Source organism: Spermophilus citellus (assembly GCF_964194105.1).
Source record: "Spermophilus citellus genome assembly, chromosome: 2".
In the NCBI taxonomy this organism is placed as follows: Eukaryota; Metazoa; Chordata; class Mammalia; order Rodentia; family Sciuridae; genus Spermophilus; species Spermophilus citellus.
The window spans coordinates 156,220,460-156,288,353 of record NC_138183.1 but is presented as its reverse complement, the minus strand read 5'-3'; the positions used below and the strand labels follow the sequence as shown (position 1 = coordinate 156,288,353).

The following is a 67,894-nucleotide window of genomic DNA, read 5'->3' as shown; positions in this document are numbered from 1 at the left end:
CAGTCGCAGGTCTGCCTACCTTGCGGGCTCAGGCGGCAGCTCTGCTCGGCCCCCACTGCAGTTGGGGTGAAGCCGACGGGTCACTAGGCCCACTCCGGGCGTGGGCAGCGGCCCTGCTCTGCCCCTACTCCCATTGGTGTGACGTGTCTACCACGCCAGCAGGCCGCTGGGCCCGTTCCGCCGATCAGCCGGTGGTCTGCCTACCTTGCGGGCTCGGGCGGCAGCTCTGCTCAGCCCCCACTGCAGTTGGGGTGAAGTGATATCACGCTGGCGGGTCGCTGGGGCTGTTCTGGACGTGGGCTGCAGCTCTGCTCTGCCCCTCTGGCCCCCACAGCACTCAGCAGGATCCGGACCGAGAAGCAGTCTCCGCGGGTTCCTCAGCCCTGGGTCAGAGCAGCTCCGGGAGCCAGAACTCAGCCGCTCTGGGCTCCGTGCATGCTCTGATTGGAGCAGGCTCCAAGAAGCAGCCTCCATGGGCTCCTTAGCCCTGGGCCAGAGCAGTTCTGGGAGCCAGAATTTGGCCGCTCCGGGCTCCGTGTATGTTCTGATAGGAGCAGGCCCCAAGAAGCAGTTTCTGCGGGTTCTTTAGCACTGCGCCTGAGTAATTTGTCTGCGAGACGCAGGCGAATGGCAGCCTGAAATTACCTGTTCCATGGTTGAATGAGCTGCGATCAGTCGAAAACAGGGATGATGACGTCAACTCTCCAAGATGGAGGCCGCTGGCTTCCTCTGTGGTCTGACCAATGGAGAACCGAACTGGACCGCTTCCTTCCCCCATCTCAAACCCAGAATTCAGCACTGTGTACCGTGATTGCACAGCTGGCAGGAGCCCACAGAATCCGCAACGCTGTATCTTTGCGTTGTTATCTCTTGCTGCCCAGCGCGTGCCGCAGATTCTAGCCACGAGGCGATTTGCTGAATAAGCGGCGTGACCCTCCGTGGGACAAATCGCTCGCGTTTGAGCCCCTGTAGCTGATCCTCGTGCGATGAAAATCCTTCCACTAGGTTTTGGAGCACCCCAGTTTTACTAGAAATTCCTAACAAGATAGTTTTTAGCTGTTCTAACTCATCATTCTTCCAAACAGTGATGCGGTACACGTGAGTGATGCACTCCCTTTGCCGCCATCTTCCCCCTCCCCTGTTCATGGTTTCTTAACATCTCTCCATGGTTAACTCTATATTCAAGATTATATATTTTGTCTTCATTGCCTAAAACTGTCTTCCAAGTGGCCTAGTCTGTTGGTGATGCTTTCTATTAAAATTTTAATTTGGTTTATTGTTTCCTTCATTTCAAGGATTTCTGGTGTTTTTTTTTTTTTCCAGAATCTCTTATCTCTTTATTGAAGTGAACTTTTGCCACCTGCATTTGCTCTCTTTACATCATCCTTTACTTCACAGATCAGTTTAACTATGTACATTCTAACATTCTAAACTCCTTCTCTGACATTTCTTCCACTGTGGTGTCAATGGATTCTGTTATTAGAGTATCTTGGTTTGCTTGGGCAATTTGTTCCCTTGCTTTTTCATGTTGTTTGTTTGTCTCATCATCTAACAGTATGAATCTGAAGCAGTATAGTTTCTACCCTGTGGACTTATAGTGTCCCTGAAGGTTTCCAGTGCCTAAGCAGAGACAAATAATAACAATGACTAATACAAACAATTTTAGCATTAATCCAAATAGTTCCCACTATGATGTCTACAATGATAACTATCACAATAAACAGAAATGATATGATCAGTTATTTCCTATAAAAAGTAGCAAGTTTGCAAAAGGGTTTGCATTTTCAAATGGAGGACAGGAAGAGAACAGAATTGACATGGGATGTGATGATTATGAGGGAAAAGGAGAAGACAGAACTAAAAGATTAAAGGAAGAGTAAAAGAGAGAACAATATACATTGGCTGTTAGCAGAGAATCAAGGGACAGGTAGGAGAAAAAATAGATAAAGCAAATTTTTTTGAAAAATTAAAGAATACAAAACAAAACTAAAATATACTACTCAAACATCCTAGCTCAGAAAATACTGATCCATGTAAAATAACTGGCTTCAAAAATGCTAGAGATAAGAAGAAAAAAAAAAAGGAAACTGTATAAATGTCCATGTACCATTAACATCACAATTAAGCAGTAAAAAAGAATTAAAAAAGAATAGAAAAGAAAAGAAAAAATCTTGATGAAAAATTAAAGAATTCTTTTCATTGGAGTTCAAAATATTCTTAGTTTCTGTTCTCGGCAGTTTTAGGTGGGGTCTTCTGGAGTGTGGTGCTCCACCCTCTGGATTGCTGGCATGGGAGAAATAATACCACAGTGGAGTTCCTGGAGGCAGGGTTTAGGTTTAGGGGGATCCAGGCTCTTCACTGAATGCTAATTGGTCTGGAGATTTTAAATCAACGCACTTCCAGGGCCCAGTACTTGCTGGTCTAGGCTGGAAGACTTTACTCCAGAAATCTCCCTTGGGTTGCACTTATGTGATGGGGGAGCCAATTCTTTCTCCCCTACATCATGTGAAGACCCTACATTTCCTGGTCTTGGCTTCAGTCTCCAAACAATCCCTCCCACCCCAGACCTTCCCTCATCCAGATGCCTCTCTCCCAGCCAGTCCTGTAAACAGTTGGATTGGAGGGGGAGAGATAGAGCTGGGTAGGTTTCCATGACCAGTTGTCCACAATGTAAATCTCTCTCCATGTTTGATTTTAAGCACACTCTTGGTGCACATTTTCATTCTTTTAATTTCTGCACCAAAGTCCTGGAAAAGGGTGTGTGTCCATTTTTTTTTTTTTACGTTTTGTGAAAAGCTATTTTTTTTTTTTAAAGAGAGAGTGAGAGACGCAGAGAGAGAGTGAGAGAGAATTTTTTTAATATTTATTTTTTAGTTTTTTCAGCGGGCACAACATCTTTGTTTGTATGTGGTGCTGAGGATCGAACCCGGGCCGCACGCATGCCAGGCGAGCGCGCTACCGCTTGAGCCACATCCCCAGCCCAGTGTGTGTCCATTTTTGCAGCTTTATTCAGACAAGAGGCACAGACACAGCATGACACAGAGTGGTTGAAACTCTAACAGAAAACCAATCAGGCTTAGGAAACAATCTAAACCAGAACTTGGGACAGAGACAGACACCAAAAATTGAGGGAGGGAATTGACTTAATAGAAGGCTGCATATTTCTACATAAAGAAATATTTGTTGGTGTACTCCTGTAATCCCAGCAGTTTGGGAGGCTGAGACAGGAGGATCCTGAGTTCAAAACCAGCCTCAGCAAAAGCAAGGCACTCGCTAAACAACTCAGTGAGACCATGTCTCTGAATAAATTACAAAATAGAGCTGGAGATGTGGCTCAGTGGTTGAGTGCCCCTGAGTTCAATCCCTGGTATCCCACTCTCCCCGCCCCCCCCCCCAAAAAAAAAAGAAAAGAAAAAAAATATTTATAACATTGTTTCATGAGGCTGGGGGTATAGCTTAGTGGTAGAGAGCTTGCTCAGTATGTGCCAAACCCAGGGTTCAATCCCCAACACTGGAAAACAAATAAATAGGTGATTTAAAATAGGTTTAATTTTTTTTATTAATCCTTAAAAGGTAGAAAAAAAGGAGCATAAAAACAAAATCAAGCAGGGCTTAGTGGCACCCGCCTGTAATCCCAGCAGCTTCCGAGGCTGAGGCAGGAGGATTGCAAGTTCAAATCCAGCCTCAGCAAAAGCAAGGCGCTAAGCAACTCAGTGAGACCCTGTCTCTAAATAAAATACAAAATAAGGCTGGGGATGTGGCTCAGTGGTTGAGGGCCCCTGAGTTCAATTCCCAGTACCAAAAAAAAAAAAAAAAAGAAAAAGAGAAAAGAAAATCAATAAGAGAACATATAAGGACTGGGGATATACCTCAGTTGGTAGAGTGTTTGCCTCACATGCACAAGTCTCTGGGTTAAATCCCCAGCACCATAGGGAAAAATAAAAAAGAAAGAGAACAAATAAAAGTCAGGTGTAGTGGTGCATGCCTGTAATCTCAGCCACTTAGGAGGCTGAGGCAGGAGGATCGAGTGTTCAAAGCCAGCCTTAGCAAAATTGAGGTGCTTAGCAACTCAGTGAGACCCTGTCTCTAAATAAAATACAAAATAGGGCTGGGAATGTGGTTCAGTGGCTGAGTGCCCCTGAGTTTAATCCCCATATGAAAAAAAAAGAACAAATAATAAAATGGGACAGCTAAATCCAAGTATATCAATAATTACATTAATTTATTTATCTATTTATTTATTGTACTGCCAACATCTTGATTGTGAACTTCCAGCCTCCAGAACTGTTGAGAAAATAGATTTTTGTTGTTCAAGTCCTCCATCAGTGGTATTTTGTTATGGCAACCCTAGCAAATAAATATGTACATATTCAATTCAATAAGCCTAATAGTTGAATTCAACAATACTTTATTGGACAATCTGTATAGCCCTCAACTCCTGATGCTGGCTAACTGATTAAAGCATAACCTATTGTCCTTCAATGGCCTCTACTTTAGTTAGCTACACATGGTGGTAAGGAGTGGTTCTGCAGAAGCTTAGCCAACTGTATGCACCATTGAGATACATTCCTCTCCATACTTTACTCTGCAGAGTCTTGGCAATGTTTATGCACCATTAGGGTATACTTCTTTGCATACGTAACAGGAAAAAAGATTTTGACACAATCTTTGTACCTGACTGAATGACCATTGCTTTAACAAAGACTTTTAAATTTCAAGTAACAGAAACCAGCACAAGTAAAATTTGAAGAAAAGGAAGCTTTTTGTTTGTTTTGTGGAAACCTTATGGGAGTACAGCTTGACCACAGAAACACTGAAACCAGTTCCTGGAGAGTCATCAGGAATCAAAACCACTCCTGTCTTTGACTAGGGCCACCCACCCTTGATCTACCTACAGGTCTGTTTTCTTCTCGTTTTCTGTAGCCCACGTTCTTTGTTTGTCTGTGGAAATTGACATCACCCAGCCCTGGTCTTCAACATTTCTTATTTCTCAGACACAGAAGCACTAGCCAAGTGGCTAGTGACATTGTCCGGGTTCCAGGTTTGAGAGAGAGTCTAGCGGTCCACTTAGACCAGATGTCCACTGCTTATTTTATTGGCTTTGGTTAGAGAGGGTAGGGTTATATTCACACATGACCACTGGAACTGCAAAAAAAGAAGAAGAAAAAAAATCTTCCAGAAAGGTAGTATAGATAGGGCCAATATCCCAAAAAGCTTCCTTTCATAGCATCAAATGGAATTTAATAATAATTGAATAATGAGAAATAATTTGGTTCATCCACAAATGAGCATATTAGTTTTGGTTTAAACTTGTGGTTTTCAGACCTAGCTTCACAGGAAAGTCATCTGTGGAGTTTTAATTAGATGAAAGAACCTTGTTCCCACCTCATACTATAATGCCAAAATCTGTTGAGGGGGCTGTGGCTGTGGCTCAGTGGTAGAGCGCTCGCCTGGCATGCGTGAGGCACGGGGTTCGATCCTTAGCATCACGTAAAATTAAAATAAAGGTCTTTAAAAAAAATCTGTAGAGGTGGGGTGTAGGCATTTTTAAAGTTTTTAAACAGTCATATATCCTAATGTGCTGCCAGGGTTGTGAATTACTTGTCTGGCGGTTTATTTATTTATGTATTTTTCAGTACTAGGGATTGAACCCAAGGGTGCTCTCTCACTGAGCTACATCCTCAACCCTTTTATTCTGTATTTTGAGACAGGGTCTTGTTAAGTTGCAAAGGCTGGCCTTGAACCTGCCGTGCTTCCACCTCAGCCTCTGGAGTCATTGGAATAATAGGTGTGTGCCACTCTGCCTGGCCCAAATTACTTGTCCAGATGTCATAGTAGTATAACTTCAGACTTTATGATTTCATATTTTATTCTTAAAGGATGTGCTTCTGCTAAATTTTATGGCAAAAATCATTATCAAGTATTTTGGGAAGAGAAGAGTTTCCTCCAGGAAGATTGTATTAATTTGAAAATAGCTAATAATATTTCTGTATGGTTGGGCTCTGAACAAGTATATCATCAGGTCGCTTGGAACTTAACTGTTTTCTGGAATAAGAAATGAAGTGCCAAAAAAAAAATAATAAAGAAACTTAGTGCCCTCCATACATCCATGCGGTCTCTGCAGTAGAAACCGTTCATGGTCTCTGCCATCTTTTCAGCTCCTAGTACTATTTCTGTGCTTTCCTCTGGGCTTCTGTGTGCTATTGCTTCCAAAGCCCATAGCTGGGATTTTTGCTGGATACTTCCCTTAAGCCACTAAAACTTTGAACAGGAGAAGAGCCGGAAATATATAGGAGTTCACTCCCTGAGGCCCCACCCCGCTCCACCTTACCCCTTAGACTAGCAGGAGATTATGGGAGCCAGGCTCCCCAAGTGGCTCCCACTGTCAGGTTTCCCTGCAGGTTCAGGCTGAAACCATCCTTTGTCCTTCTGGATTTCTACCCTACTTATAAATTAAATCACTTGTATGCATGTACAAATGTATGACAATGAACCCAAGTATTATGTATAATTAAAATATATCAATAAAAAATCAGAAACAAAGAAAGATAGTTCTATATAAATCCTGATCACAGGTATGCTTCAGGGAGATAGTCATCTTTTTATAATTTTATTCCTTCTGTCTATATTAAAATTCGACATGCACCTGTTATCCCAGCTACTCTGGAGGCTGAGGTAGGAAGATCACAAGTTCAAGGTCAGCTTGGGCTATTAAGCCAGACTCCGTTTCAAAATAAAATAAAACAAAACAAAACAAAACAAAATGCCTGGGGATGTAGCTCAGTAGTAGAGCACTTGCCTAACATGCTCAAGATCCTGGGTTCATAAACAAAATGAAAATAAAACTCAATTTGGGGCTGGGGTTGTAGTTCAGTAGTAGAGTGCTTTCCTCACATGTGTGAGGCACTGGGTTCGATTCTTCGCACCACATATAAATAAATAATAAAAGTCCATTGACAACTGATTAAAAAAATTAAAAAAAAAACCCTCAAAATAGCTTTTTAATAATACTGTTTAATAACTTTTCCGGAGTGGAATGTCACTCTTAGGAGGAGAGCAAAGAAGTCACTCCTTAATAAATCACTGAGTCTGTTTCTCTGGAAACTTGGGAACCCCAAGGGAGCTAGAGTTTGGAGGAGAAAGTGTAAAGTGGTAAGTGGAGTAGGGGTGGAGAGGAGGAGCATTTCGGTGGAAGAGCTCCCTGGTTTCAATTCCCAGTACCACACACATACAAAAGTGCACTATATAATACAATTTGAGACAGGCTGTATGTTACATAGTTTTCTGGCTGCATAGAATTTGTGAAGGCAGGCGTGACTACACCACAAGGTGGCGCTCTAACTGCATTTACAGCCACAAACTGACATTCTGGGAGCTTTGCAGTTCCCCACTCCGGCACTCAGTCTTTAAAGGGCTCTAACTAGAGGTCTGTCACACTCCAGCCATAGTCAGCCAGCCTATCATTAGTGCCAAGCCTTCCTCCTGGAGCAATGATAGTGTAAATTTCAGCAATGGCAGAAAGGGGACAAATACAGCTGTTGTGCATTTTAGAATAATTGCCACAGACCATTTGGAGACAACGTTATAATCACAGCTCTTATACAGACTTATACAATATTTCACTTTCCTATTTTAATCTCCCTCAACACTCTGTATCATGAACTTGTGAATCTATTCAACACACGGGAGTCAGGAATTATCTGCCCACAGTTTTACAAAGTGAGCTTTACTCCCCCAGGAGGCACCGTGCTCTCATCTCACTGTCCTGCCATTCCTTCTTCTGGCAACCCTTCTCACCCCACTGACCGTGCTCTGCACAAATGCCATTCGAGAAAAGGCTCTCCCTACTCCTGCTTCAAGTCTGGGCTTCTTTATTTACCTTCAGCTTCTCCAGTTCATCCATATGTTGGCATTTTTCTCATTACATTCTAAGTTTTTTTTTTTTTTTATCTGTCCCCTCCACTACAAGTCCCTTGAGCTTTCTTATCTGTATATCTCCAGTGTATACCACAATCCCCCCCACAGAGTGAGTGGGTGGATGAATGAATAAATAAAACAAATTCTGAGGGGCTGGGGATGTGGCTCAAGCGGTAGCGCACTCGCCTGGCATGCGTGCGGCCCGGGTTCGATCCTCAGCACCACGTACCAACAAAGATGTTGTGTCCGCCGAGAACTAAAAATAAATATTAAAAATTCTCTCTCTCTCTCTCTCTCTCTCTCTCTCTCTCTCTCTCTCTCCTCTCTCACTCTCTCTTTAAAAAAAAAAAATTCTGAAAGATCAAAGACCTTGTCCCATCTTGAATCCACGGCAGAGATGGAAACATTCAGACATTGAGACTCGAAAACCAAAATGTCTTACTAGCTGTTGTGATTGACTGTATCTAGATCTCACCTTAGAAAACTCCTAAATGGGCCTAAATGGAAAAGTCCAGGCCTTACAGTGAGCCACAGATCAGGAGAGATTCCCCAGTGCTGGTACATCAAGACTCCATAGCCCCCAATCTGAATGGAAGGTCTGAACAACATGGCTTAATAAGTGAGATTATCTTCCATACACTGTAGTCAAACAGTTTCTTAGAATGGAAATAATTGGGAATACAAACAGAAACAACAAACTTCGGAGTTCCTCCTAATTTCTTCTATGTTCTGTCTTCCTCTGGCTTTGTGGGGGACATCTGACATCTCTCCTCCTCCTCCTCCTCCTCCTCCTCCTCCTCCTCCTCCTCCTCCTCCTTTTCATGTAATAATGTGGTTTTTGTTTCTTTGTTTTTGTAATACTGGGAATTGAACCTAGGGGCACACTATCACTGAGCTATATCCTCAGCCCTTCTGAATTTTATTTTGAGACAGGATCTCACTAAATTGCCAAGGCTGGCCTTGAACTTGCAATCTTCCTGCCTCACCCTCCCAAGTAGCTGGGGTTTCAGGTATGCACCACTGTTCCTGGCGGCGATGTGTTTATTTTAAATTTACTTTAATTGAAAAAATAAAATTGTATATTTTTGGTGCACAACATAATGTTTGAAGTATGTAACATTGTGGAATGGCTAAATCAAGCTAATTAACATGTGCATTACTTCATGTAATTTTTTTTGTGTGTAGTAAAAACAATTAAAATCTACTCTCTTGGCAATTTGCAAGAATATAATACACTGTTATTAACTATATTTATATAATAGATCTCTTGAATTTATTCCTGCTAAGTAAAATATATACCCTTTGACCAACATCTCCCCAACTTCCCCTGCAGCCGCTTAGTCCCTGGTAATCACAATTCCACTCTTCAGCTTCTGTGAGTTTACCTTTTCAAAATTTCCCATATGAGGGAGTTCATACTGTATTTGTCTGTCTGTGCCTGCTTTATTTCACTTAACATAATGGGAGACATCTTACTTCCAGGGACTTCAAGACCCCTAAACTTAGGGCAGCCTCTGAGAAAATCAGTGGGAAGCAGGATCCACCTGCGTGTGTCTTGGGCTTGTCCTTTGCCATGCTTTCTCAGTGGTCCTGGGGTCAACCAAGCAGAAGCCATCCTACTCTGAGGCCAGGATGTCATTCTCGCCCATCTTTGGTGAGGTAGGTGGTGAAAGGATGGTACCTGAGATGTGGTTGTAAGAAAGTTGGGCCCCCTTTGGTGTCCTCTTTCTTGCATAAGCCAAAATTATTTTGTTTGTTAACTGTTCCTTCTCTCTCTTCCTTCCATTTATTTGATTTTCCTCTAGATCAGAATTTCATAAATGTTTCCTTCTGAAACATTTACTAACATTCAATGGGTGCCAAGCTCTGTGCCAGAAATATAAAGATGAACACAACAACAGTGTTTTATTCATGGTATTCACAGAATTCTAGAGGAGACAGAAAAGTGAAAAAATGTCCACAATACCATTGAGTAAATGAGATAATGGAGGCATAGATCAGCCTTGTAAGATCAAGGGAGTGGCTGTGGTATGTTATTTGATGTTTAGTAACCACCTAGTGGGAATCACCCTGATTTACAGTGTTTGATGATTCCCATGTAGCAAATTCTCCCATCATGGCCACTTTTAACCCATTGAGTTGAGAAGGAATGTACATGGCTGGCTCTTTTGTTGCCATAACAGCACATCATGATATTGGCCTTCTGCATCCCTGAGCAGAGAATCCACCCACGTTGTGCCTGGACTTCTCACCTACACAGCTCTGAGCCAAGAATTAGGTTCTGTTTTAAGCCACTTAAGTTTGTTGTAGTTTGCCCTCCACTAATAGAAAATGAACCCAGTGCTGATTAAACTCCTTTTACAGATGTGAAAACTAAGGGTTAGAGGAAGTAAGGAATTTGGTCAAGGCCATGAACATCTGGCAAGTGGTGGAGCTGAGAAACAAAATGAGGTGTGTCTGATTTCAAGGCTTGGGACTGAGCTCCATTGGCCCATGACTCCCCATAGAAAGCCACGAAGAGTCAGAACCATGGGAGACTCTTCATTCATGCATGCATTTATTTATTATTTATTTGGGACCAGAAAATAATGAGCATTATTATTAAACATGAAATTCTGATCTAGAGGAAAATCAAATGTTGAGTGTGGATTTGAACTTTGAAGTGCCACTTCAGTGTTTAGCTTGATATTTATTTCAGAGGACAATGCTATAGAGTAACAGAAATTACATATGGGACTCTACTCATTAAATGTTTGAGTTTGGCTAGAGTGTCCATTTCTGCTTTTCTCCTCCAGCCTGACCAGATGTGCTTAGAAAATTCAGTTCTCCCTGAATATGTACATCTGTCAAAACTCCTGTCAATTTCAGCACGAGTGCCAAGGGAGTGAACAAAGAGAGTTAGCGATTAACTTCAAAGAACTTTGTTGGAGAGGAATAAAGATATTTAAGGCCTATTTTGTGAACTAATTGCATTTGCATATTTATGGGATTTACTGATATAGCAGTAATTAAAAACTATTTAGTAGTCTTAAAGGACACATAACTCAGTTGCTGTTTGCATAATAAACACTTCCTTATTATGTTTGCATAATAAACCCTCTCCCCCTGCTTCTTCCAAAAGACATTGGTGCATCTAAGTGATGCCATATCTTACTTGAAAATAATGAAGAAACATAGTACACAAGCTCACAGAACTGTGGAAAGAAGCTTCTGAGAGAACTACACTTCTAGGTACTCTTAGCTATAGGCTTGGCTTGGGCTGCTGTTAGAGAATGCAGATTCAACCCTCAGATGAAGTCTCTGTTTATTTCGCCCAAGTGATAATCCTTAAAGGGCCTGAAAGCATAGTCCCTCATGACTCCAAGTTTTTGTCTAAATATACTCATCTGCTTGTAAGGCCTGAATGAGATTCACCCCAATATTCATCCTTCCTAAAAAGATGTGCAAGGGAATGATCAGACACAATGTGAATAAAAAACTTTCTCTGGATGAGAAGTGCTGCATTTAAGGAGAGGGAGAAGAGACAGCTTTCATGAAAAATTAAAGGTTGTGATGAGGGACAATACCAAATCAAAACGTGTTGAATAAACAAACTATATCCAGACAGGACAATAAGGTTAGGAAAAGAGAGCTGAGCCAGGAGATGGTACAGAGCAGGGCCATTAAGAGAAGACCAGGAAGCATCTGAAGACAAGTCACACAAAACCTTTTCCATCCAGGCAGGATTAATCATCCATGAGGTGTAATGGGCAGGATCACCAGACTGTTGTTAAATTAGCTAATGAAGGTTGTAATGTACCTATATTACACATCATTAGCAATGGCCTTCCGGTAGCAGATGGGCATATGAGAAAGTTGTGAAGAAAAGGGAGGGAAGCATGTCCCGGAAGGTTTGACTTAGAGTCATAGCTTACAGTAATTCATGGCAAGAATACGATGTTGATCATCGTTTCAATTAAACTTTTGTATAAAGAGAAGCTTCTGCATTCCTCTTCCATAAAAGCACTGCCTACATGGCTATGATGTCTGGCTTTTCCTTTCTCTTGTCTTGATTCATCTCATAGATAGATGCTGACAATTTGGAGAACTGATACCAGTGCTGGGACATTGGGGACCAGATCAATCCTTTGTGAGCTTATCTCTTGATGAAGCCCCATTTATCTGCCCACTATCTCTAAAGGAAATTTCTCAAATAAATTTCTCATAACTTTGTGTTGAAGTTCCTCTCCCAGGTTACATTTAAATTTCTTTTTTTTTTTCATCTGAAATATTTTCAAATGTACAGCAAAATGGAAAGGACAGTAGAAAGAACTCCCCCCTCCTGTTCTTCCTCATACAACCATTTGAGAGTATGGCCCACGTGACTACATCATCACACTTGAATACATAGAGTATTGTTCTTCCAAAGAAGGACATTCTTTCACATAATCTCAACACAATCAAAATCAGGAAGTCAACACTGCCACATTATACTATCTAATTCATACGCCCTATTCAGGCTTCATCAATTCCTCCCATAGTGTTCCTTGTAACAACAAGATCCAATCCAGAATCACATGTTGCCCATAGTTGTTTTTTAGTCAGATTCTTCATTGCTGAGACTAAAGGACCCAACCAGCACAACTGTAGAGGAGGGAAATTTATCTGGGGGCTAATGGTTTCAGAGGTCTCAATCCACAGACAGCAGGCTCCATTCCTCAGGGCTCAAGGTGAGGATGAACATCATGGTGGAAGAGTGGCAGAGGGAAGCAGCTCCCATCATGGTGATTAGGAAACAGAAAAGACACACTCTCCAGATATGAAATTTGTATGCCCCCATTGTACCACTTCTTCCAGCCACATGCCACCTGCCTCCAGTTACCACTCAGTTCATTCCATCAGGGATCAATGAACAGATTAGGTTAAAGCTATAACCCAATCATTTCCCCTCCAAACCTTCTTGTGTTGTCTCACATGTGAGCTTTTGGGGGACATCTCACATCCAAACCATAATAATTGTCATGACTCTTTGGTCTCCCTTTGTTTGATATAATTCTTCGGTCTTTTCTTAAATTTCATAACCTTAATTTTTTGAATATTTCATGCCTGATTTTTTTTTTTTTAGAATGCCCCATAGTATGGGGTTGACTCATGTTTTCTCCTGAGTAGATTCAAGTTAAGAATTTTGGGCACGATTGCAACAGAAGAGCTCCTGAGTCGACTCAATTCATTCTGTCTCATGCCACACATGATCAACTGTTAATTTTCATCATTTGATTAAGGTGTTGTCTGCTAGCTTTCTCCACTGAAGGGTGTTGTTTTTTAATCTTTGTAATTAATAAGTGTACAAATGTGCCATTCCTCATCAAACTTTCCACCAACTAGTTTTAGCATCCATGGAAGTTTGTTGGGTGAACTAATTGTTATTATGAGGATTCCATTATGCCTTCTACATTTATTGGTCGGCATTTTCATCTAATGGAGTTCTTTCTCTTCTTCCTATTCACTTGCTTATTTAAATCAGTATGGATTTGTGGATTTAGTTTTATCTAGTGGGTTACAATTTGTTATTATCATTATTAATTTTTATGCTCAGATTGTACCAGATTTGGCCACTGGGAGTCCCTGTCATTTTATTATGTCCCCATCATTATTATTATTATTTTTTTTTTGCCCTGTCATTCTTTTAGTACCTTTTTGCTTTCTAGTACATAAGATGTTCTGGGTTCCCTTATACTCTCCCTGCATCAGTTTGGACAGCCGTAATTTCTCCATTTTTTTCCCTGTGAGTATGGTATTTAGAAACTAAGATCTGGGTACCAAGTGTGCTCATTACTCTTGGGGTCTCACTGCTCCCAGGGCCTCTAGTGTACAGAGCTAGGGAATATATATGTATGTATGAAATGTGTACACATACGTTTATATTTGTATTTATTTCTGTGTTTAGCTAAATATAATACACTGAAAATCATCAGTTCACACTGACACTTCCAAAACCAACTCAACCCCATAATCCTCTCCTTTATTCCCTTTCATATTTGTAACTTCCTCTATCAACAATAGGAAGCCAATCAGGCTATATTTTATTGGTAGATAAAATTAGGAGGAGAACTTCATGGATTCTAAACAAAGGGACTGAGTAATTAGGAGAACAGGAGCCCAATATATTCTGCCTCACCCCTCACTTTGCTCTATAATAATTTAACTCAAATCTGTGCTTCTCTAATGCCACTTAAAATAAAAAACTGGCAGATGTTGGAAATGGTATGAAATTTGTTTTTTTTTTGTTTCTATAGCATTAAGTAAGTCTAATGGAAGACAGAGCTATTATATAGAATTATGCATTCTTTTCCTTAAAATGAAGAGTCAATGAGTATTCTATTAAAAAAAACCTTTTTATTGAATGATGCTAAATCTTAATAGTTCTCATTTTCAATAGGCCTAGAAGCATTCTCTTCTAGGTTGTTTCTCTCTGAATTGTGGTCAGTGAAAATATAAAAAGCACTCCTATTTATCAAAAATCAATGTTTCTTTTAATTAAAGGGGCTTGGGAAAACAAAAAGCACTTTTACCATTGTATTGTTTGCAGTTGTTCTTCATTAGACAATACCAGGTTTCCATTAGCTTTGTGTAATTCAGGAGTCTAATAACCACTGTCAAATGCTGAAGATGTTACTGCATAAGTCTGATTTAGGACAGCTATTTGGATCTCAATTATTAATGAAATCAGTGTCCTGAATGTCAGCAAGAGCATAGTCTTAGGTTGAGGCTGCAAAGGAAATCATATTAGTGTGGAATTTCCTCTCCTTAGGGGCTCCTCCTATATTACATTATTCACTTAGCTATCTCTTGTCAGGGAGATGGAATTGTTGGCCATCATTTGATCTTGGGGCAGAACCAAATGGAGAAGTTGCAAGATTTCTGGTGTCATCAATTCCAAAATCTTAGCGTGGTGCTGATATCGCCTTCGTCCAATTGAATGTTTATAAAATAGCATCAGGAAGGATAGTACACACTGGCAAACAGAGAAGAACAGAGACCTCTGTCACGAAAAATCGAGGAGTATTTTATCCAGTAGTCAAGTTTCTTTAACCTTTTGGGGACTTGCCCAAGAACATTGGCAAGTGTGATGGCTCTTCTGTGGCCCTGCATCCTGGTGGCTGCCACAGGTGAGTCCTATTAATGATTTTACTGGGCAATGAGTATTAATGATTAGAAGCTAAAGATAAGGGATACAGTGTGCTGTAAACGTCTTACAATTTTTTGTTTTAATTCATTCACCGTAAAATGTCAGTCCTGTGAAGCTACAGGGAGACCAGTGATTTGTTTCTAACTTTGTTCCTACAATCATACACATGTGTATAATGTCACATGATAGGACTTTTTACACAGAGATGAAAGTATGCTCCAAAATGTTATGAGTGTTTGAAAAATCTCTCCTTTTCTAGAAATCAAGCTCTCTGCAGCAATTTATACTGAGTTTGTGGCATTCTTTTTCAGCTTTATGTATAATAATATATTTTTATTATCCAAAATGTTCTTGTGTTCATTATAAGCTTTTAGCTCCACGGATTTGTCATGGCTACAGATGCTTGTGTATCATGTCAGTATTGTAGTATGTATGTAAACATCTGGTCTTATAAAATGTACACAGAGATGAGTTTATCTCTAAAGATTGTACTAAAACTTGCAAGTTCTGAGTATACAATTCCTTTGAAAAAGCACTTTACAAACTAATATATCTTTTCTAAATTTCTCAAATTATACTTCCCTGGTGACATTAACTCTACTGTATTGAACTATTTAAGTTATAATACAATAGAGTCTTTGTATATGCACACAAACCTAAGAATTTATGTTTATGCTGGTGTTTCCCAGCATCCCACTTTCTTGAGGGTTTTTCTAGCGCCTGTATCCAAATTTTCAAGTTTTAACACATAACTGAAAGTGAAATGAGTCAATTACAGAGGTGAGTAAGGAATTTGGTAGTCATGAAGCTGGAAATTAAAAAAAAAAAGCTGGAAATAAGTTTTCTGTTAGATAGAGAAGAAAAATAATCTCTCATGAAAGTATGAAAAGCCTGGATGTTTAACTTAAAGGATAAAAGCATATCTTAATTAAAAAATTTTTACTGGATGCCAAATGGGTTTCTTAGCAAAAATAACTGTCACAATTAAGAAAGAAAAAATAGAAAATAAAGAAAACAGAAGAAATTCTTCTTGATACCTCTTTCTAATCTATCTCTTTGTTTTTATGCTTAATTTTTGTTCTAAATATAGCAGAAAGGTGTTTTAACAATGTCTAAAAACCAGTGTTTTACCATAAATTACATTGAAGATATTTGTGGCAAAGGGATCTGCATTTGGGATTTTAACTGTTAATTATCAAGACAGTGAATATCAGAATGCTGACCTGATCGCCACTGCCTGGCTGCTCTGCATGCTGAGGGTGTGCAGGGCAGGAGGAGGACTGGATGAGGAGAGGGATTTAGCTCCAACTTTCCTACTCACTCACCATATAATCTGGGCACATCTCTTACACATTCTGTTTCCATGATTAACTTTAATTTTGGATATTCATGAAGATAAATAAGAAGTGAAATTGTAAAGTGCCAAAAAAATATAAGATATTATTTACCTGAAAATACTATGCAGAAAATAATACTGGCTGTATACTGTCATGCTGAGAGAGTTTGGGCTTTGGATCCAGACCAGCCGTGTTTAAATTCCAGCCCCCTCGTTTGTGAGCTATCTGACCTTGGGCAGTACGAACCTCAAGCCTGTAGTCTCTCACTTAGAGTAATTGTGCACTCCTACAGACTGTGGAATTCCTAGGTCAAGATTATTGGGGATGTTAGACTTTTTAAATTTATTTTTGTAGATGGGAGGGAAAGGGAGAGAAAAGGGAGATTGCATGGAAATGGAGGGAGACCCTCATTGCTATACAAAATTACATATAAGAGGTTGTGAGGGGAATGGGAAAATAAACAAGGAGAGAAATGAACTACAGTAGATGGGGTAGAGAGAGAAGTTGGGAGGGGAGGGGAGGGGGGATAGTAGGGGATAGGAAAGGTAGCAGAATACAACAATTACTAATAGGGCATTATGTAAAATTGTGGATGTGTAACCGATGTGATTCTGCAATCTGCATTTGGGGTAAAATTGGGGGTTCATAACCCACTTCAATCTAATGTATGAAATATGATATGTCAAGAGCTTTGTAATGTTGTGAACAACCAATAAAAAATTAAAAAAAAAAAAGATTATTGGGGATGTTAAATGAGAACATTCATGAGATTTAGCCCACTTCGTAGCATACAGTAAGTATTCAGTGAGTACTTGGAAGATGCTGGAACCATACATCTGAAACTCTATTTCCTTGTAAACTTTCAGTTGTGTGTATTACTCTCAGTATTCTAAAGAATATACTAAGTCAAGAATAGCTCTTTCCCTTAAAGTACCCCAGACATTTTAACATGAGTGTATGTGAGGGAGTAACTCATTAAAACAAAGAAAACAAAGGAATAATTCTATTGTATTCTTATCTTCTTTTTAAATCTCTACTACAAGTGCTTCACAGCTCAATCCCCAACACATTCTACTTTCTAGAAATCATACAAATGAAATATTTGAAGTGATTATTAGCATTCAGTGTTAGCGAGGAATCTTTCCTGGGTCTGTTGATAGCTTCCATCAGTGTCTGTTGAAACATCACTGAACTGTGAGTCATTTAGTGCTTGTGTGAATGTCACATTAGCTTTCAAGGGGCATCATTTACTGTTAATTAATGGTCACTTAAATCCTTAATCTTTCTCCTGTAATTGATCTTTCTCCTCAGGCACATTTGCATTCATAGTAGAAATGTAATTTATTATTTCTTCCCATCTTAAACAAAGAACTCTTTCCCTTTTGGTTTACTTAAGCACACTTCCATGCTTATTATTTTTCTCGTTTCATTACTTGTTTCTCTTTTGTTCTGAGTCCTAGCTTCCAGAACTTTCTCTTTTTACCCAAAGATTTTGATACATTTTTGAAAATATGTTTATCCACAGGGGACCCATGGATTATTTCCCAGAAAAGACAGCAGAAGGAAATTTTGAGTCTTTATGAGCAGAGAGTAGAGGGAACACATACACATTCATTTCTCAGAATTATGTTTTAACTCTGTTTCTGATAGTTTTCTGTATTGAATCATGAACATTTCAGCATTTCCCCAACTGAGACTTGAATTGGGAGCTTCCAAGCGAGGTAAAAATGAAGCTGCCCAAAGCAAAGTTTGTAGGAAGAGCATTGGGCCAGCTTTGCTTTATGTTCCTGACTTCCCTCCCCTGGGGTATGCCAGTGAGAAATGTTCTCAGGTAGAGAGATTCACAGCACACTTTTTGACAATAACCATTCACAAAAACCCTAAAACTGAGGCCCGATGCAAGCCACCCACCTTAGTCCTGCATGCCTCAATGGCTGATGCCATTTTAGGCATCTTCTTGGGTGGATAGTTAAGAAGTTAAAATGCTCATTAGATTCTCAGTTCTGATGGTAATGAAAGTGAATAAATATTCCACTGCCCACAGTGAGTCTGGGATTGTACCTCCAGCATTGTTGTTAGCATTTTGGTCACATTGACACTGATAAATCATAGAAATTGCTGCCTGTGGCGGCAAGTGACACGACATCATTCATAAAGAAATGGGCATAAACAGGATTGTCGCACAGGGAGAAGCGATCTCATTTACAGTTTCCTGCTGGATCCCTTATACTTTCAGCAGCTCATCAAAATAACCATCAAAACCACTGAGAGCCCAGGCAAATTCACACGCAGGACACTGCAGATAGATTTCATCACGCACTGTGTCAGGAGGTGTGCAATTTGCTTCAGTCCAATGACTTAGCGAAGGTTTGAATTCCCTAAGGGCTGGTGAAGCTTGTGAACAAAATATCTTTTTGCAATTCAGAGAGAGCCCTCACAAATTTGTCACTTCCAATTGTTGGTGTTCATTTCTCTTGCTTTCTGTCCCCTGGCCTCTCTTGCCTCACCACCAATCACTGCTCCTCTACAAATCAAGATTCCTGGGCCAGAGGAAATGGTTGTTTCCTGAAACCAGAAAGAATTTTCCCAAAACAAAGATCTCATTTTCTGACAAGTGCATTTTATTTAAAGACAGATAGTGTGAGGAGAAGAGATTTTTTTGAGGATAAAAGTATGAATTGAAATCTCACTCATTCCGTTATCTAAAAACTCATACAGATTTTTTAGGGCTCAGTGGTTTGTCTATTATAAATGGAAAATCAAAAGAAAGAAACCAAGGTGGTAGTTAAATTTTGGCTATATATATAGGTGGGTGTCTGCTATGATAGGACCAGTGATACAGGAATAAAGAAAGAATTCTGTCTCCAAGATGCATGATTGCTGTAAAATGGAATTGTGGCTAAAGTTTGCATTCTTGGAGATGGGTTTGATTTATTTATCTTTATTCTATTTCTCTATTGGGCACTTAGGCAATCCACTTACTTATTAAATAAGTTTCTGCCAAAGAGCTCACCAGCTAGCTGTGGGCTATTCCACTAATAGCCAAGTTTGGAACAATCTGAAATCTCCTAAAGATGCTTCTTAATTTCATTTTCATGGTGATTGTTTTTTTTTTTTTTACCCCCCCAGGAATTCTAGCTACAGATACAACTCATCCCAGGAATTCTACTCTGCATCATCTCACCCAATACCTACTAGAGCCATATCACAAGGAAGTGAGACCTGTTTACAACTGGCATGATGCCACCACCGTCTACCTGGACCTATTTGTCCAAGCTGTATTGGATGTGGTAAGGACCATCTTGCCATTTCTAATTTTTGTTTCCCTCTTGGAAAACTATCTGTGATTCATGCAGGAGCTTAGATGAGGCCCTATTCTTGAGAGTATGACTCAACTGTTAGGGAAATTTGCTAGATTCATATTAGGTGTTAGCATGAGGTAAAATATTTATTTGGTTAATCGTGCTTTCTAGACCCCTATTTAGGCAAAAAGGCTAGAAATAAAAGTTTCATAGAATTAAGATAATTTACGAATTGTGGTCATAGGTCACAGTACAGATTTATTGCTGACACTAAAAATGGTGACAGGTATCTTCCTGCAGTTCACAACTGTACTTTTTTTTTTTTTTTGGTGGTATTGGGGATCGAACTCAGGGACTTATACATGAGAGGCTAGCACTCTACCAACTGACCTATATCCCCAGCCCTGTAGTTCATGTTTGTTAGTGTTAATAGTAGATTTAAGAAAAGATCAAGGGCTGGGGATGTGGCTCAAGCGGTAGCACGCTCGCCTGGCATGCGTGCGGCCCGGGTTCGATCCTCAGCACCACATACCAACAAAGATGTTGTGTCTGCCGAGAACTAAAAAATAAATATTAAAAACTCTCTCTCTCTCTCTCTCTCTCTCTCTCTCTCTCTCTCTCTCCTCTCTCACTCTCTCTTAAAAAAAGGATCAAAAAAAAAAGAGAAAGAAAGAAAAGAAAAAGAAAAGATTCACTACTTATTACCTAAAATTTGAAGGTGGATGGGGGGAATGCCTTGGTATCATGAGTTTATAAGAGGGCTTTTATATGTAAAGCCTTTGCTAAGGATGGTAGGGAAGACTTGCTTATTAATGCATTCTTTTCTTCTTGTTTCTGAGAGATGGGTCATGGGAGTGAAATGAGAACATGCATGTAGAGCAGTTAGCAGAGTTCTCAGTAAGAACTGGCCCTGACGATCCTCTCATTTCCTTTGTCTTCCCTAATTACAAAGTTTTCAATACTAAGAGAGCCCAGGTTTATTCACATTTCTGTATTTTATTTATTTATTTAGGTCCTGGGGATAGAACCTAGGAGTGGTAGAGCACCACTCAGCTAAATCCCAGTCCTTTTCAGTTTTTATTATGGTAAAGGGTCTCATTAAGTTGCTGAAACTGTCCTTGAACTTTCAATCCTTCTGCTTCAGCCTCCTAAGTGGTTGGGATCACAGGCATGCGCTATTGCACCTGGCTAGATTTCCTCTTAAAAAATAGACTTTACAAGCCTGCTGCCTTGGTGCAAGCCTGTAATCCTAGCAGCTCCAGAGGCTGAGGCAGGAGGATTGCGAGTTCAAAGCTAGCCTCAGCAAAAGTGAGGTGCTAGGCAACTCAGTGAGACTCTTTCTCTAAATAAAAAATACATACAAAACAGGACTGGAGATGTGGCTCAGAAGCTGTACCCCTGAGTTTAACCCCTGGTATGCATACCCCCCACACCCTGCCCCATCTCCCTGCAAAAAACCCCAGACATTACAAAGCTTGGTTAAAGTGGTTTAATGTTGTTTTTCAATTTACTTCAAAAACTGTATTTGTCCTTTCTTCCTTCATTTGTGTGGTGCTGGGAATCAAACCAAGGGCCTTGTGCATGCTCAGTAGGCACTGTGCCACTGAGTACATCTCTAATCCACTTTTTAAAAGTTGAGAGGTATAACATGCTTGTATTGAAATGTACAGATCTTAGGTATAGAGTCTGATTGATCATTTTGATAATTACATACTCATATAATCCATACTTCCATTAAGATAGCAAAGATTCCTATTATCTCAGAAAGACCTCTCATTCCTTTCCTAATCCATCCCACACAAATATTGTTCTAATTCCTTTCATCGGTGATTAACTTTGTCAGTTCTAGAACGTCCGTTATAGGACCCATGGTCAGTTTTAAATCTTTTTCTTGGTAGCCTCTTATTTAGGAGAAGGGAGGCTGAGGATTGAACCCAGAGCTCCCCTCATGCCAGGCAAACACTACCTGGTGACATATGTTTCCAGTCCAGCAATTTGTGTTTTTGTTGTTGTTAAAGGAATTAAATTGTCTCATTCAGTTCGTCATATTTATTGACTTAAAGTTACTCATATTTTTCTCTTTTCATTACTTTAATGTCCATAGGATTTCTGGTGATATGGCTTTTCATGCTTCATATTAGTAACTTGTGTTTTCTCTTATTTTCCCTTGACCAATCTTGCCTAAAGTTTATCAGGTTAAAAAAAAATTTTTTTTAAATAAACAATTTGGGCTTTGCAATTCTCTCATTATTTGTTTTCCAATTCACTGATATCTGCTTATTTATTTATTTATGGTGCTGGGGATTAGAACCCAGGGCCTTGTGCATGGGAGGCAAACCCTTTACCAACTGAGCTATATCCCTAGCTATCTTTATTTATTTTCTTCTACTCACTTTGGGTTTAATCAGTCCCTCTTTACGTAGTTTCTTAAAGTGAAATCTTGAATAAATAATTTTAGACTTTTAAATTTTCTAATGTAAGCATTTAAAGTTATAAATTTCCCTCTAAACATTATTTTAGTTGCACCCTATAAACTTTGATGCATTTTAAAAGTTAAGTATAAATCATATAGGATGAAATTCATCTTTCTAAAGCTGATTCCTTTTCTCTAATCCCTGTCCCTGGCAACCACTGGTCTTATTTTTTTCCCCTATAGTTTTGAGTTCCCAGAATGTCATACAAATTGAATCATATAGTATTTTATGTTTTGAATGTGGTTCTTTTCACTTAGCATAATGCCTTTGAGTTTCAAACACATTTTTTCATATTTCAGTAGTAGTTTTTTTTTTACTAGTTCAGGACTAAGTTTATTAAGGTTTTGGCATGACTCAATATTAACTTTTTTTTTTTTTATTGGTTGTTCACAACATTACAAAGCTCTTGACATATCATATTTCATACATTAGATTGAAGTGGGTTATGAACTCCCAATTTTACCCCCAAATGCAGATTGCAGAATCACGTCGGTTACATATTCACATTTTTACATAATGCCCTATTAGTAACTGTTGTATTCTGCTACATTTCCTATCCCCTACTATCCCCCCTCCCTTTCCCTCACATCTTCTCTCTCTACCCCATCTACTGTAATTAATTTCTCTCCTTGTTTATTTTCCCATTCCCCTCACAACCTCTTATATGTAATTTTGTATAGCAATGAGGGTCTCCCTTCATTTCCATGCAATTTCCCTTTTCTCTCTCTTTTGCTCCCATCTCATGTCTATTTAATGTTAATCTTTTCTTCCTGCTCTTCCTCCCTACTCTGTTCATAGTTGCTCTCATTATATCAAAGAAGACATTTGGTATTTGTTTTTTAGGGATTGGCTAGCTTCTCTAAGCATAATCTGCTCTAGTGCCATCCATTTCTCTGCAAATTCCATGATTTTGTCATTTTTTAGTGCTGTGTAATATTCCATGATGTATAAATGCCACATTTTTTTTTATCCATTCATCTATTGAAGGGCATCTGGGTTGGTTCCACAGTCTAGCTATTGTGAATTGTGCTGCTATGAACATCGATGTGGCAGTATCCCTGTAGCATGCTCTTTTAAGGTCTTCAGGGAATAGTCCGAGAAGGGCAATAGCAGGGTCAAATGGTGGTTCCATTCCCAGCTTTCCCAGGAATCTCCAAACTGCTTTCCAAATTGGCCGCACCAATTTGCAGTCCCACCAGCAATGTATAAGTGTATCCTTCTCTCCACATCCTCGCCAGCACTTGTTGTTTGACTTCATAGTGGCTGCCAATCTTACTGGAGTGAGATGGTATCTTAGGGTGGTTTTGATTTGCATTTCTCTGACTGCTAGAGATGATGAGCATTTTTTCATGTACTTGTTGATTGATTGTATATCCTCCTCTGAGAAGTGTCTGTTCAGGTCCTTGGCCCATTTGTTGATTGGGTTATTTGTTATCTTATTGTCTAATTTTTTGAGTTCTTTGTATACTCTGGATATTAGGGCTCTATCTGAAGTGTGAGGAGTAAAAATTTGTTCCCAGGATGTAGGCTCCCTATTTACCTCTCTTATTATTGTATAGTTGTGCTATAATTGTTTATATATTTCCCAATTTCTGGACATGTAAGATATTTCCATTTGGGGGCAATTAATTAATAATTTCTTAATTTTATAAGAAATTGTCAAACCAGAGATGGTGTTGCATGATGGTAATCCTAGTACTCAGGAGGCTGAGGCAGGAGGATGGCAAATTCAAGGCTAGCCTCAGCAACACAGTGAGACCCTATATCAAAACAAAAAGGGCTGGGGATGTAGCTCAGTAGTAGAGTACCTCTTGGTTCAATGTCTAGTAACCTGCACTCCCCTGAAACCAAAGAAAAGAAAAAGAAATTATCAAATTGTTTTCCAAAGTGGCTGTATAATTTGGCCTTTGGATTATAACATATTAGAGTTCCAATTTCTCCACATCATAACCCGTGCTTAATATTGTCAATCTTTTTTATTTTAAACCATTCTGGTAGGCTTGTAATATCTTCATTTTTTCTTTCTAACTTCCTACCTTCCTTTTTTTTTTTTTTTTTTTTTTTCTGTTCTGGAGATTGAACCCAGGGCCTTGTGCATGCTGAGCAAGTGCTCTACCACTCAGCTACACTCCCAGACCTTTCTATTTTTTGAGAGAAGGTCTTGCTGAGTTGCCCAGGATGGCCTCGAACTTGTAATCCTCCTGCCTCAGCTTCCTCAGTAGCTGGGATTATAAGTGGGCACCACTGTGCTCAGCTGAAATAGTTTCCTATAAACAGATATAGTTGAAGTTTTTCTTTCAGTTTTTATTTTGAAATAATAAAATGTAAATGTACCAAATATAAATGTACCAAATGTAAAATATAAATGTACCAAAGGTTGCAAAGAAATCTATAGGGGGCTGGGGATATAGCTCAGTTGGTAGAGTACTTGCCTCGCATGCACAAGGCCCTGGGTTCAATCCCCAGCACCACAGAAAAGAAAAAAGAAAAAAAAGAAAGAAAGAAAGAAAGAAAGAAAGAAAGAAAGAAAGAAAGAAAGAAAGAAAGGAAGGAAGGAAGGAAGGAAGGAAGGAAGGAAGGAAGGAAGAAAGAAAGAAATCTACAGGAAGGTCCTATGCACCTTTTACCTAAGCTCTCCCAATGTTAATATCTTCCATAAACATAATACAGTGTCAATACTAGAAAACGGACATTGGTACAATTCACAAGGATTGTTCAGATTTCTCCAGTTGATGTATACCTATGTACATTTCTATATTTAGTTCTAGGTACATTTATTACATGAGTATATGTGTTGAACATCTTTCTAGTACTATTCACAATACCTGAGATAATTAACTTATAAAGAGAAAAGATTTATTTTGGCTTACAGACCATGATTGTTTGGCCCCATTTCTTTGGACCTGTGGCAAGGCAGCACATCATGCAGGAGTATACAATGGAGCAAAACCACTTGCTTCATGAATGGGAAGCAGAGACTGAGGGGGGGGGGCATAATCCCCCTTAAGGGCATGCTTCCAGAGACCTAAGGACCTTCCATTAGGCCCCACCTTTTAAAGGTTCCATCATTTCCCAATAGGGCTGCCCTGGGGACCCAGCCTTTAACACATGTACCTGTGAGGGCTCTTCAACCTCAAAGTACAGCAGTCTAACGTGTAACCACCACCATAATCAAGTTATACAACTCTACTCTTCGGTAGCTAGCTACATCACCTTCTCCCCACTAATCTCTAACCTATAGCAACAATTCATCTCAATCTTTTTGCTTTTTCAAGAATGTTGTGTAAATAGAAGCATATAATATATTACCTTTGAGACTGACATCTTTCATTTAGCCTAGTTTCTTTAGTTCTTTCATGTTGGTGTGCATAGCAGTAGTTCATTCCCTTTTATTGCTGAGTAGGATTCCTGGTTTTTGCTTCATTTAACTGGTCTGAAAAATCTATGCATTTTAATTGAAGTGTTTAGTCCATTTGCCAACACCATCTTGTTGTTTGTTTTGTAATTATTCTATGTGTTTTTTGTTCTTCTGTTCCTTATATCCCACCTTATTTTGGGTAGATTTAAAATTATTAACAAATATTAAAAATAACAAAATATTTAAAAAATGTTTTTAACATTTTATTTTAGTTTACCTATTGGCTTTTTAAGCTTTCCTTTTCATATTATTATTTTTTCCATCTTTGTTGTTTTAAGAGTTTGCCTTTGGGAGTTTCATATTTATCATTATTTTATTCCAGTGTACTTAGATTTAACATTATGATACTTTTCATAAAATATATGAAACTTATAATAATAATCTATCAACCTGTTGCATTCTCATTGCTACTTTTATCTTCAATTTTATATTCACATGCATAATATACCTCACAATATCATGTTAGTATTTTAATGTACTTTGTTAAAATAATTTAATGATTCCTCTTTATTTTAATGGTTTTTTTTTGTGTTAATATTGTAGTGCTATATGGTGAGTAATAGCATCTGGATTCTTCAGCTGACAATTAGGCATTGCAATTGATGAAAAATAAATTTGAAACAGAGTATAGGGTTTACATTTTCTTTTAACTGATGCAGATTGCTTTAGTATAATTTTCCTCCAGCTTAGATAAATACCTAATCAATTGTTTCTTAGTAAACCGAAATATTTAAGAGATACACACCAAATTCTTCCTTTTAACAACAAATTGTGTCTTTCTTATTTATATTTTGCCACCCTTGCTAGTAAAAGCCAAAAGACCTTAGAAAATATTATTTAATTTAATGCCAGGAAATACCACCACACTAAAAGGCCTAGTCTCACAAATTTTAATAGAAAATTCCTTTATTCTCTTTTTAATTGAATACTGAACTAGAATTTTGGAGATTCAGTTTCCTGGGGCTGATTCTTCACCTGGCTAAAAGAGATATTATTCCTTGTCATCTAGTTGCCAGTGGGTTATCATGACTGTTCTGCTCACCAGAGGTTGTCCAGTGGTGAAGACATTTTGAGTAGATACACAATATGAAGTGTGTCACATGAAACCCCAGGGCAGAGGGGCAGTCAGCCTTGAGCTAGTGATGCAGATAACCTAAAGGGCTCTCCTTATCCTTCTACTTTCTGCTTCATGTAGATTAAGATAAAATAGAATTGCTTAGGCTTTCCTTTAGAGCTTATTTGGAGATAAATATAGGAAAGAAGTAGAGTCTTTATATTAATATTTTTCCTTGGAAGAAGTGTATCAAATTGAAAAATTGTTATCTCTTTCTTCCTATCTTGATAAAAGAAAGCAAAATCCGATTCTGTATGGTAGGTAAGGAGAACACTATTATTTTTTTCAAGAATGAGATTTTTATTCCATTATAGAATATGCTTGTTACTATAATATGTTAGATATTATTGTAGTATATTTTTACATATTTCTTCCCTTTTTTTGTGCAGTGCTGGGGACTGGGGATTGAATTCAGGGTACACACTAGGCAAGTGCTCTACCACTGAGCTACATCCCCAGCCCCTGGAATATTCTTTTTTTTTTTTTTTTTTTTTTTTTTTTTAACAGAGGGCTTTTTTTTTCCCCCTTAAATATTGTATTTTTTTTGCCTTTATTTTATTTTATGTGGTGCTGGGGATTGAACCCAGTGCCTCACGCATGCCAGGAAAGCGTACTATCACTTGAGCCACATCCCCAGCACCCCCTGGAATATTCATGTGTCCTATCCCTCTAGTTTTATTCCTCTCTATTGTCTTATCTACATATACTTAATATTACAAGGAACCTGGACCCCTTGTTGTGTCTTGCCTGTATGCTTTCATTCCATTTCCTCCACTGAACATTCTCCTCTTCATTCTTCATCTGTGCAATGTCATATTCCTCCAAATCTCAGCTCCTAAAAGAAATTTCTCCAAGATAGTTGGCTGAAATCTTTTTGTTGTTGTTGGTTTGTTGTACTAGGAATTGAACTCAGGCGTACTGTACCACTGAACTACATCCCCAGCCCTTTTATTTATTATTATTATTATTATTTTTTTTTTTTGAGAGAGAGAGAGAGAGAGAGAGAGAGAGAGAGAGAGAGAGAGAGAGAGAATTTTTTTAATATTTATTTTTTAGTTCTTGGCGGACACAAGATCTTTGTTGGTATGTGGTGCTGAGGATCGAACCCGGGCCGCACACCTGCCAGGCAAGCGCGCTACTGCTTGAGCCACATCCCCAGGCCCCTTTTTATTTTTTTGAGACAGAATCTCATTAAGTTCCTGAGGCTGGCCTTGAACTTGAAAATTCAAATTTATGATCCTCCTGCCTCAGCCTCCTGAGTCACTGGGATTATGGACATGTATTACAGTGCTCAGCTTTTAAAATATGTTTTTTTCTTTCTTTATTTTTGATGCTGAGTATTGAATGCACATAGTTATTGTTAAAAATGTCATATTTCCTAATTTATTATAAACTACTTGAAGACTTTTTTTTGGGGGGGGTTACTGGGGCTTGAACCTAGGGGTGCTTAACCACTGAGACACATCTTCAGCCTTTTTTATTTTTTATTTTGAGACAGAGTCTCACTAATTTGCTGAGGATGGCCTCAAACTTGCAATCCTCCTGCCTCACTCTCCTAGATTGCTGGGATTTCAGGCATGTTCCACCATCCTGGCTACTGATATTCATATTTCCCAAACCATGCAGTCCAGTATATTTTACTCCCAAGACACTGGATCAATACTGGTTACATGAACAAATGAATTTAAAAATAAAATATCAATCCTAGTATTATTTTTTGTCACAGGCTAGTTTACTTTGAATCCCAGTATTATTTTTGTCACAGGCATTGCCGAATTCTCAATTTCATTTAGGTGAGCTAAGCCTAAAGTGAACTCCAGAGGCAGGGACAGTTTTGAAGGACTTGATAAAATCGCTCACAGATTCTGCAGAAGACAAGGACACTCCCGACGTAAATACAGAACTTGTTGGATGCATCTGCCAACCGCTGAGCTACTGGCAACTCGTATTTGGAATGAAGAGCTTCCAGGCCTGCTCTCATCTCTGCACCTCTCTTCCATTATAATCTTTTGCCTCCTGTTTTGTTTATATAAAAGACTACAGTCTAGTCTTAGAATTTCTGGGTATTATGAGTACCTTAGGGAAATCTGATTATAGAGATAATCTACTCAACAGTGAAGAGTTTCAATTTGTTTCTATTGAGTTTTGTCAATTCCGAATCCCAGATACCTTTGTATTCCAGTCCATTGACTAGAGCCTCCCAGCCAGACGTTGAGGCATCTGTTTCTATAGTCTCCCGAACTGGGAGAGATAAATAAGAATGTGGGGGAATTATCTGTATATTTGCTAACCACCAATTTAGATCTAAATAGACTCCCTCTGTTAGGAAGACTAATGAATTCCAATTCTCTGAAATATCCTTTGCTTTTAACAAGCAAGATGGAAGGTATCTAAAGAAAAAGAGAGAGAGAGAGAGAGAGAGAGACACACAGAGGGAAAAGCTGTGAATAATACCACCAGAGAACCAATTATGCTCACCAGCTGGCATTGAGAAACTTGTTTCCTTTGACAAAAAAAGATTTTAGTTTTTGCCTCAAACTACTTTTTGACACTGTGTTCTTTAGGGCTGAATGACGAATCCCCTCAGCCGCCCCTATAAGATTTTAGGGGAAAAAATTTTTTTTAATGTTATTGTTATATATGATATGACAAAGAAATGGTGAGCAGAGAAAGGCATCAATACGGCAGTTTATAAGAACTAACTGGATAAAATGGTAAGTGAAAATGAATCATTAAAACCCAGAGACCCTACCCTCTTCCTAACCATCTGACGGAATCAATGAGAGACAGGCACAGCTTGGTATGCCAGTGATAATAGAACTGGTAAGGACAATTAATAGAGGTAAAGGTATATTTCTTTCTTTGTTTCTTTTTTTTCCTTTTTGGTGCTAGGGATTGAACCCAGGAGCACTTTACCCCTGAACTATATCCCCAGCCCTTTTTGTAATTTTGAGGCAGGGTCTCACTAAATTGCTCAGGCTGTTCTAGAATTTGAGATCCTCCTGTCTCAGCCTCCTGAGTTACTGGGATTACAGGCACATACCACCATGCCCAGGTTAAAGGTTAATTCTTAAGCATAGATAACTGCTAGATTTCCAAGTAACATAAACTCCATTTTGGACCCTTTTTCCCCCTATTTGCAGGGAATTCTCACAGATGATAACTAAGCCGAAAATGAGCCTTTGTGCTTGAGTAACATGTTATATTTCATGACCTGTTGGCTAGTAAAATTTGCAAAGAAAATTAGGGTGTTCCCTAATCTTAAACTTCCAATAGAGAACTTTTTTTTTCCACCACCAGGACCCCTGCTGAGCCACTCTTGGCTGGGAGTCTCTTCTAGTCCCCCACCAAGCTGTTCCTTAGGGAAATACTTGTGAACTCAATCTTTTCACTTTGCATATCACTTTAAAACCTGCCTTTCCCAACTATCTGCTAAATGTCCATAAAAATCTGTTGAACAAGTTCATTGGAACCTCCTTTTGCTGAGGCGCCAAAGCAGGGTCACTTCATATCTGCTCACCATTTCTTTTTCTTTCTCAAGGAACCTAGAAATGCCATATACAGTAGCGGGCAGCAATTTGCTTCTTTTTTATTTTTATTTTTGTTGTGCTGGGGGTGAAATACTGGATGCTTTCCTGCTGAGATACATCTCCAATCCTTTATATTTTTTGTTTTGAGGTACGTTTTCACTTAGTTGCCCAGGCTGGCCTCAATCTTGTGATCCTCCTGCCTCAGCCTCTGAGTAGCTGGGATTATAGGTGCATGCTACTACACTTGGCTGCAATTTTCTTTCTAGATTGTAAAACAGGGAAATTTTAATCTGAAAAGTTTATGGATTTTCTTCCAAATGCTGCCACCCTGTGAAGAGCCCCTAAACATGTCCATCTAGTTCATGAACTGTACAATTTCAGATACACCATTGTCATGGACTAAAATCTTCTATATCCCATACCCAATCTGAATTCTTCAGAGTGTCAATTTTGACCCTGTGCACAAAGACTATATATTTTAAATATTGGTGGGGAACTGATAATCAATTAATTTAGTAAACCTAGTTCCAGGAAAGGAAACAAGAGTTGTTATTTGCTTTCATATACATAACTGTTCACTTATCATAATGTCTTCAGGCTCATACATGTTATATCAATATTTCATTACTTTTTCTTATTTGGCGTGCAGGCAGTGAGCTACATTCCCAGTCATTTTTATTTTTTATTTTAAGACACAGTTTCTCTAAGTTGCTGAGGCTGGCCTCAAACTTGTGAACCTCCTATCTCAGCCTCCCCAGTTATTGGGATTACAGGCTTGTGCCACCATGCCCAGCTTGGAATTTTCTTCCTAGGGTTGAATGATATCCCAATTTATGTATATAAATCGTGTTTATTTATTCATTGATGGACACTCTAGCTTTTTCCGCTCCTTGGCTATTGTGATTAATGCTGCAGTGAACAGGAATTGTTGTCAGCCTTTTCGCTGCTGCGACTGAAAGTCCTGACCAGAACAATTGTAGAGGAGGAAAGTTTACTTAAAGGATCACAGTTTTAGAGGTCTCAGTCCATAGGCAACCGGCTCCATTCCTCCGGGCTCCAGGTGAGGCTGAACATCATGGTGGAAGAGTGTGGCAGAGGGAAGCAGCTCATGTGATGATCAGGAAGCAGAGAGAGAGACTTTACTTACCAGGTACAAATATATACCCAAAAGCTGCATGGCCATTACCCCACCTCCTCCAGCCACACCCCACCTGCCTTCAGTTACCACTCAGTCCTGTCAGGTGATTACTTCACCAATTGGGTTAAGGCTCTCAAAGCCCAATCATTTCTTCTCTGAACCTTCTTGTGTTGTCTTGCACATGAGCTTTTGGGGGACACCACACATCCAAAGTATAACAGGAGTATGCAAACACATTTGTCTGAATTTGCTTTATTTCTGTGGGTATATGATCAGAAGTGGAATTGCTGGGTCATATAGTAGTTCTATTCTAATTTTTTAAAAGAATACCATACTGTTTTCCACAGCAGATGTACCATTTTATATTTCCATCAATAATGTACAGGGGTTCAAATTTTTCCACATTCTTGCCAACACTTGTTATTTTATGTCTTTTTAAAATAGTAGTCATCCTGATGATTGTTAGGTGGTATCTCATTGTGGTTTTGACTTGCATTTCCTTACTAGGGGTTATTTTAGTCGATCCAGGCTTCCATAATAAATGCTACAGGCTGAATGACTTAAACAGCAGAAATTTATTTGTCACAGTTCTGGAGGCTGGAAGTCCAAGATCAGGGTACTGACTGATTTGGTCCTGGTGAGGGCCCTCTTCCTGGCTTATAGATGGGCACTTTTTCACTGTATTCTCATATGGCCAAGAGATATCTTTCTCTATTCTTCTTCTTTAAAACATATATTTTTGAGTCAGAGTAATTGCATGTATTTATGGGATGTAGTGTGATATTTCAATACGTGTATGTCAGGTGTAATGATCAGATCAGGGTAATTGGTATTTCTTTACCTCAGACATTTATTTTGTGTGTGCATGTGGAGAGGGGAATATTCAGATCCTCTTTGCTAGCTATTTTGAAATATTCAATTAATTGTTGTCAACCATAGACCTTCTACTATGCTATAGAACATTAGATGATTCTTCCTATCCAGATGTTCCTCAGTACACACTAACCACCCTCGTCACCCTTTAACCATCCTCTCCATCTCTCCGTCCCCCACACCCTTCCCAGTTCTAACCTCTACTTCAATATCAATTTTTTTTTAGCTTCCACATATAAATGAGAACAAATAGCACTTCTGTTTCTTTTCTTTGGCTGATTTATTTAATTTACCTTTTTTTTATTGGTTGTTCACAACATTACAAAGCTCTTGACATATCATATTTCATACATTAGATTGAAGTGGGTTATGAACCCCCAATTTTACCCCAAATGCAGATTGCAGAATCACGTCGGCTACACATCCACAATTTTACATAATGCCCTATTAGTAATTGTTGTATTCTGCTACCTTTCCTATCCCCTACTTTCCCCCCTCCCCTCCCCTCCAATCTTCTCTCTCTACCCCATCTACTGTAATTCATTTCTCTCCTTGTTTATTTTCCCATTCCCCTCACAACCTCTTATATGTAATTTTGTATAGCAATGAGGGTCTCCCTTCATTTCCATGCAATTTCCCTTTTGTCTCCCTTTCCCTCCCATCTCATGTCTCTGTTTAATGTTACTCTTTTCTTCCTACTCTTCCTCCCTGCTCTGTTCATAGTTGCTCTCATTATATCAAAGAAGACATTTGGTATTTGTTTTTTAGGGATTGGCTAGCTTCACTAAGCATAATCTGCTCTAGTGCCATCCATTTCCCTGCAAATTCTATGATTTTGTCATTTTTTATTGCTGCATAGTACTCCATTGTGTATAGATGGCACATTTTTTTTATCCATTCATCTATTGAAGGGCATCTGGGTTGGTTCCACAGTCTAGCTATTGTGAATTGTGCTGCTATGAACATCGATGTGGCAGTATCCCTGTAGCATGCTCTTTTAAGGTCTTCAGGGAATAGTCCGAGAAGGGCAATAGCAGGGTCAAATGGTGGTTCCATTCCCAGCTTACCCAGGAATCTCCAAACTGCTTTCCAAATTGGCCGCACCAATTTGCAGTCCCACCAGCAATGTACAAGTGTACCCTTCTCTCCACATCCTCGCCAGCACTTGTTGTTGTTTGACTTCATAGTGGCTGCCAATCTTACTGGAGTGAGATTTACTAACATACGGGATGAAAAAGGCAATATCACAACAGATGCTACAGAAATACAGAAGACAATTAGAAATTATTTTGAAAACCTATATTCCAATAAAATAGAAGATAGTGAAGACATCGATAAATTTCTTAAGTCATATGATTTGCCCAGACTGAGTCAGGAGGATACACACAATTTGAACAGACCAATATCAATGGATGAAATTGAAGAAGCCATCAAAAGACTACCAACCAAGAAAAGCCCAGGACCGGATGGGTATACAGCAGAGTTTTACAAAACCTTTAAAGAAGAATTAATACCAATACTTTTCAAGTTATTTCAGGAAATAGAAAAAGAGGGAGCTCTTCCAAATTCATTCTATGAGGCCAACATCACCCTGATTCCGAAACCAGACAAAGACACCTCAAAGAAAGAAAACTACAGACCAATATCTCTAATGAACCTAGATGCAAAAATCCTCAATAAAATTCTGGCGAATCGAATACAAAAACACATCAAAAAAATTGTGCACCATGATCAAGTAGGATTCATCCCTGGGATGCAAGGATGGTTCAACATACGGAAATCAATAAATGTTTTCACCACATCAATAGACTTAATTTACCTTAATGTCCTCCAGGCTCACCTGTGTAATAGCAAATGATGACATTTCATTCTTGTTTTAGGTGGATAGCATTCCATATGGATATGTACCATAATTTCTTTATCCATTGATCTGTCAATAGGCATCTAAGTCCATTCCATATCTTGGCTACTGTTAACAGTGCTACAATAAACATGCGAGTACAGATATCTCTTCAACTATACTGATTTCAATAACTTTTGATACATACCTAGTGTGAGATTGCCAGATCATAAAGTAATTATTTTTTTGAGACACCTCCATCAGTTTTCCATAATGACTGTACTAATTTTCATTCCTACCAACAGTGTACGAGAGTATTCCTCCCCAGCATATTTTTTTAATTTCTAGAGGAACAAGCAATTTATTTTTTATTGGTTCTTTTTAGATATACATGACAATAGAATTAATTTTGACATAATTATAAAAGCATGGAATATAATTTGTTCTAATTTAGGTCCCACTACTTCTCCTTCCCCTTCCTTCCTCCTTCCCCCTGTTCTCTTCCCTTTACTCTACTGGTCTTTCTGCTATTTACTTAGAGGTTTTTTTAAAAAAATTAGTGTCTAATGGATGTACACGATAGTGACATTCATTGTGATATATTCATATATGTACACAGGAAAGTTAGGTTAGAAGTTAGGTCAGATTCATTGCACCATCTTTCCCTATTCCAACCCTCCTCTCTTTCCTTCATTCCCCTTTGTCTACTCCCTTGATCTTCCTTCTATTCTTTTCTTATCCTCATATATATATATATATATATATATATATATATATATATATATATATATTTAGTTGTAGGTGGACACAATATCTTTATTTTTTATTTTCATGTGGTGCTGAGGCTTGAACTCAGTGCCTCATGTGGGCTAGGTGAAACTCTACCAATGAGCCACAATGGCAACCCCTCTCTCCTCTTATTTTGTTTTTGTTTTTTGGGGTTACTCAGGTTTGAATTCAGGGGCACTCAACCACTGAGCCACACCCCCAGCCCTGAGTTGCTTAGGGCCTTGCTAAGTTGCTGAGGCTGGCTTTGAGCTCGATATCCTCCTGCCTCAGCTTCCCTAACTGCTAGGATTACAGGCCTGCACACCACACCCGGCTGCACCCTCTTATTTTGAATTAAGGTCTGCATATCAGAGAAAACATTCTATCTTTGACTATTTGGGGACTGACTTAGATCACTTAGCATGATAGTCTCCAGATCCACCCATTAACTGGCAAATGCCAGAAAATCATTCTTCTTCATGGCTGTATTTATTGTGTATTGTGTATTTATACCACATTTTCTCTTTGTAATTTTTTTAGATGTTAATGGATCTTTATTTTATTCATTTATTTAAATGCAGTGCTAAGAATTGAACCCAGTGCCTCACACATGCTAGGCAAGTTCTCTACCACTGAGCCACAACTCCAGCCCTTATACCACGTTTTCTTTACCCATTCATCTGTTTGGCACCTAGTTTGGCTCCATAGCTTGGCTATTGTGAATTGTGCTGCTCTAAACATTGATGTGGCTGCTGATTGTAAATTTTCTGGACATATGTTGAGAAAGTGGAATAGCTGAGTTAAATGGTGGTTCCATTCCTAGTTTTTTGAGGAATCTTCATACTACTTTCCAGAGTGGTTGCACTAATTTGCAATCCCACCAGCAATGTATGAATATACCCCCCCCCATATCCTTACCAATATTTATTGTTACTTGTATTCTTGATAATTGCCATTCTAACTGAAGTGAGATGAAATTTCAGTGTGGTTTTAATTTGCATTTCTTTAATTGCTAGAGATGTTGAACATTTTTTCATATATTTGTTGACCATTTGTATTTATTCATTTATTTTGGTACCAGGGATTGAACTCAGGGGTACTTGACCACTGAGCCACATCCCCAGCCCTATTTTGTAACCTGTTAGGAGTAGTCAAAAAGGGAACTTATCAAATTGGGACAAGATCCACCCCACTAAAGAAATGATGAGAAATTTGAATTAATGATCCAATTTATCAGCCCCTTGGTACTCTCTGTTAGGGAAAAGGACTTAAGAAATCATGGCCATTCAAGAAACCATGGCCATTCATCTTGCAGGGATTCTAATAATTTATGTCTGCTGCAGATCTAAGAAAGTATAAATGCAAAGATAATATCTATTCCTTAGAATAATTACATTTTGAAGCAGATGCAGATCTCACTGAGTTGCTTAGTGTCTTGCTGTTGCTGAGGCTGGCTTTGAACTCACAATCCTCCTGTCTCAACCTCCAGAGCTGCTGGGAATACAGGTGTGCCACACTGTGCCTGGCTTATATTTCTTTCTCCTCCTCCTCCTCCTCCTCCTCCTCCTCCTCCTTCTTCTTCTTCTTCTTCTTCTTTTTTTAAAGTTTTTGCTTAGTTTCTTTGCCCATTTATTAATTGGATTATTTGTTTTGTTTTTGTTTTATTTTTTTTGAGTTAAGTTTTTTGAGTTCTTAATATTCTTAATTAATAACCTGGATATTCATGTCCTATCTGAGGAGCAAGTGATAAAAATCTTCTCCCATTTTATAGGCTTTCTCTTCCTGCTTCTGATTGTTTCCTTTCCTGTGAAGAAGATTTTTAGTTTGATGCCAACCCATTTATTGATTTTTAATTTTACTTCTTGCACTTTAGGAGCCTTCTTAAGGAAGTCAGTTCCTGAGCCAAAATGTTGGAGTGTTGGGCCTACATTTTCTTCTAGCATATACAGGATTTCTGGTCTAATTCCTAAGTCTTTGATCCACTGTGAGTTGATTTTTGTGCAGGGTGAGAGATAGGGGTTAAATTTCAATCCACTACATATGGATTTACAGTTTTCCCAGAACCATTTGTTAAAAGGTGTATCTTTTTTCCAATGTATGTTTTTGGCATCTTAATCTAGTATACCAGGTAACTGTATTTATGTGGTTTTGTCTCTGTCTTCTATTCATGCCTGTTTTGGTGCCAGTACCATGCTGTTTTTGTTACTATACATCTGTAGTATAATTTGATATCTAGTATTATGATGCTTCCTGCTTTGCTTTTTTTGCTAAGGATTGCTTTGGCCATTCTAGGTTTCTTATTTTTCCAAATAAGTTTCATAACTGCTTTTTCCTAGTTCTGTGAAGAATGTTGTTGGAATTTTGATGGGAATATTATATTGAATCTGTATAGTGCTTTTTGTAATATGGCTATTTTGACAATTAAATCTTCCTATCTAAGAACATGGGATGTCTTTCTTTTCGCTTGTTTGCTGTTTTGTTTTGTACCAGGAGTTCTTAACCACTGAGCCACATCCCTAGCCCTTTTTATTTTTTAAAAATTTTAGACAGAGTCTCACTGAGTTGCTTAGGGCTTCGGTAAGTTGCTGAAAAATAAACCCCACACCTGTAAGTTAAACAGTATAGTCTTTATTATTATAAAAATTTTGATCAACATAAAACATTCAAGGAACAGATTTTCAGAGTCACTAACTACAGAATGGAGAACATATTCAACTCATTTTAGGAAGTTAGAATAGCAGTACATAACAGTACCATAAAAATCTGTCAATGACAGTAAGAAAAAAATATTACAAACTCAAACATGATCACAGATTAAAAAAAAAAAACAAGACAAGATATTAGGAACAACTTAATAATTCTATTATTATTATTATTTTTATTATTACTTTTACCCTCTTGGTATCAGGAATTGAATTCAGGGATGCTTTACCCCTGAGTCACATCCCCAGCCCTTTTTAAAAAAAAAATTTTATTTGTTTTAATTAGTTATACATGACAGTAGAATGCACTTATATACTTTGACGAAATCATACATAGATGGGATATAATCTCTCATTTTTTCTGATTATACATATTGTAGAATCACATTGGTCATACAGTCACATACATATATACAGTAATAATGTCTGTTTAATTCTACTATCTTTCTTATCCCCACATCCCCTGCCTTTCCCTCCTTTCACTTTCCTCTACCCAATCTAAGGTAACTATTCCCATCCCTTTTTATTTTTTATTTTGAGACAGTTCTCATTAAATTGCTGAGTGTCTCACTAAGTAACTGAGGCTGGCCATGAACTTGCAATCCTCCTGTCTCAGCCTCCTGAGTTACTGAGATTATAGGCATGCACCACCACCCCAGCTTGTTTCAAGATATTTTTCAATTTCTCTTTTGATTTCTTTATTGATACATTGGTTATACAAGAGAATGTTGTTTAATTTCCATGTATCTGTACCATTTAAAAATATTTTTAGTTGTAGATGGACACAATACCTTTATTTTATTTATTTTTATGTGGTGCTGATGATTGATTCCAGTGCCTCCCATTTGCTAGGCAAGCACTCTACCACCAAGCCACAACCCCAGCACCATATTTGTACCATTTTTCTAGTTTCTCTTGAAGTTGATTTCTAATTTTATTCCACTGTGGTCAGATAAGATACATGCTATTAATTAATTTCATTAATTTTTTGAAACTTGTCTTATAGCTAAATATATATATGTCCCAGAACACATTCCATGTGCTCTTTAGAAGCATATGAATAGTGCCGCTACTGGATGAAATAGCTTTTTTTTGTTCTAATTAGTTACACATGACAATAGAATGCATTTTGACACATCATACATAAATGGACTATAACTTCTCATTCATCTGGTTATACATGATGTAGAGTTACACGGGTCATGTAATCATATATGTATGTATGAAATGTCTTGTAAGTTTCGTTAGGTCCATTTGATTTATAGAATAATTTAATTCTGATATTTCTGTGTTGATTTTTTGTATTGATGATCTGTCTTTTGATAAAGATAGAGTGTTGAAGTCCCCAGCTATTACTGGATTTGTCTATCTCTACTTTTAGGTCTAATAGTATTTGCTTTATATAATTGGATGCTCTAGTACTGGATGTATGTATATCATATATATGTGGTCTTTATTTTCTTTTTGTTGAATTGATCCTTCTATAATTATATAATGGCCTTCTTTATCTCTTTTTATAAATTTTGACTTCAACATCTATTTTATCCTATATAACTACTCCTGCTCACCTGCTCACTTTTGGTTTCCATCTGCATGGTATAGCTTTTTCCTTCTCTTCACTTTTAGTCCATGTGTGTCTTCACTGGTAAAGTGAGTTTCTTGTAGGCAGCATGATGTTGGGTGCAGTTTTTAAAAATTTTTTCCTTAATCTATTTAGTTGATCTAGATATTTTAACCTGGAATCTAATCCATTTACATTCAAGGTTGGGTTAACTGATAAGCAAAGACATAATCCTGTCATTCTTTTGATTTTCTCATGGTTGTTTTATGTATTCTTTTTTGTTAGTGAGCTATCCATTGCAGTGACAAATACCTGAGAAAAACAACTTTTTTTTTGGTACCAGGGATTGAACTCAGGGGCACTCAAAACCACTGAGCCACATCCTCAACCCTATTTTGTATTTTATTTAGAGACAGGGTCACTCTGAGTTGTTTAGCGCCTCACTTTTGCCGAGGCTGGCTTTGAACTTGAAATCCTCCTGTCTCAGCCTTTCAAGCTGCTGGAGTAAAAGTGTTTTTTAAATGGAGCTGCGGGCACACAATTTGGTTGATAGCAGTGATTTTAGGCATCTATTCATGTGTTTATTGGCAACCCACGTATCCACTTTGGAAATATGTCTATTTAAGTCCCTTGCCAATTGTTAAATAGGGTTCTTCATTTTTTGTTGTTGAGTTGTAGAAATTCTTTATATAATCTGTGTACAAGCCCATTACAGATATATGACTTGTAAATATTTTCTCCCATTCTGTGAGTTAGCATTTCATTTCCTGATGGTGTCCTTCAAAGCACAAAAGTTTTTAATTTTGATGAAACCCCATTTGTTTTTTTTTTCTTTTATTTCTGTGCTTTGGTTGTTATATCTAAGAAAACATTGCCCACTTCAAACTCATTAAGATTCAACTCTGATGAGAGGCAAGGGGGAGGGAAAAAAAAAAGGGAGAGAATTGAACAACAGCAGAGGAGGTAGAGAGGGAAGATGGGAGGGGAGGGGAGGGGAGGGGAGGGGAGGGGGGATAGTAGGGGATAGGAAAGGTAGCAGAATACAACAGTCACTAATATGGCATTATGTAAAAATGTGAATATGTAACAGATGTGATTCTGCAATCTGTATTTGGGGTGAAAATGGGAGTTCAAAACCCAATTTGAGTCAAATGTATGAAAGATGATATATCATGAGCTATGTAATACTTTAAATAATCAATAAAAAAAAAAGATTCAACTCTGGTTTCGCCTTAGAGTTGCATTGTCTTACCTCTTAATAGCCAGGCACGATCCCTTTTGAGTTAATATTTGTGTATGATGTGAGATATTTCTTTTCTTTTAATCCCCAGGAACATCCTAGTTTGGGAATGTTCTTTACTAGATTAACTACAAAACAAATTGGTAAGGGAGTTGTTGCTGTTGTTGTTTTGTTTTGTTGTTTGCTGTTTTAGGAGATCTTTAACAAAAACCACCAAATCACAGCAGATATAGGAAATCACTCTACCACGCGGCCTGCGCAGTGGTTTCATTAATGAGGTTCTGGCATTAAGTTAGTTAGAAGAGATCAAAATAAAACACACAAACCAGTACCTTATTTTAGGTTCCCGCCTCCAGCCGCCCAGCAGGGCAGCGAGGATTACTCTGGGCTAGCAGGAGAGAGAGAGAGAGTAGCCTTTTATTTGGGGAACAAGAGATTCAGGGGAGAATTCCATCCAATGAAGGTTGAGGGGGGACCACACTCCAAGGTCAGGGTCAGTGATTGGGTCCCCGGGGTCAGTGGTCAGGCACACCCCCACACTGATGGGCTCTCTCATCAGGAAAGGGTCGGGAAAGCTTCGACACAGCCAAAGCGCCTCAGACCCTTAACGGGAGGCACCCAATCACGTGTCAGAAATGGCTTCCCACAAATCACACCTATTATATATCATGTAAAACATACCTCACTTATATTAAGCCAATTCAGTTTTTTTTTATAAGCAGAGAAATTTAAACACAAGGTAAGTTAATAGAAATGGTTTCCAGCAGCAGTGAGATAACACTCACTGAAAGATTATGAATAATATCTTGATTACAAATAAAAGCTTGGTCTCATCTTTTTAGCTAGGAATTGACTTAGACTTTATATCATTTTTTAGTTTGATTAATGAAAGAGTAACTAATTAGAGTGGAAAAGAGATTAGCAAATCATTCAAGATGTCAAGTGCAGTCAAAGTGTAATTTTGTCATCGATAATTTAGTAAGCTCAAAGCGACAGGTGTACATAATAAATAGGAACAGAGACTACCAAGTATTGAAGACTTTAGGTAATGTTCTTAAAATCAGCATTATTTGGTTAGATTGGATTTTATTTACCTGAATTGTCATATTGTTGAATGTGCCTTTGGCTTATTGACATCCTAAGGTTTGGTGTGCATTTCTTTTTTGCTTTGCAGGATATACAGAATCAAAAATTAAAGACAAGTGTATGGTACCGTGAGGTAAATGATTGTTTCCTTCTATGCATGCTGGATTCCTGATCTGCATTTGCTTCAAAATGTAATTATTCTAAGGAATAGATATTATCTTTGCATTTATACTTCCTTAGATCTGCAGCAGACATAAATTATTAGAATCCCTGCAAGATGAATGGCCATGGTTTCTTGAATGGCCATGATTTCTTAAGTCCTTTTTCCCTAACAGAGAGTACCAAGGGGCTGATAAATTGGATCATTAATTCAAATTTCTCGTCATTTCTTTAGTGGGGTGGATCTTGTCCCACTTTGATAAGTTCCCTTTTTGACTACTCCTAACAGGTTTGGGATGATGAGTTTTTATCCTGGAACTCCAGCATGTTTGATGAGATTAGAGAGATCTCTCTACCTCTCAGTGCCATCTGGGCCCCTGATATCATCATTAATGAGTTGTAAGTGTGCAGGGTTCTACTTATGGGGGTTTTAGACTGCTTACACTATTCATACCAGTGGCTGCTTACTTTCAGTCGTTGTTGCTATTTTTTATTTTTTAAGCAGAAGGGAGGCATATTGTTGGGAATTTGAAATGCCATGATTTGACATTTAAGATAATAATTGATTGCTGGTACTTCAGGTTACTTTTTGTTATTGTTGTTTTGGGAACCAGGGGTTGAACCCAGGGGTAATTTGCCACTGAGCCACATCCCTAGCCCCTTTTATATTTTATACAGAGACAGGGTCTCACTGAGTTGCTTAGGGCCTCACTAAGGTGCCAAGGCTTCTTTGAATTCGCAGTCCTCCTGTCTCAGCCTCCTGAGCCAGGATTATAGGTGTGCACCACTACACCTGGATTTCATATTACTTTTCATGTCCAGGTCTATGACACTAGGAAATGAGTTAACTTATGAGACTACAACTGCTAAGCCCATTTTTGCCTCAGTAAATCATCTCATAGGAAATGGGATTCTGTCTCTGTAGTGCTAGGCTAGTCCTACGTCTCATGGTCATTACCATCCTTTAATCAGTTCTGTGTATGTTTTGAAATGACTAATGCCCTCTCTGTAACGAGTTCTCTTGTGTTTTATATAGTGTGGACATTGAAAGATCCCCTGACATTCCCTACGTTTACGTGACCTCATCTGGGAGCATTAAGAACTTTAAGCCCATCCAGGTGGTCTCTGCTTGCAGTTTACAGACATATGCTTTTCCTTTTGACATCCAGAATTGCAGCTTAACCTTCAATAGCATTCTGCACACAGGTAAACCATGAGAGAAATAGTCCATTAGTTGGAAAATCCAACTATGCTGGGTTGGAATACATAGGTGAAACTATAATTTCATGTCTTATGTCATTCTTGCATATAATATAATTGTCTATTTAAAAAATCTAAATCTCTTCCTATAGTTATGTGGTTCCTGCTATACTTCAGATCAGGTACAGTGTTAGAGTCCACTGCTGCCATTAAATTGTGATTACATTAGGACTCTACCACCGCTGAGAATGTTATAGAAATTGCAAGACAAGCTCCACCATTTTGTAGAGAGTTGACTCCAAACCCTGAATTCATAGTTTTTTTTTAATGACTAGAAAGATTTTATTCCCCACTTCTACCTCCTAATTCAAATAAGACCAGTTAGACTTTGCATGTTGTGGCAGGAGAAAAGAAAAGATTTGAATTGGGAGTGGAAAAGTGGGTTGATGTTGGCACCTCTTTCTCTCCTGGGAAGTCAATTGTTTCTGTTCTTTTCAGTGGAAGATGTAGACCTGGGCTTCCTGAGGAACAGAGAAGACATTAAGCATGACAAAAAACCATTTTTGAATGACAGTGAGTGGGAACTTCTTTCTGTGTCCTCAACATACAGCATCCTGCAGAGCAACACTGGAGATTTTGCACAGATTCAATTTAACGTAGGTTCTTCTCCTTCTGCCCCTGTTGCCCACTTCTCTGCAGTCCTTGGCCTTTTCTACTGAGCTGAGGAATCTTTACTCCCACTGCACATTCTCAATTCATTATCACCCAGGAGCAGTTGGTTCAGATGGCTCCGAACATCTACCTGCATTTTGCTATGACAGGGGGCAGAGGTCCAGGGAGAGATCCTGGGCTCCTGCTGTAGAGATTCCGTAAGGGAATGTAGAAAGAATGATATTCAGGCATCAGAGGCCTGAATCAACAACTACAGCAGGAGTCCTCAAACCTTTCAGCACATATTAATATTATCACTTCTAATTGCTACTGAAAACAACAACAAAACCCCCTACCCTGTCACTACAACAAATTGGGAAGACTGTCTCATCAATCTTATTGTCCTGTTTTTTAACTGAGTAAATTATTCATTAATTCCAGATGCAGATGCATAAAATGATCATATTATTAACTTGAATATCTGAAGGAATTATCCAGTGGTCACCTGCAGGACCCACAGAAACCACTGGTGGCTTCTGGATCAGAGGGAACAACTGCCCCAAAGGACCCACATTCCTCTGATGTATCCCTGACACTGCTCTTGGCTCCTTTATTCTGTCTGTGGGGGATTAGGGAGTGATGGGTACAAGACAATGGAACCTACTGCTTTGTTCCCCAGAGGTAGCCCTTCTCTCTTCTCTGGTTTTCCTAGCAAACCATCCTGACATATGGTCAGCAGCCAGTTCACATAACCAGCAGACTCAGTGTTAATATGCTACAGTGTGCTCTGTTTTTCTGCACAAAGTTGGTTAGTAGGAGTGGTTTGGGGCTAGGGGCCTTCATGCCAAGAAATGGATCCAATAGAAAAATAGAGACTAACTGGCAAGTCAGGACTGCCATGAGATGAATTCTCCTACAAATGCAGCTTTGGAATAGAAAGGTACATTTAGACTACACTAGGAACTATGGTTATGATGGATTTGCTAAGGGTGGTGGGCACAGGTATAATTGAGGGCACAGGTATTCCTTGTTTGGTTAAAAGGTGTTTCCTGCAGCTTTCTGGCAAAACTAGTTAAACCAGGGCCTCTAAGATACCATTGGAGTTTGAACCTAACTAATATATAACACTGGCTAGCAGCTGATTGCAATCATGCCTTCCTATACTTCTTAGCAGTGGGGTGGGGTTTGAGTTCTTGCCTAGAATTTTGCTTGTTTTTTAGCAAAGCTTGTGCTGTGGTCTGCTTGTCCACTTTGTGTGTGTGTGTGTGTGTGTGAAAGAGACAGAGAGGGAGGGGAAAAAAGAAGCCTTCTTCTTCTTCTTTTTTTTTTTTTAATTTCAATGAGCTTCTTGGCTAAGAGTAAACACCTCATTAATTTTAAAGATATCAGCCTGCAAACATTATTAATGCAGCCCAAATAATGGAGAACATTAAAGGAAATGTGAGGGAGTAGCACGTACAAGGTGGAACATAGTCACCTACCAAGTGCTCCGGAGAAAGCTGCACACACCATTACCTACGCTGCACGGAGGAGACAAATAGGCAAGAGATGGGGCAGGTAACCTGAGCACGAGTACACATATGCACAGGCGCAGGCGTCCCCCCCCCCCTTCTCTTCACAAAGTGACTGCTTATACTTACGTGTCACCCTTCACCTTAAATATTAATTTGTTTTCTCAGCAGCAGCCGAAGTTTTCCTACAAACTACCACCATTTCGAATGTGCTGAACAGAGATGGTAAAAGTTTGCTTCACCGTGTGTGGCTGAGGTCTTCTCTGGATCTTGAAACTGTGGTTCAGTTCCTTTGCTCCATTCACGGCCACAGAGGCAGGCTGGAGGCAGGCAGGCATTTGATTTCCTGCCCTTGAACCTTTTCCCTGGTTCTTTGCCATGGGGGCTAAGGTGGGTATATAGCAGAACTGGCTTCCACCTGCTCCTCAGAAACAGAGTGGGGAAAGAATCCTGAGTAGTCACAGATCATATCAGCCAGACTCAGGAGTGATTCTGCAGCTCTGGTTACGACTTAACTTAGGCTCCACATCTATCAGTTTTCTGTCTCTCTCAACCTCTCTTGCCTCCATGCCTTCCATTCTTGCCATGTGTACCATGCCTGGATTCATAGTTATCTTTCTCTGTACCATATATCCCATTATGAATCCAGCATCCAAGGGATCTGGATGTCCTTCAGCAACCATTGGCCAGTAGTTCCATGCCAATGTTAGGCCTGCCAAGGTCCTGACACAAAGGGCCATCTCTCTCTTAACCTAATCACCTGGTATCTCAGCCCAGGCTGCTCAGCAGGAGGTCAGGGACAGGTGGGGTGGGCAGAAAAAACAATGATCTATTCTAAATACATTATCATCCTAGGCTGATATACACTGCTGCCATTTATACTAAATCACATTCTCCAGATGCCCCTTTAGTTCCAACTAATGTACAATCATAGCTGCTGGCTCTGGGACACGTACTGTTTATCAGAGGGCACCGCTGATATTTTGGAGTCAGGCTTCATTCCACAGGGGGCCCAGAGCAAGGCACTTCTCCCTACAAGGAATCTGTGTGCAGCCTGGGACCTGATCCAGCAGCCTTGGGAGGGGAGATTTCTTCCAATACACGAACGGAGGGGCTGGTTCCCAGAAACAGCAGGGTGAGCATTTGATTTCTGTAAGGCAACGATTTTTTTTTTTAAAGAAATGAGAGTAGAAGTGGGAGTAGGTAGGGATAAAATTTAGAAATTCATGTTGGATGGAAAAGGTGGACAGCTGTGGGAACTAAACCAGCCCAACCACAGATATTCTCACACTGAGCAAAGTGTTCATTCAGGCAGGAATTGGGGTGCCCTTAGAGCAGTCCTACAAAAATGAATTAGGGGTATTCGAGAAAAAAGTTAAAATTTTTTTTAGTTGTAGATGAACACAATGCCTTTATTTTATTTATTAGTTTTATATGGTGTTGAGGATTGAACTCAGTGCCTCTCATGTACTAGGCAAGTGCTTTACTGCTGAGCCACAACCCTAGCACCCCCTAACCTCTTTTTCCATCATAATTTTCCTTTCTAGATTAGGGTAATTTTGTTGAGATGTCCATTGAATTCATACTGTAAACTTGATAGAAGATTCTTCTCAGCACCGCGTGCACGCACGAGAGAAAGAGAGAGAGAGAGAGAGAGAGAGAGAGAGAGAGAGAGAGAATTTAAAATCCTAGAAATTCTCAAGTAATGCGAGAATCATAGACTTCCTATTAATATAGCCCAATCCACAGTTCAGATCCAAGAAGCTCTCAGTCTGGCACGAGGAACTTGCTTAAATGGCAGCAACTTTCCCATTTTTTTCTGAACTGGGAATGTTGGGAGGGGTCTCAGAAAGGAGGAAAATGAGCTTCTGTATGAAGCGTGAGTCTGGGCGTCAAAATTCCAACTATGTCATAAAGACGGTCATGCAAAATTGAGTACTGGTGGGGTCTACCATCAAGGAGGCAATTAGAGGCTAACCTTGGGGCCTATTCCATCTCCAAGGAGCTCTCCACACACACATTCTGAATTAGATTGATCTCTTTCATTAACATCAATAGGCTCCAAATACCTTTGTGTACTTATTATTACCTGGCTTTAATGGATAATGAAATTGTGGCATAATATTGCTAACACCTGAAGGGTGTCTAATGGAGAACACGGACTGAAACTAAAGTGCTTTTTCTTCCCTTTCTGTGGAATTTAAAGGCACCAGCTTCTTTAGTCCATTAGAAATGATTGGGTTTTAGGTAGGGGCAGTTTTGTAGAGAGCCTGGGACACACTGGCAGAGGCAGGGGTTACTATGAAGGTAGCCCTCAGAAAAACTGACCTTAATAGATTGGCCCCCATTTGGGCTAACTTCACACTCCTTTTGTAACTAAATGTAGCATTATTAAAAGACTCTAATACAATTCAGCAAACATCTTTTTAGCTGTTAGCATGTGCCAGCCTCAATGGTAAACACTTAAGACACCATGGTGAATAAAAAGGTTCTTTATATCCATCATAAACCTAAAAATCTGCACGGGAAGACAGGCACTTCATGTCAGGCACCATTTTAAGAGTTGGTGCCAGGCATGGTAGCACACACCTGTAATCCCACTGGCTCAGGAGGCTAAGACAGGAGAGCCTGAGTCCAGCCTCAGCCACTTAGCAAAGCCCGAAACTAGTTGGATCCTGTCTCAAAATAAAAAATAAAAAAGGCTGGGAATGTGGCTCAGTGGTAAAGTACCTCCTGGGTTGAATTCCCAGTTCCAAAAAAAATAGAATAAAAAAGAGTTTATATTCATCAGATGGGTGCTCCTAGTATCTGCACTTTTACAAATGGATAGATTGAGATGCAGAGAAGTTATGTAACTTACGGGAAGCTTCAGGATGACTAGTGGAGCCTGGATTGAACTAGGCAGTCTGACTCCAGAATCCATGTCCTAATCCTACATCATGCTGACATACAACTAAGTGTAATGCAGTACATCTCAGACTGTTCTTTGCTATCTACACAGTATATATTACTGGGAAAGTAACCTTTATTTGTCTCACAATGCTGCCCCAACAAAGTACCCCAAACTGAGTGGTTTTAAACAACAGAAATTTATTCTATTGTTCTGGAGAGTAGAAGTCTGAAATCAAGAATGACCCAAACTTCTGGGCCCTCCAAGGCAGAATCTGTTCTATGCCTCACCTAATATCTGCTGTTGGGGCTGAGACTATAGCTTAGTTGGTAGAATGTTTGCCTAGCACACCCAAGGCCCTGGGTTCAAACCCCAGTGCCACCAAAAAAAAAAAAAAAAATCAACTTAATATCTGCTGGTTGCCAGCAATCACCGGTGTTACTTGGCTTGTAGATGTATCTTTTGAACCTCTACATCCATCTTTACGTGGTCTTCTTTTTGCATGTTTCTTCTCTTCTGAGGACACCAATCCTACCCTAGTATGATCTTGTCTTATGGGTGTTGGGCATGGAACCCTGGGCCTTGCACAGTATAACTGGTGAATGCTGTACTAAGACAAATTCCCAACCCCTCATCTTAACTAATTGCAACTAATTGATCCTGTTTCCAAATAAGGAAACATTCTGGGACTCCAGGAAGGAATGATATCTTTTTAATTTTTTTTTATTTTTTAGGTGTAGATGGACACAACACAATGCCTTTATTTTTATGTGGTGCTGAGGATTGAACCCAGGTCCCGTCTGCGCTAGGCGAGAGCTCTACCCCTGAGCCACAATCTCAGCCCCAGGAATGATATCTTGGGGACCGTATTCAACCCAATAGAATAGTGACATCTGCCTCGTATGCAAAATACAATTGCCCTTCCCAATATGCCCTAAAGTTAGCCCTTTCTAGCATCGACTCTAAATCCAAAATATCATCTAAATATAAACTAGAAAGTCCCAAGGTTCATCATCTTGATCAGGTCTAGAATCTGGTTATGAACTATTCTGGGGCAAAATTCCTCTTTGATCACAGACTTAATAAAACACCCAACCACCCAAGTCTGGTTCCTGAAACCATGTGGAGAGGACAAGGGCAGAGACCTGTCCTAACTCCAGACTGTATGATAGGGCCTGGCAACCTGTTTATGCTAGTTAAGACAAGGAAGTTTTGTTATGTCATAGTAAAAGCTAATTGTCTCTCCTTGTACCTAGGTCTTTCCCTTCTGCTTTAAGCTTCTGTTGATGTACAGCGAGGAATGACCTCTGACAGGATCAGCTACCTAATTTGTAGGGCTCAGTGGGAAATGACAATGCAAACCCCCTATTAAAAAATTATTAAGAATTTCTAAATGGCACCTACAGAGTATTAAACCAAGTTCAGAATCATATGTGCTTGCCTAGATTGCATGCACCAGAAGCCACGTAACTTCGTAGCTCTTCCCATGCCTCTCCCCTGACATCTCAGGGATCATTTGGGCTGATAAAACAGCACTTTCTCAGACATCAGGGGCTTTGAGGAGCCACACTACCCATCTTTGGTTCTGGCTTAGATTTACATTCACTGTCTGCATCAGCCTCTGGGTAGAGAGGAATCATTGCCGCTTGTGCTTTTTACATACAAACTTTATTTAAAGAGTACAATAGCTCATCTCAATTGTACTAAGATGTATGGCAAGGCAAAATTAAACTACTTTTAAAAAAATTGTGGGGAGGGAGTGAGTGAATTGAGCCATAGAGAGGTTGGCTCCCTCACGCAAGGTCACTTACACTTGCTTATCTAGGCTACAATGGAGGCACTATGGAACTCTGTGCCCTTGGCTTTCACGTCTAGGCTCTTTTCACTAAACCAACATGCCTACTTGTGCTTTTCCTTAGAGTGATATTGTTACACTTCTTCTCTTTCATGTAATCTCTGCCACAGCATCTCTAGGGGGTATTCACATCTCTACCCTCCAGAGACAGCAGGTGTGGTTGCCACCCCCTACCTCATGAGGCCGGAGCACCAATAGCCCAGGCTAGGTTACAACACAAAACCCTCATGGACCCCAACCACTTGACCCCCTTTCTACTGTCCCTGCCTTTGCCATCTTGATCACAACATGAGGAGGGGAGCTGAAAGGTGTAGGTTGATGACGATTAATTCTGTTGTTGTTTCTCTTGTTGCCTGCACTTTGGTAGAAATGTGTTTTAACCAAATTATTGCAAAGCAGTGAGTGTTGCTCTGGTTTAGATATTTGCAGCCAATTATGTTTAATGTGAAAGAGAACAGCCAGACTATAATCCGCCAATGGCTCTGGCCTGCCAAGCTCCACTGAGTTGGGACATGCTTCTGGATCCAGCTGCAGGGGAGCCCCCAGTTTCACCACCAGGGCAGCATCTGGACTCCCCCAGCCACGTTGTTCCCTGCCACCTTCTGCTCCATCCCTGGCCTTTTCTACCTTTTTTGGTAGAAAACACATTTCTACCAAAGTGCAGGAGGAGAGGCTTTTGCACACTTCTTTGTGATTCTTTTCCAGAGCAGGAGATGGAGATGAGGGAGAAGAGCCCTGCACTCTGATCAGAGGTCCAATCTGATCAACAGTTGTATTTATGCAGTGGTGGAAAAGAGCTTGGCATCAGAAGATGTGGGGACACATCCCAGTGGTGCCACTTAAATCACTTAAGAGGATCGAGCTTTAATTTTGATAATTTATAAAATGGAGGGTATTACCTACCAACGACTTGGCAGTAAGGATTAAGTAAATTATACATATGAATAAAAGCATAGAAAACATTCTATTGTTTGGCAAATGCAAAAAATAAAGAGATTCTAGGCATTATTTCTGCCCAAGTCCAATAGCAAAGGGCCAAGGATGTTCATTTGTTCAACAAACATTTATTGAACACCCATTTTAAGACAAGCCTTATTTTGTTTTTTGGGGGGGATTATCACCAGCCAGAGATGGGATGAGATGAGAGATCACAGTGGAGTGAGGGAGGCAACCTTGCCATTCTTTGGTTTCTCTTTCAATAAGAATATATGTTTCTTAAAGACATCACAATCCCAGTGCAAAATGGCAACAACAGTAGTGATTTTGTGAGATTCAAATTCCAAACTACAAAATCCACTTGGCTTCCACAACACAGGCCGAGCTGAGTAGTTTCAGCTGGTCCCCGCTCCAGGGGGCCCCACTTCCCACTTCTTCCCCTTTCTCTGTGCTTCTGGAGACTAAGATGGGGTCCCTTGTCATGTTGGGCCAATGGGAGGTAGGGCAGGAGCAGCGACAGGAGATGGGAGGGAGGGAGGGAAGGAGAGGGAGGGGGTACTTACCTCTTCATTTGCCTCTGGTGAAACCACTGCTAGATTGCTGTGTTCCTAGGAGAAAGCTACAGTTCCTGCCCTGCATAGCTTTCTCTTTCCTCAGGTTTGGTTACTACCCCCAGCACTTGGGCCCTTCAGGCATAAGGGTTGTATCAGCTCAGTCCCCAGAAAGCCCTACATGGACCTCCTCCTTGTGGTTTCTTTTTTCTTTTTTTTCCCCAGTCCCCCCTACTTTTTTTAAAAAAATATTTCTTTAGTTGTTGATGGACCTTTATTACTTATTTATTTATATGCGGTGCTGAGAATTGAACCCAGTGCCTCACACAAGCTAGGCAAGTGCTCTATCAGTGAGCCACCACTCAAGCCCTTCTCCAGTCCCTTTAATTAATATATATATATATATATATATATATATATATATATATATATATATAAATTATAGGTGAACATAATACCTTTATTTTATTTTTATGTGGTGCTGAGGATCGAACCCAGTGCCTCACATGTGAGAGGCAAGTACTCTATCACTGAGCCACAGCCCCAGTCCCTCCCCAGTCCCTTTTATTCCTTATTTTGAGACAGGGTTTCACCAAGTTGCTGGGGCTGGCCTCAAACTTGTGATCCTCCTGTCTCAGCTTCCTGAGTCACTGGGATCACAGACCTTGTAGTTTCTTTATACCCTGCCCGTACCTTGCAAACAGTCTGTTGAGCCCTCTTGCAATTTCCTCATTTTATTGTTCTCTTTATTCTTGCCCAGATATTTATAGATCCTCAGGTGTTAAGAGGCTCACATTCCAAGTAAGAAGAGAGGCTGAAAATAATACCCAATATTGCATAAGTGGCTTAAGAGAAGGAGGGTTTTCATTTTAAGACAGTTTCTTACCAGATATGTGAATTTGGACAAATAATTTGACTTCTTTGAACCTTACTTTCCTAGTTTGTAAAATGGAGATGAAAATATCTAGCCCTTAAAGTTTGGAGGATTGACTATGATAAGTATATGAAACAGTCTAGTGTATGGCACACAGCAGGTGGGAAATAAATGCTAACTTCTTCTTATAACTATCAATAATATTAATATTGGCTATGTAAAAGTTTAAAGGATTTTTCTCCCTCATTTCTAAACCACAAAATAACCTCAAACATACTTCTAAGATAAACTACACAGACTTCACATGGCATATGAAGGCTTTGCATGTTGGGACTTACGTGAGTATTCCTGGCTATGGATTTGGTCAAATGTTAGTCCATGGGCTTAGATTCAACAAATTCCTTGTTCCTGGCCAGGTGGTGATTCGCAGATGCCCATTGGCCTATGTTGTGAATTTGCTGATTCCCAGCATCTTCCTAATGCTTGTGGATCTGGGGAGCTTCTACCTGCCACCCAACTGCCGGGCAAGGATTGTGTTCAAGACCAGTGTGCTGGTGGGCTATACAGTCTTCAGAGTCAACATGTCTAACGAGGTACCTAAGAGCTCAGGGAGCGCCTCTTTGATTGGTAAGCATCCTCAGGGTCACCTGATGCCAGTGTTATTTTACTCCTGCCAAAGATCTGGTGATGCATTTCAAACTGGAGGAGGGAAAACCCTCAGAGACTACAACTAACTTCTCTGCTCTGGTGCCTTCTCCCAGGGGTCTTCTTCACAGTCTGCATGGCCTTCTTGGTTCTCAGCTTATCAAAGTCTATTCTGTTGGTCAGATTCCTCCATGATGAGTGGAGAAGCGGCCAGGTACTACCCCTCTTGTGCCTTCAAGGGGATGCTGGCACCGATGGGTCTAGAATGGACCCTAGGACCCAGGATGCTGGAGTAACAGGTTTGTGAGAAGTCTAGAGATCCCTTTACCATCTTTCTGGGTCACCCTCAGCACCAGTGCCCATCAGCAAAGCACCAGGCCTTTTGTTGCACTTTGTGGAGAATCTGAAGCACCTGCTTCATAGTCTCTGCACCACATTTATATTACCTCTCTGGGGACTGAAGTCCACCTTCTGCTGGAAGTCGCTTTAGCTTGTTTAATTTTTCAATTACCCACAGTGACTCATCCACCCTAGAATAGTAAAGTTCTAGCATGTAAACTTGCTCTCTATTTGGATTTACTTCCCCCACCCTAAAAGAAAAAGAAAAAGGAAAGTGAAAGAATCATCCCAGCCCCTAAAGTTCCAATTGAGTTGATCTGGTCACTACACATACCCTACTTTCACAATATAGCTCTGCCATGGTCTCTGTCCTGCAGCACAGCCATGCCTCAACAAGCAAGTAGGGTGACAGTCCACAACCCCACCCAACTCTCTTCCTAGTTTTGCCCACAACTTTCCTTGAAGGATGAAGTTGTCAGATTCAAGAGAAAGTTCCGGTGGGCCTTGGTAGCCCTTGGCTCACCTCAAGTATTTTTCTCTATCATGCAGAATCCCCAGTCTGTCAAGAATACCAGATCCAGTCAGAAACCCTGAAGGAAGTCTGGTTCCAGATTCGATCCATCAACAACTACCTCCAAACTCAGGATCAGGTGGACCAACAGGAGGTTGAGTGGCTGGCGCTCCTGTACCGCTTTGACCAACTGCTCTTCCGAAGCTACCTTGTCATGCTGGGGCTCTATGCTGTCACCCTGTGCTCTCTCTGGGCACTGTGGAGTGGCTTGTGAAAATTGGAATCTCTAGTCTCAATCAATGCACTATCACAGCACTTAAGGAAAGCTGTGAGGAGATCAAAAGGGGAGGAACAGTGGGTCTAAATGATTCCCACCCGCCATTGCCTCTTTTCATTGAGTCCAGGTACACACAGCCTATGGGTTACTGAAGGACCCAGCACCACTATATTTATGATGAAAATGTATAAACAGAACAAACAAGCCACCAAACAAGTCTTCATTCCCCAGTAACCACTGTTGGCCTTCTCAGAAAGAGATCTGAAAAGCACATACATGCACATATTTGTGTTTAAACAGTTTTTTTTAAAATGTAAGATCACTCCATCTCTCAGTTCTGACTTGGTTAGTTGTTTTCATTTATTCAACAAAACCTTTATTGAGTGTTGTTTAAGTCCTAGACATTATGTTTAGGAACAGCAGAGAATATGAAGTCAGTCACAGAGAACATTCTTGATTGGATTCCTATGGTCAACTCTGAACCAACAAGAACACAAAACTCTCACCATATTTGCATCTTTCTGAAGCTTATGTTTCCACTATTGCAGCTAAATCCCTTCCTCTGTCTTCTTGTGCCTTGGAGATCCCAAGTGCCAAGGTTTCCTAGCCCATCTAGCACAACATTTAGTGAGCACACACCATGTGTAAGGCATGAGCTGGGACATATGTCTAACCCATGCTCCCTGGAGTCAAGGAATTTATTTATTTAGTGGCACTGGGGGTAGAAACTAGGGGTGCTCTACCACGGAGCTACATCCCCAGCCCATCTTTTTTCTTTATTTTGAGACGGAGTCTCACTAAGTTGCTCAGGTTGACCTTGAACTTGTGATCCTCCTGCCTTAGATTCCCAAATTGCTGGGATTCCTGGCAAGTGCCATCATACCTGGTAATTCAAGGGATTTATACTCTATAGTCCTTCTATTAGTCGGTTAGGGCTGCCTGAATAAAGTATTACAGAGTGGGCAGCAGCTTGAAAGCACAAAGATTTATTTTCTCACCATTCTGGAGGCTGGAAGGTTTCTTCTGCAACCTCTTATGTAGACGGTCACCTTTTCCTGTGTCTACATGTGGTTCTTCCTCTGTGCATGTATATGTCTATGTTCAAATTTTATCTTTTTTTTTTTTCCTGTGCTGGGATTGAACCAGAGCCTGTGAACACTAGGCACATGCTCTACCACTGAGCTACTTCCTCAGCCCACTTTTTATTTTCTGTTTTCAGACAGGGTCTTGCTAAGTTGCCCAGGCTGGCTTCAAACTTGTGATCTTCTTGCTTCAGCCTCCTGAGTAGCTGGGATAAGAGTATGACACAACACCCTGCTAAATTTCCTCTTCTTCGTAAGGACACCAGTCATATCGGAGCAGGGCCCATTCGGTTGCCTCCATGTCACTTTTTTTTTTTGATACCAGGAATTGAACCCAGTGGTGCTTAACCACTGAGCCACATATCCTGCCCTTTTTCATATTTTATGTAGAGACAGGGTCTTACAGAGTTGCTTTAGGATCTCACTAAGTTGCTGAGGCTGACTTTGAACTATGATCCTCCTGCCTCAGGCTCTCAAGCTGCTGCGATTACAGGTGTGTGTCACCATGCCCAGCATCTCCACGGAATTTTAATTACTTCATTCAAGGCCTCAACTCCATATACAACCATATTCGGAGGTACTAGGGGTTAGGACTTCTACATATGACCTTCAAAGGGACACAAATCAGCCTATAACACACATGTGATTATGGAGACTTGGCAAGTACAAAATCTTCAGGGTAGGCCAACAGAAGAATTCCCTGGAGACCCAGAAGGGAGCTCTAGTTTGAGTCCAGAGGTCTACTCTCGGGAGTCTCTGTTCTTTAGGAGAGGTCAGTCTTTTTTTTTTTTTTTTTTCCTCAATGCTTTCAACTGATTGAATGATGCCCATCTACATTTTGGAGGATGATCCAATTCACTCAACGTCTACTGATTTAAAAAATCTTATCATGGGGGCTGGGGTTGTGGCTTAGCAATAGAGCGCTCACCTGCACGTGTGAGGCGCTGGGTTCAATCCTCATCACCACATAAAAATAAAACAAATAAAATAAAGGTATTGTGCCCAACTATAACTAAAATTATTTTAATAAATTAAATATCTTATCTTAAAAATACCTTTACAAGGGACTGGGGTTGTGGCTCAGTGGTAGGGTGCTTGCCTAGCATATGTGAGGCACTGGGGTTTGATTCTCAGCATCACATATAAATAAATGAATAAAATAAAGGTCCATCAACATCTAAAAAAATACGTTCCCCGAAACAGGTAAGATAATATTTGACCTAATACTAGGTATAATGGCCTAGACAAGTTGACACATAAAGTTAACTGTCACAGTCCCGATGGCTCCTTAGTTTTCCATCTATGCCACAGGCACTTTCTAGAACAGAAGGGTCCTGTGCTAACCTGGCACTTGGGTAACTAACCAACTTCTGGGTCAGACTCTCCAGTAGCCAAACCTGTAGGTATGAAGTCCTTGTGGTCTCAAACCTGAGTTTGAATAAGATTAGAATTCCACAAAACACCCTCCTTCTTGTATTTGACTTTCTTAGCTTCTCATCTTTTCTCCTCACAGAGTTTTCAGTCCAGCCAAGCCCACCTGACTACTGTCCTCCTCAGGATAGGGTTTCTCATCTAAGTTTCTCCTTCTTTTTGACCAATTTTTCTTTTACTTTATCCATCTGTCTGTCAACTCTGTCTCAGAGCCCTGCTCAGAATGGTCTTATTCCCCCTCCATTCCCACCCCAGCACTCTGTGACTCTGTCCCCTCATCTCTGTCTTTGGTGTTATAGTATCTTGTATCCTTCTCCTTTTAAATGTTTTGTGGTCTCTATTATAGGTGTGTGTGTGTGTGTGTGTGTGTGTGTGTGTGTGTGTGAGAGAGAGAGAGAGAGAGAGAGAGAGAGAGAGATTTGTCAAACGTGCTACATACTCCTAGAATAATTGCCCTGTTTTCTCTTTCTGTTTATCCCCCATCTATGTCCACACCATAGAGGGTTTTGCATACGAGTGAGCCTACCATTTTGCATGGTGAGTGTCCTATAATGTAATTCACTCTAGCTCACTGCTGACAGTGTACATGTATCTGGTGTGTTTTCCTAAGTCTGAGCGACAAAATCTCCCAAGATCAGACACCCAGTCCCTGGATTTCCCTCTAACCCTCATCTAGGGTAGCCTTCCGGAGGCTTGTGGATAGAAGGACACAGAGGACAGCAAGACAGTCATCAGTCCTAATGCTGCCAGCAGAGGACACAAAAGTCTAAAGCTGTTTGCTAAAAACTTTTCCTGGTACTAAAATTGCCTTGAAAAAAATCTGCCCCCCTCCATCCCCCCAAAGAAAAAGAATTTAAATTCAAACAGCCTTTACCTGCATCCTCCCTCTCTCATTACCTCCCAGTTAGTGCTCAACGCCAATTGTCCATGAAATTCCACTGCTGCTGTTAATGAAATGAGGAACATAAGAAGTTTGTGAACAGGAAGGAAGTGTCCATGCAAAGCTCCACCTGTTTGCTGCTTCACTCCCTATTTACTACCACTGGCCTTTGCTGCCTCCATGTACTCTACAGCTTCTGTACTGGTTCAAGTTCTCTCCACTTCCTCCCCCAGTTATAGGGGAAGACAGGAGGAAAAGCCCTGCAGTGAACACATGGAGGTGAGGTCTCCCTCCTTCCTAATTGCATGTTGGAAGAAAGTACCAGTTTCAGTCCAGAGACCTGCTTTAGTCCTAGTTCCAACACTATCTACCCAAGGGACCTTGAACTTAACTTCTCAGACTTCTATTTCATTTATGTAAATATTTAAATAAATATTTACTCTGACCTATTTCACAGTTATGAGATCAAAATGAAGAAATATATTCAATAGCATTTTGAAAAGTAACTATAGATCAAAAAATAAACACAAGACCTGCCGCTATTAACAGATGGATTCCAGGCTGAGTCTTTGGTGTGGGATCTGACTTCCAGCTGCCTCTATCAGAATCCCCTTATGGGTTCTGGTTCTTCCCTTTATCATAAGGATCTGAAAGTTAAGGGCTGATGTCATCAAGGGCCTTCTTACAGAGGGACTTGAGTGAGGGTCCCAAAGGGATGTCTAATTCCGCTGCCTACGTGTCTCAACTTTGGTCCATGTCCAGCTGCCACTGCCCAGGTTCTTTATGTCACCCATGAAGAAGCTATCATTCAGCAGCAAAGCCTGCTCACTAAATGGACTCCCTGCGATCTAGTACCTAGTGCCCCTAATCCCAACCACAGCCAGGAACTCACTCTAAGCCCCAAGGTCATTCTGCTGCCTAAAACAAAGACATTATTGATGTGTAACACTTCAGACCTCCTCTTGGAATAGTGCCTTCAGTAGGGGAAGAACATGAAGTACTAGTGGCCCTTACTTAGAGCTGCTTTAGTGGAAAGAAACCTAGGAACAGAGCAAAAATGGGATTCTCCCAGATGTGAATGCTCCTACCATCTGCTGTCTCCCAGAATCTCAGGTAGTTTAGATATTCACAAAGAAATTGCAGCTCCTGTTCTGATATCTAGATTACAGAGATGGTTAAGCAGTCCCATAACCAGGCAGCCTTCAAGTTGTAACATATCTCAAGATAACTTCCGGGTGCTGCCATGATGACCCCAAGGACCTTCATAGGCTTTTTTATCAAAAATAACCAGGTGATGATCTTTCCCTTCTAAGATTTGTCCCAGAGAAGCAGGAGACATCGGGGTGAAGGAAGCTGAGCTTCTCAACTCTTAAATCTCCAAGCAAGTCTCTTGTGGTCTGGCTTTGAGCTTGGGTGGGTCAGAACCAGAAAGCAAAGAACCATGAGGGCAGCCAACAGTGAGGTGCCGAGGGAATTAGCCCTGCTCTCAGCCCAACCTCAAGGCTTCTCCAGATCCTCTCATTTCTCAGGGATCCAATCACGTCTATCTACAGGCAAGGTCAGCAAACAGTTAGAATTCAAATTTTACCCTATTCTGTGGCTCAGGGGCTCCTAGAAAACTTCAGAACTTGGTTTTAAGGCAGAGTTCCTCCACCAATCCCTGGTGGTGACTGGTTAGCACAGGGCAGAGACCCTAGGTCGCCGTTTTCCTCTGCCAATACTGGTCCTCCCTCCCTGAAACCCCAATCTGTGCCTTTGGGGCTCCACCTCTGTCACCTCCCTGTCCAACTCGGTCTACCCTGTCTTGTTTCCCAGCTCAGACTCCATCTTAGGAGCTGGAACTGCTCAGTCCTGAGTTATTTACCTGCCGAGACAGTAAGAGCTAAACAATTAGCTGAGCAACAGCACGGGGGCTTTTATGCTCAGCCACGCCCCCCACCACACTCTGGTGTCTGTAATTGAAATGACCCACACCAGTGATTAGATTAGGGGGCTGAAGAAGCCCAGCATGTCACCCCAGCCCCTTCCTGTCGTCCTGTCGGGGAGGTGATGTAGTTAAGTTTGTGCTTCATTTGGCAGAGGCCATAAAGCAGGAATTGCAGGCAGGTTTTCTGCAGGGAGCTAGAAACCACTGCTGGGTGGTGGGCAGGCTTTGTGGCAGGTGACAGAGGAGGTTTGAGGAGGAGGAAGCTCCTTGTTCTCCTCCAGCCACTATATTGCTTGGCTCCAAAGATCTGGCCCACATGAGCCTAGCAGGATTATTAGCCCTCCTGGGTGTTACTGGGTACCAGGCTGCAAGTGGGTAGGCAGCCCTTGATCAGACCCTGCTCCTGGTCACCTCCTTGTACTCTTTGGAGAGCTCCAGGCTGAAATCCAGGGAATCCAGGTGCTGTTGGCAGTTCTTTTCTCCCCACCTCTTCATCCAACCTTAGCTTCCTAGCTCTCTATACAGTTCCAGCCCTTCTCTTCCCTAGGCCCATCATCCTGCAGCCTCCTCCCCACATCTGGCTCTTGGAGCATCAACACTGAATTTGGTCACATTGTACAGCAGCTAAAGTCTGTCTAAGTATCCTCTTGCTCATTTCTTTTCTCCACCCCAACTACCCTAGGCACCTCTGTCACTACACTGCTCAAAGGACCCTCACTACTGTGTTCTTGCTTCCCAAAGTGTACTGTGCACTAAACTGATCAACTCTTTCCTCCTGTGCCAAGCAGAAATTCATGGCAAACTGTATCTGGGTATGTGTGTCCGTAAAGGGGCTCAGTGGTGTGCTAAGATAAAACTTCAGATTTCATGGACAGGGAGGGGGCATCTTTGGTTCTGTTCCTGCTTTTGGAGCATACTAATAGAAAGTTTGAGGTATTGTAAGGCTAACAGATCACGAGATGATTGACAGGAAAGGCAGTTTATGACTCACAGTTCTCAAGCATGGGGGGCACAAGCCACACCATATCATGGTGAGGAGGTGCAGCATGCACGCCAGGAAATGCTGAGATTGACCCAGGGGCTGGATGCAGAGGGAGGCACTCTTTGCAAGAGGTATGATTGGTTTCTGCAAGAAGGAATGGGGAAGCCAGGCAAACAGGTTTAGGATTGGCTGCTTTGCATAATTTCAGTGGGTCCTGGGATATAGGGGCTCCCCGAGTTGTGTGATACCTGGCCCTGTGTGAATGAGCAAGCAGTAATAGCCTGGAGTATGAGACTCCAATAAAGGAGGTTGTTGGGAGTAGGGTATGGGCTCTACTTCAGTTGGTTTGTATTTGAAAAGTATGTTTGCACAGGTGAGTTGTTTACTCTTTTAGGAATTGATAGTCCTAGGAGGGGCGGTCTCTGCAGGGTCAGTGGGACCCCAAATATCAAAGTATCAGAAAACAGAAAATAGCCAGGTATGGTGTGCCTACCTGCAATCCCAGCAACTCAGGAGGCTGAGACAAGAGGATCACAAGTTCAAAGCCAGCCATAGTAACTTTCAAGACCCTGTCTCAAGTTAAAATAAGTAAGTAAATAAAGAAAAAGAACTAGAGAGGGCTTGGGATGTAACTCAGCAGTAGAGCACTTGCCTAGCAGATATGAAGCCCTAGGCTCAATCCCCAGCACAAAAAAAAAAAAAAAAAAGAATGAAGTGGAGGATAAAGCATCCCTATGTTCCATCCCAGTACTCCCCCCCCAAAACAAACAAAAACCAAGAACACAGAAATTAAAAGACATGGTTAATTCAGCTGCCTCTGAGAATCCCAGATACCCAATCACTTGCTTCTTATTTTCTGAGTACTACGGTGGAAATCGACCACATAACTCAAAGGACTGACTTTAAAAGTGAGAATGATGGAGTTGGGGCAAGCAAGAAGGCAAAGGGGAGGAAGACAATACCCAGGCAAGAGTCCTCCGTACAGCTATTCACTCAGCTGCTCAGCTTCGTGGTAACTTCTACTGAGTAACCTGCTTAGCATCTGGGACCTGGCCTAGACCGGAAGAGCACCTGAATAGGACACAGCTTCCAGCCTCAAGGAGCTTTTAATCCAGCAGAAGTGGTGTCACAGAAAGAACACAGGGATGGGGCCAGAATCATGCATTTGAATTCCACTACAGCATGGTTACTTAGAGCTGACAGATTTCCTCTGAGTGCAAACCTGCTGGCTTGGCAGAGGTTTCCTGGAGTGCTGACTTGAGACAGATTTTTGGGCCGCAGGCAGGCTTGATGAGAAAGAATGCTGTAATGAACTAGCAATGTCTGACAAAGGCAAGAGAAGTGTGGGGAGGATGATCGGAATTAATGCTCATAGGGTTTTGTCATGCGCCAAGCACTGTGCTGAGTGCTTTGGGTGAAGTCACTGAAGTGTCAGTCCCAGGAGAACAAGGAGGTTATTTTTGGTTCATTGTTGTATTTTTCCAGGACCTATACTAGATCAATAGGTAGATACTAGGGTTATTGTTAATACAAGGACTATTATATGCAAAACTCCAGTATTACTATTATTATTTTGGTACTGGGGATTGAACTCAGGGGCACTCAACCACTGAGCCACATCCCCAGTCCTATTTTGTATTTTATTTAGAGACAGAGTCTCACTGAGTTGCTTAGCGCCTCACCCTAAGTAAGGCTGGCTTTGAACTCGAAATCCTCCTGCCTTTGCCTTCCGAGCCGCTGGGATTATAGGTGTGTGCCACCGTGCCCAGCCTAAAAAGCCCAGTATTATCATTCCCATTTACAGTTGAAAAGACTAAGGCCCAGAGAGGCTAGGTTAACTGCCCAAGATCACTGCAAATGACAAAACTAGTGTGTTCGCCTTGCATGACTATAACAAATACCTAATTAAAACCAATTTATAAATACAAGTTATAAATAAATAAAAACTTTGTTCACAGTTTTAGAGGTTCCAGTCCATGATCAAGTGGACACATTGCTTTTAGGCCTTTGGGAGGGGTGGGGAACAGCACTTCATGGTGGGAGTGCATGATGGAGCAGAACTACTCACCTCATGGATGGGAAGCAAGAGATAAAGAGGCAAGAGATGAAGAGTGAGGGTCCCACAATTCCCAATGGCTTGGAGACCTCCTAACAGACCCCACTTTTTAAAGCTTCCACCACCTCCCAATAGCATCAGCTTAAGGGACCAGGCCTTTAACACATGAACCTTTGGAAGACATTCCAGGTCCAAATTATCAACTGGGATTCAAATCTAAGCATTCAGAGTCCAGATTGCACTCTCTTAGTCTGCCACACTCAGGTACACTCGGACTTCAGAGCTTCACCCTTGAGCTTTACTTCTTACAAATGTTTCATATTTGCTAGCACTACATGTGAATAGAGGAAGTGGCTAGTGTTAGGATATGTGACTTTGATTTTCAACTCTACCTCTTTGATTTTTGATTCTGGGCAAGTTACTCAACTATCTCAGAACCTCAGTTTATTTCCATTTTGAATTTATAGAAAGAGCTTTTTTTTTTGCTTCGGCATCAAGAGAACTGAATGAGATAAGACTTGTTAAATGGGTCTAGCATTAGAGGCATTGAACATGATAGCAATGCTTCTTTGCCACCTTACCCTAGGGATCTTATGAGAGCCAGGGAGATCATGTATGTGAGAAATCTTTGTAAACCCTAAAGGTTTGCTACTCAAAGTGTGTGCCTGGATTTCTAGCATCAGCATCCCCTGGGAACGTGCTAGAAATGCAGATGCTAAGGCCCTCCCAGACCTACTGATTCCGAATAGAACACTAACTACACCTCCGGGGAATGAGTTGCACATTGAATTTGCATATTCATTTGCACATTGCCATTGAAGGGGATCTAAGGGACAATGAAGGTAAAGGGTGATAGTGGGGGCTCTGGGAGGCCAGAGGAGCTCGGGATTCAGGGGCAGCACAGCATTACATGAACCCTCCCCTATCAGGGCAGCTGGGCCCACAGGCACCTGCCAATCACTGTACTCCCCTTGGTAATCTCCCCTCCTCACAATCAGAGCAGTCAAGCACCCAGTGCAGCTGGGCGGCTCAATTATAGGCTGTGGGCAGATGGCGGAGATGGCTCTGTGTGCCGTCCAAGGAGAGAGCCAACCAGAGTAAAGAAGTCCCCTCCACTGGCCCCCTTCCCCTGACAGCAAACACCCTCTTTCCCAGAGAATGAGACTGCCAGCACATGGCATCAGGCACCCCCTTTCCCCAGAGCCCATTAGCTGCCCTGGGCAAACCCCTGGGCCTTCTTGGCCACAGAGTCATGGCCATAGTGTGTTAAGAAACCCTCACCTGGGCTTGTCAGTCATGAGTCCCTCTCCTCACACCAAGAACTTCCTATCACTGACTGCCTCTGGATGCCGGCCCTCTCCTCAGAGCTTAAAACATCAGCACATTAGGTGGAGGCAGCCTGAGACTTGAGGACCACATCGTAGTCATCCTTCCCATGTGTCCAGCATCTGGTAGAAAGGCTGGCACGGAGCAGGGCACAGAGGATTCTGGCTGAAGAAACACCAATTCCAGTTTCCCTGAAAGCCAACCACGTTGCTGTGGGTGAAGCTCCTGGCTGTCATGTAAGCACTGGGTAAGCAAAAGGGGAACAATCCCAGGCAACAGGGCAGGCTGTGCTGCCATCAGAGCTCCTGCCCCTGCCTCCCAGAGGTGCCGGTGCTAAAAGGAGGCGCCAACACTCTTCCTACCCTGGTCCCCAAGGCTTCCAAGGGGCCTATACTCCCCGCCACGGTGTCTCAGCCTTGGTCCCTGGGAGGGATGAAAGATCTCTCCATCTCCCAGACTTCCCTTATGATGATATTTCAAACACCCATTAGATTTTATGGGGCATCACTTCAAGGACTTCAGGAGATGAGGAGATGGCTCCAGGCCTTAAGTCTCCCTATAGCCTTAGAGATCCTTCTGATCCTTCTGGATGCTTGGCCTGCCCTCATCCCTTGCCCTTTGGCCACTCACTCTGTCACCCCGTGCTTTCTCAATAGGCCTTGGGTCCCATGATCAGATGGTTTGGACATCAGAGTGTGTGTGTGTGTGTGTGTGTGTGTGTGTGTTTGATTCAGGAAACCAAAGTTGGGGAGGAATGAGAGCTGTAATTTGCAGATGAGGTTGGGAGAAGATAATATAATAAGATAATGATGCACATGATGATAATTATTTTGACTATAGAGTGCTATTACTTGCGGGACACCTACTGAATGTCATGCACTGTATGAGAACTTTCCATATTGTATTAAATTGATACATGATAACCGTACAAAGTAGGGAAAATTTACAACTGTGGAGACTGAGCCCCAGACAAGAACCTTGTCTGGGGGCGGTGCTGGGGTTGTGGCTCATCGGTAGAGCACTCGCCTAGCACATTCGAGACACTGGGTTCGATCCTCGCACCACATAAAAATAAATAAAATAAAGGTATTGTGTCCAACTACAACTAAAAAAAAAAAAATTAAAAAAAAAGATCCTGGCCTACCATTACACAGTGAGTGAGTAGAAGAGAAAAGTTTGATCTCAGGATTATTTGCTTTAACATCTACTAGCTTTAGTCTTTACCTGAAAAGAGCAAGGTTGATTCCCTTCTTGTCCCAGGGAGCTGTGGAGACATCCCAGGAGCTCCTGTCAGGGTGGAAGCTACAAATGTAAGGGGTTATCATTCCCAAGCAGTGCTTCCTTCAGGGCTGTACCCTGCTGGGAAAGAGGCCCCAGCCCCAGTTTGAAGATGCAGACACTGCCTTAGGCTATAGTTCTGAGGACCCCAAGTGCTCACTGTCCAGGCTCAAGAAAGCAGATGGAAGAGCAGCGGACAAGCTGTTCTGCAGCAGGTCCAGCCAGGATGCGCGTGGCCCTGGTGGATGGAGCAGGCTAGACAAGGCTGGCATGTTGGAGCCCTTGCCAAGAGGAGCTGACCTGAGAAAGAAGTGCTTCCGATTGGAGGGCAGAGAGGAGGAGGTAGAGGTTTGGGAGGGGATGATGTGTGTCCCCCACCCCCACAGGCTGGGGCAATTCTCCTTCAAGGGAGATAAAGAAAAGGATGGGGAGAGAGTCATCTAGGTCTAAATTCAAATACTGGTTCCACTATTTAATGACAAGTTAAATAACTTCCCTGAGTCTCAGTTTACTCATCTTTAAAACAGGGATGTCAAGGGAAAAAAATTAAAATAGGATAGCATTGGACTGAAGTATTTAAAATGGAGTCTAGAGGCCATTGCTAATCAGATCTCAGACACATGCATCCAGCGCTGAACTTCTGAACCTTGAACCAGCTGCAGACACAACCCCCTCCCCACAGGAGCTGACCTTGGAAACATTGTTAACCTCTGCTGACCTTCTATATCATGGACCCTTCCTCCAAACTATCCAGAGACTGAGGCCACACCCAATCCCTTTCAAGACCGATTAACTTTTACCAATACCAATTATAGTTCCTAACTAATGAGTGATGTAATCTTCAACCCCCTTGTGGTTTTGAACTATACACCAAGCTCCCATTTTGTAAAACCTCAGAACATATTTTCAAGATCGTTTGAAATTATTTTCCCAGATTGCAATCCTAATTAACCCCAAATAAATGTACTTTTATTTGTTTTAAGTTCACTTTTTCAAGGTCACCAGGGATAATGATACCTAATACCTAGAATGAAGATTCTGGGTAGGTAGTGTAAGATGTATAATCGTTGCTCAAACATTCAATCTCCTTCCCCTTCCTGGTCTCTGCCAATCACTTCTAACTAGAGAATTCTAGGAAATTACTGAATTTCCTTTATAATACCTATAGTAACAATGATAATAGTGACTACAAATTCCACTTACTGTGCATTTTTATTGTGATATTATAGCAATAAGATTAAAAAAATTTTATTCTAATTTGTCACATATGACAGCAGAATGCATTACAATCCATATTACAAATATAGAGCACAATTTTCGTATCTCTGGTTGTATATAAAGTGTATTCACACAATTTGTGTTTTCATACATGCACTTAGGGTAATACTGTCCATCTCATTTCACCACCTTTTCTACCCCCATCCCCCTCCCTTCCCCTCCCACCCCTTTGCCCTATCTAGAGTTCCTCTAATCCTCCCGTGCTCTCCCTCCCAACCCCACTCCTTATATCAGAGAAAACACTTGGCATTTGTTTTCTTGGGATTGGCTAACTTCACTTAGTGTTATATTCTCCAACTCCATCCATTTATCCACGAATGCCATGATTTTATTGTCTTTTATTGCTGAGTAATATTCCATTGTGTATATGTACCACATTTTCTTAATCCATTCATCTACTGAAGATGTCTACTGAAGGACATCTAGGTTGGTTTCAGAGTTTAGTTATTGTGAATTGTGCTGCTATAAACATTGATGTGGCTGTGCCACTGTGGTATGCTGTTTTTAAAAATATTTACGTAGTAAATGAACACACAGTATCTTTGTTTATTTTTATGTGGTGCTGAGGATCGAACCCAGTGCCTCACACATTCGAGGCAAGCACTTTACCACTGAGCTACAGTCCCAGCCCCTATAGTATGCTGTTTTTAAGTCCTTTGGGTATACACCGAGGAGTGGGATAGCTGGGTCAAAAGGTGGTTCCATTCCCAGTTTTCCAAGGAATCTCCATATTGCTTTCCATATTGGCTGCACCATATTGCAAGTCCCACCAGCAATGTATGAGTGTGCCTTTTCCCCCACATCTTTGCCAACACTTATTATTGTTTGTATTCTTAATAGCTGCCATTCTGACTGGAGTGAGATAAAAACTTAGAGTAGTTTTAATTTGCATTTCTCTAATTGCTAGAGATGTTGAACATTTTTTCATATATTTGTTGATTGATTGTGTTTCCTCTTCTGAGAAGTGTCTGTTCAGTTCCTTGGCCCATTTATTGATTGAGTTATTTGGTTTTTTTTGGTGTTTAGCTTTTTGAGATCTTTATATACCCTAGAGATTAGTGCTCCATCTGATGTGCAAGTGCAGCACTAAGAATTTTACCTTACGATCTCAGTAATCCTACCTAAGACTCTATAGTAGATGCCATGCCTCCTTCCTCCCAAGCCCAAGAGAGTTAGACTGGCTTGTCCAAGGCCACCTATCTGGAAAGAGGTGGAGCCAACACTGAATGAGGTTAGGCAGCATAGGAGAGGTTATCCTTTGTAACAATGACCTCCAAATCCTAGTAACTTATGACAGCCTTCTGTGTGCTGCAAGTTACTGCAGGTCAGCCCCACCCTGGTCCATGTCCCCCATCTGAGGTCCAGGCCAATGGGACAGCCTCCATTTAGAACATCATCAGTCACCATAGCAGGAAAAGAGAGCTTGGAGTGGTCTCTCCTGGACTGAAAGACTTGCCTTCTCACAATTCATTGTCCTTGTCATGCCAGAAAACACAATCCTTACAAATGCCCAGGAAAGGGGAGAACTGACATATTTGAAGATAGCACTTGTGATTATCCCATGCAGTTTCCAGTCACGTGTTTGACTGATTCCTGCTATATACTGAGCCTCAGTTTTCTCATCCAGAAGGTGGGAATAATGAATCTACCTTGTGGGACTGTTGTGGTGACATAATATTTAAAAAATCCCAAGCCTAGGAATACTGAATTGTAGCAATCTGTATTCAGGCGTGAAGGTCAGGAGTCCTCTGGGCTGGTCTGTTCGACCTTTGTTCGGTGAAATGACA

At 40.6% G+C, this 67,894-nt stretch overlaps 1 protein-coding gene across 1 annotated transcript; it reads left to right on the top strand.

Annotated features, from left to right (window-relative positions):
- Nucleotides 1–15,025: 15,025 nt before the first annotated feature.
- Nucleotides 15,026–53,864, top strand: HTR3B (5-hydroxytryptamine receptor 3B; the record flags this gene model as incomplete). The annotated part of the gene is made up of 9 exons (XM_081279776.1): nt 15,026–15,065; nt 19,552–19,712; nt 41,557–41,601; nt 41,917–42,026; nt 42,664–42,833; nt 43,326–43,483; nt 52,512–52,722; nt 52,857–53,039; nt 53,629–53,864. 9 exons carry the CDS (start codon nt 15,026–15,028, stop codon nt 53,862–53,864), a joined length of 1,314 nt encoding a protein of 437 aa, XP_081135902.1.
- Nucleotides 53,865–67,894: the final 14,030 nt, after the last annotated feature.